A 71,886-nucleotide genomic window follows, 5' to 3' on the forward strand; every position below is an offset into this window, starting at 1 on the left:
TTAAACGGTGGAAAGCAGTTGCCTTACAGATCTTGACTTCTTAGGGAGCATCAATTCACAGCCCTGGGTTCCAGTGGAAAAGGAAGCCAAGGTTAATGACACCTTCCTGGGTTTTTTCCCTCCTGCTTGCACCAGGGGAGGAGTGATGCCAGAGCAATTGTGGCAAGGGCACCAGCACGGCTGTTTGTGCACAATAACCGTGATGTGAGAATGCAACCAATATTTTTCACCTCCAAATAATTTTAAGCACTTTAATAGAACAACAATATTGGTCACACACACACACAAACTTCCCCGTCATTCTGTATTTCTCAACTCTCTGTGCTCAGCTGCCTATTGATCTGAGTCATTCTGAATTTTGTAAGTCTGGGCCCCTTGGCTGTCCTGCTTACAGCCAATTCTGTGTGCTTCCCCACCCCACCCCCCACCCCCATCAGAAGAAGACATCTCAGTTAACATTAGTATCAAGTCTTTTCAGACTCATCAAACAACCCCTTAAGAAAAGGAAAGAGAGGAGTGGGGCAGTTTTTTGGGGACTGTGTTGCAGGAAAAATAGGAGAAACAATAAATTCCCTTCCTAGCTGTTTTGATTCAAAATGATGCATCAAGATTTCACCAGAAGCATCATTTGGCTGTGTGTGTGTGTGCAGTGCTCAAGGGTTCCTTCCTTCCTTGGCATCCTTTAATTGCAGGAACCTCCACAAACATGGCTTGAACAAACAAACAAAAAAAGGAAAGAGAAAGTTGCAAGAACCGTCTCGCATGATCTTGATGTACAAGATGTCAGAACCATTATAAACCCTTTTATTTCAGAGCATTCTCTTTTGTGCTCAGAGGCATGCTTGCTATTCATAGATCTACAGCTCAGCTGTTCCAGTTTTTAGTTCTGCATAAATGCCCAATCATTATGTCCAGAGGGTTTTGCCTGTAGCTTTGTATTCACAGCCTTGAGGCAAATGTCTTGATTGCTTAGAGATCTCCAAGCGAATGGCCAAATAACATCGGATTTTCCACAGCAACGAAGCTATTATGGGGCAGCATTTCTCTGGAACAGCACCCTTCAGAATCCAATCATTATAACTAAGGATTTAAAGCAGGCTCTGGGGAACTAACAAAATCTCTTTGAAGCCTAAATAGGCCATGTAGAAAAGGTAAGGATCAGATTGTTATTGGGGGGTGGGGCGGTTAGATCTATGAACCAGACCCCCTTCGCGTTCTCCAACATTTGGTGGGAAAACAGAATATTTTTGGATCATTGCAATAGAATATTTGGATCAGGCCAAATGTAGAGCCTTCTGCTTCTCCATCAGTTGTTAACCAGATGCCTCTTGCTAGCAAGACGGGATAAAGCTAGCCACATTTTTTTTCCAGCACCATACTGCTCCCGACTAAAGAAGTTATATTTACAGTGGTACCTCAGGTTAAGTACTTAATTCGTTCCGGAAGTCTGTACTTAACCTGAAACTGTTCTTAACCTGAAGCACCACTTTAGCTAATGGGGCCTCCTGCTGCTGCCGCGCCGCCGGAGCACGATTTCTGTTCTCATCCTGAAGCAAAGTTCTTAACCTGAAGCGTATGTAACCTGAAGCATATGTAACCTGAGGTATCACTGTATAGATATTAAGGATTTCCCATTTTTGTGTGTATATGTGTGTACATAAGTTTCAAAAATTTCACCAACAAGCAACATTTAAATTCCCATTGCACTAAAGGTCACAAGCAAATACAGGCTTGTAACAGGCCAAGACAGGGAACCAAACTCAACATGCCAGCTGCCTCTCCTGAGTATTTTCTATCTCTAAAGGTAAAGGGACCCCTGACCATTAGGTCCAGTCGTGACTGACTCTGGGGTTGTGGCGCTCATCTCGCTTTATTGGCCAACGGAGCCGGCGTACAACTTCCGGGTCATGTGGCCAGCATGACTGAGCCGCTTCTGGCGAACCAGAGCAGCACACGGAAACGCCGTTTACCTTCCCGCTGGAGCTGTACCTATTTATCTACTTGCACTTTGACGTGCTTTCAAACTGCTAGGTTCGCAGGAGCAGGGACCAAGCAATGGGAGCTCACCCCGTTATGGGGATTTGAACCGCCGATCTTCTAATCGGCAAGTCCTAGGCTCTGTGGTTTAACCCACAGCGCCACCCACGTCCCTTCTATCTCTAGGTCCAGCATAAAACACGGAATGGATGTATCTGTCACTATCATTAGTCTGGGAACTCTTCGGTGGGCTAGAGACTCTGTGACAACAGCACACAATTCGGACATGAAAGAGGGCTTGAGGAAGTGCTTCACCGGGGTGTGTGGTTAGCTGGCCACAAAGACTGATATAAAAAAATGTAAAAGACCGCTTAAACTTTTATTATAGCCAAAACCCTTTTCAATGAACTTGTACTCTTGTTAACTTAAAAAAAAAAAAGGCTGGAAAAATGAGTCACGACTTTAAAAGTCACAAGCGACGACTGACTTTGGCAATTTCAAGGACGCCACAAGGGCATTGAAGCCTTTGTCTGCTTTGGAGAGCCAACAAAGGGCTGTACTGAAGATCTAAGAGTCACCAGGCTGAGTCAGAAGACTTTGTGCCTATCTGGCATCCGGCACTGCCAACATCATAGCTTAGAAAAGCACACACACACAAATCCAGAGATGAGCCTACAGGCTGCAGTCCAAAGAATGCCTTTTATAGCTGATAGGGATGAGCAGAAGTCCCACATGATACATCTGTTACTGAGTTACAGACGGATGGAGCTTCCCTTTATTGAGTCAGTCTATTGGTCTGTCTGGTCCAATATGATCTGACCAGGAGCAGCTCTTCAGGGTCTCAGGAAGAGGCCATTCCTATTTACTTATCAGTAATATTTATATGCTGCCCAATAGCAAAAGTTCTCTTGGTGTCAGCTTGCAAACAAGGCCACTAGAATGCCTATATTACGCAAATTCGATTGAAAAAACACGTAAACATAATAGGCTGTATAGTAATGATTGTAAAGTTATTTACTAGAAACTACTTCTCAAATTTGTATCCAGTTTCTCATAATGTCAAAATCAACATCGTGACATAACATATTAAAATTTTAAAATGTAGCTTATTCAGTTAACCACCAAGTCCAGTAGGTACAAAATGCAATTCCTATTTTGTCAGTCCCGTAGTACATTCACTTTAAATTTCTTCATCTTCTCTTGTATATTTCTATCTGATGGAGAGTACCATGGAATAATCTTCTAAGTATCTAATGATGATGATAAGTTGGTAGACATAAGAAACTGGCACTGGTAGGTGCTGGCAAAGGCAGACAAGACAAGGATTCCTGGATATTCCCCCGTTTCGCCCCAAGGGGCTTCATCAGCTGTGTGTAGTTCTAAATCATATAAACATAGACACTTAGTAATATATTGGCTGCACAAATTTCAAAGAAACATACAAGGATATAACAAATGTACATACCGTTACTGTATATAACAGCTGTTGTTGTTGTTTAGTTGTTTAGTCGTGTCCTACTCTTTGTGACCCCATGGACCAGAGCACTCCAGGCACTCCTGTCTTCCACTGCCTCCCGCAGTTTGGTCAAACTCATGCTGGTAGCTTCGAGAACACTGTCCAACCATCTCATCCTCTGTCATCCCCTTCTCCTTGTGCCCTCAATCTTTCCCAACATCAGGGTCTTTTCCAGGGAGTCCTCTCTTCTCATGAGGTGGCCAAAGTACTGGAGCCTCAGCTTCACAATCTGTCTTTCCAATGAGCACTCAGGGCAGATTTCCTTCAGAATGGATAGGTTTATCTTCTTGCAGTCCACGGGACTCTCAAGAGTCTCCTCCAGCACCAGAATTCAAAAGCATCAATTCTTCGGCGATCAGCCTTCTTTATGGTCCAGCTCTCACTTCCATACATCACTACTGGGGAAACCATAGCTTTTACTATACGGACCTTTGTTGGCAAGGTGATGTCTCTACTTTATAACAGCTACATGGAACTTATTCATGATAGATTTTCAGTCATGGTATGGTCCTCCAGAGGTTGCTGACTACAACTCCCATCATCCTTGACCGTTAGCCATGGGCTGTCTGGAGCAATTGGGAGTTTGAGTCCACTGATATCTGAAGGGCCACAGGTTTCCCCTCCCTTGACTTACAACAATGATTTTTTAAAAAATAAATAAATCTAAATTTGAATGTAAACCATAAACTCAAAGAAATTGGTGCTGCATAAAAAGTCTAGCAGTGAAGAATAAATGGGTAAAAACAAGTGCTCAAGTAACACAAGAAATATTTTGAACAATATTCTTTTTTAGCATAAATAGTGCTGGGAAGTGCAAGGCAAGCCCCATACAGAGTGCATGGTGTTCATCCAGTCTTGAGGGTGACTATGGAGGGATTTGCAAAAGTTCTATGATAAAGTACATAGGGAGAGATTTTTCTCACTGTCTCACAATACCAGAATGTGGGGTCAGCCAATGAATCTAAATGTTGGAGGTGAATGTTCTGGACAGCCAAAAAAAGAAGTAGTTCTCCACAAAGTGCATAGTGAAAGTCACTGCCACAAGATACAGCAATGACCACCAACATGGCTTCAAAAGGGGACTGGACACATTTATGGTTAGGAAGGTTACAGTGACTACTAGCCACAAAATGGGTGCTGAGGCTGAAATGGTGTTTGGGCTTCTAAAGGATCACTGCAGAGGTTTTCAACCTTTTTGGATCCACGGCTCCCTTGACCAACTACATTCTTTCTGCCGCACCCTGTGGGGCTCAGGAGCCCAGTTATGTCACCCCTTGCCTGCCGAGCTGGCAGCCTCTCACCCCTTTTTCAAACGCCCTCCCTTGTGGAGTGTTCCCTCAGCCTCCTCTCCTCTCTCTCCCCTCTTCTTGGGAGTCCTCTGGGCAGCCACAGCTGCTACCTCTGGTCTCTGAGCTGCCCCCAGCCGCAAAGAGAGGTGCCTCCTCACACTGCCCCACTAGGGCCTGGGAAGCACCCCCTGACCAGTCCCAGACAGGGCCGTCTTACCCATAGGTGCTAGGGGTGCGGGGCACCTGGGCGCTGGGCTCTCAGGGGCGCCAGGCCGAGAGTCCGGGGCCCGAGAGTTGAGTCTGGGGAAGAGCCCGCCCATCGGTCGGAGCACCATGGCAGGCTCTTCTGCTGCAGGTGGCTCTGCGCCACAAGTTCAGGGGCGACTGAGCCAGCAAGATGCTGAGGCGGCCGGCCGGCTCTGCCCTCCTGCACGCTTGGGACTGGGCAACCTGGGAGGGGGGCGTTGAGTGGATTTTTGAAACCCCGGCGCAGTATATGCTTAAGACAGCCCTGGTCCCAGAGACACCATTCGCTTGGGGAGCTTGTAGCCTGGGCTGCTGCAATGAACAACTGTGCAAGCCTTTGGGAGGCAGAGATGCAAGAGGGCATCAGAGAAGGGAGAGAAGGAAAGAGGGACAGAGGCCAGTGTTGCCCGTGGCACCCCTGACCATCATTCAAGAAATCCCAGGGTGTCACAGCACACTAGTTGAAAACCACCAACTTAAAGAGACGGTAATACTAATTCAAGCACAATAAATCTATTAATGCTACCAGCCATGATGACTACATGGCTATCACAGTTGCTGAGAATCAGAAGTGCAGAGAGCACTGTTACACTCAGGGCTCAAAGGCACCTAGCTGGCCACTGTGAGAACAGGATGCTGGACTAGATAGGTCTTTGGCCTGATCCAGCAAGCTCCTCTTGTGTTCTTATGTTAACACACCGTGGGTTATGTGGCAAAAATGACACGGGGGCAGCCAATTTAACTGCTTCTGAATCAGAGCCAGGCTCATCCACTAATTATTACCCTGTAGTGGAACAGACACATTGTATTGTTCCATTTGCTGGAAAATGCTGCACTAGTTGCAGATCCCATGAAATATTAAATAAAAGTTGTGACTCACCTTTGCTCCAAAGCTCGTCTCTCACCTCATTATTCGACACATGTAAGTCAAAATAGAAAGTCAAGCGAAGACAAATACTTCAGCTAAAGCACACTGATCCATTTCATTTTAAATGAAGACTTCATAAATGGCTTCCAATGCTACTGCAGGAAACTTCCATTTGTATTTTATGACTTTCGCCAGAGGGTTGGAAGACCCTCCAGAGTGGATTTTAGGGGTGCGTGGGGGAAAAGAAAGGAACAGGAAGTTGTGTTGCATGCATAGAATTCTGCATGTGCAGATTTGGATACAACCCAATGACATAAAGGTCTTCAACATTCTAAGAGGTAAATCACCACATTGGGAGAATCATTTCTCTTGAAAGGCAGTTTAAACATCCATTAAATAAATACAAATACACATTCAGAACAAGCTGTCGCAGTTCAGACTAAAAGTGGGGAATTATTCCTCCATGTTAAAACAAAGACCCTACCTTAGGCTCAAGTCTTTCTCCCTAATGGCTTAATTTCTAAAAGTTGAGATGTTCCTGTTTCATTTTATTTTTATTAAGACAGATGCATTAAAGCATTGTATGGCATATCCACAGTTGAAAATCACAAGGACCCATCTGATTATTTTGAATGTGTAACCTGCCTTTTAGAACTGTCCCATTGGGACTGTATCATGTGCATATTCTGAACATGTAAATCTTTTTTAGTTCTTATAACTAACTGAAAAGCAGTGCTCATACCACCGTAAAGCGAAGCAGGGAATATTTGCCCTCTATCTATTTTAGGCTTTACTTTGGATTTGGTCAACTTTACATTACTCCATCTCTCTTATTTATTCACCTGTCTGATGTTTACTCTAAGAATTATTTTTGTTGGTTCATTCTAATCCAGGAGTGCCTAGCCATTTAAATATAGGAGCAGCGTCTTGTTTCAATAGCCTCGGTATGGACAGGTGTCCTGATGTCATCAGTAAAGCATATCACACGACTCTTTGCAAAGGTCACTGGAGATACCACAGTCCGCACTGAGAAATCTGTCTTTGGCTGCGTATACATGAAGCTACTGGTAGCACAGAAAAGTGATTTTTCTTCAATCTAGAAACGTTCATGCATCTCCTCAACATGCTTCTTTCAATCCAGATTGACTATAGCTACTACCCAGCCACAAGGGTGGTTGTGGTTACCTGAGATGCATCTGAAAACCCTCCCCTTGATTATGTTCTCCATGCCTTTTCTTCTCTGCTCATGCCCCAGGTGAATGAAGAAGGAAGTGGTGGTTGCAATCTTAGCATACACCCAGCCACAATGTCACTGTGGATTTGGTTTGCTTTATTAGTTTTTCCATGATGCCTTCCCAGTGGCGCCACATTATTGTTGTTGCAGGTGGCAGGTGGGGAGCAGCTGAGCAGAATGGGGGGGGGGGTGGAACAAGAATAATTGTGGTATGAAAAGTTACAGAACTTCCGCAAGAATGTACAGGACATGCACTGAGTGGAAACGAAACAGCATGGCCACCAAACGTTTTGCTGACGCAAACAGTATATTGACAGGAGGATCCCATATGACTGCCCTGATTGCAACATGAGCTCAAATCATCGTGGGTTGCCAGACCTCCTACAAGGTCTCAGCCAAAGTCTCCAGCTTTGCCTGATGTTAAGGACCAGCAGAGTTTCAAAGAGTGTGTGGTGGAGGCAGGGGACCAGGGGAGGGACTCAGGCAAGGGAACCAGTGATTTATGGGTGTGCAAGGGATGCGGGTGGCACTGTGGGTTAAACCACAGAGCCTAGGACTTGCCGATCAGAAGGTCGGCGGTTCAAATCCCCGCGATGGGGTGAGCTCCCGTTGTTCGGTCCCTGCTCCTGCCAACCTAGCAGTTTTAAAGCACGTCAAAGTGCAAGTAGATAAATAGGTAACAGTGGGAAGGTAAACGGCGTTTCCATGTGCTGCTCTGGTTCACCAGAAGCGGCTTAGTCATGCTGGCCACATGACCCGGAAGCTGTACACTGGCTCCCTTGGCCAATAAAGCGAGATGAGCGCCACAACCCCAGAGTCGGTCACGACTGGACCTAATGGTCGGGGGTCCCTTTAACTTTACCTAAGGCAGGAGCCAGGGGAGGAGGGAGAGCTAGGGCAGTCTGAGGTGGAGGAAGATGCACAGGACATAGTGGAGGAAGAAGAATGGTTTAGGCAAGGAGCAGGCCAGTAGATTCCCCACCTTCCCCTGCCCCACCCTCTCCTAGAACCAGGAGGGGCTTGAAAAGGGAAGAGAAGTAACAACTTCCGTGCGGGATAAGTCTCCGGTTGCAAGCATGCAACCCGTCAGAGGAGGGTACATAAGCTGGGAGAAGGGCAGGCCCCCACTGCTGCTGCAACTGCTCCATAGGGCTCAGACCGTGGACGGTGTTGTGTTTATTTTGCAAATAAAGAGTTAACTATCAGATGTGTGCTTCTTCCTTATCTGGGATGGACCATGATGCCTGCCCCATTCCAGGTGGCAGGTGGAGGGCTTCGATCTCTCCTGGGTGAGAGTGCCTTTAATTTTAAACAACTACAGTGGTACCTTGGGTTAAGTACTTAATTCGTTCTGGAGGTCCGTTCTTAACCTGAAACTGTTCTTAACCTGAAGCACCACTTTAACTAATGGGGCCTCCTGCTGCTGCCGTGCCGCCGGAGCACAATTTCTGTTCTCATCCTGAAGCAAAGTTCTTAATCTGAGGTACTATTTCTGGGTTAGCGGAGTCTGTAACCTGAAGCGTCTGTAACCTGAAGCATATGTAACCCGAGGTACCACTGTATTAAGAAGACTGTGCATGTAGCTTGCAAAGTTCAGTCCAGCCGCAGCTGGCTGCAGACACTGTGAGGGGAGCTCTTCCAATTAACTTCCATTTCCAGGACTCTCTCCATGACCTCACCTGGGACTCAGGTTTTGGCCCTGAAATCTCAGGGATGCTCCAGACCAGACAACCTTAATCATGAATGTGTGTATAAAAATGACAAATGGAGGTACCCTTAGTGCAGCAGCGGAGGGCGGAAAGCAGGCTGGGGTGGGGCTGATGCATTTCCCGGGGGGTGGCACGCCACCCACAGGGGTGTGGCACGATGCCCATGGGGGCATGGCACCCAGCGCAGGCTTGGGGCAGCCGTAATTGCACCACACCAGGATCGCGCTGCCGGGGGCGGTGCGCTCCCCCTGCACTCCTCTTCCTCCACCAGTGCCTTAGTGTGGAAAGAAAGAAAGTCAAATAGGTAAGTTATACGAAAGGCTTCACTTGGCTTGACCAATTAGTCTCCCTCTTTCAAATTGGTTGTTTGTGCCTTTGAAGCTGGATCCCATGTGCTCAGGTTGTGCAAGGCTCTGGCCACAAACATGCCATTATTTTTTTTTCATTCCCCCGCTGACGTCCAGCCTCTGTAGCTGAGAATCCTGGAAAATTTTGTTGTTGTTTCTCTGTGCGTGTGGTTTTTTTGTGTGTGTGTTGTTGTGTGTGTTTTTGCTCACCGACCACACCATGGCACATTCTTTTCATGACTTCTCTGATGAACACAAGGCCAGCCCAGAAATCTAAACCACATCACTCTAGACATGCTGTACCAATCTGCAAGACAGCTTGTCCATTTTGTTTACAAATAAATCAGAATGTTCTTCTGAGAAGCATGAAAAGAAAGCAAGTCCTTAAGAATGGGAACTCTTTCTGGTAAGCATCACAAGCCATATTTTTATAATTTGGATGTCTAGTACGATAGCAATAGAGGCACCACAGGGGGGAAAGGTGTAAGTGGTAAAAAACACAATTGTTTAATGTTGCCTGAAAGATGGTTCACAACCTTTATATAAGATTCATATAACTAAACAGGTTTCGTTTCATTTCATTTCATACCAGGTTTTCTCCTGCAGATATTGTTTCACAGTAGTTCTTCAGCGTCCCTTTGCTGGCCACACTTCCCACCCAAAAAAAGGATTGAAACATGGAATGTACAATTGTGCCCACAACAAATGCAGGATTTAGACATATTTGGTGGTCTTGTGAACAAACAGCAATTTTGACTGTGATGATTAAAGAAATTATAGATCTGCTACCCATGAAACCAGAAGATATTCTGCTAGGGTTATTTGGGCAGCATGTTAAAAACAAAACAAAAAAGAGCATCAACATACAGTAAGTAATTTCATGAGTCCATATTTGGATGGCAGGAAAAGGTCAACATTTTGCCTGCTGTAGAAGACTGGTTGCAGAATGCCTGGCAAACTATGGAATGGCGAGCGCCACTTTGTATAAAAAGACTTTGGGGAAATATGTTAGAAAGTATTGGGGGGGGGGTTGGAATTGTGTTGAGGGGTTTAATTGGGTTTATAGCCTGCCTTTCTTCCAAAGAACTCAAGGTGGCATATATGATTTCCTTTCCTCCCCAAACTTTATCCTCACAACAGTCCTTCAAAGCAGATTAGGCAGAGAGATACTGTGGTCCAAGATCACCCAATGAGTTTCATGGCTGAGTGGAGTCTCCCCAAACCTAATCCAACACTCTAACCCACTGGTGGCCAATATAGCTCCTTCCAGATCTTGGTAGACTACCTCTTTCCTGATCGTTGGTCAGATTATCCGGGGCTGATGGGAGCTGGAGTAGAGCAACATCAGGAAGGTTTCACATCGACTGTCTGTGCTCACTACTAGTTCTTATATGAAAGAGATTTCCAAGAAATGTACACTGAGGTTCATTTCGTGGTGTTCACTGGGCTGGGTATGCTTTTTTGGAATATTCATTGTACTTTTCTTTTCTCTTAATGAAAATGAAAATGGCAAAATCCATATTCATCTCTCATGCCTCCTTTATTCCCAACACGGCATTTCACATTTCTGGTCATGCAATGTGTCTTGCACCAAATTCCACATTTCCTTTGGGTTTTTTTCCTGGTTGTTAACCCTCCGGCTCCTTCTTTCTGTCTACACAGCAGATTCCCATAGATCAGACTGCTCTTTTTTTCCCTTCACCGTCTCATTTATCATTTCCTACACAGGGTTACGCAGCATGCCGAAGACAACTTTGCACCATTACTCACCTTCAAAGGTTTATGACGCTGTCGGGTTGTGGGATCTCGGTCTGACCGCACATTGTCGAGACCTGGGGATCGTCGTGCCTGGGGGAACCATCCATTGCCCCGATAGTGCTGTGTTCGTACCCCTGTACTGCTTGCAGCATTTTCGCTGACTTGGGCCGATGGCAGGTGGCGAGGGATTCTTACCTGAAATGCTTAGCAGCCCTGCTCCCAGCAGCATCCGAATCTCCCTTGGAAGTCTCCTAGCCAAGTAGTCAGCAGGCCAGAGCTTGTTTAGCTAGAGAGAGAGCTGAAGATCAAACCAGAGGAAGGATGGCTGCAAGCCATCTTATTCTTTAGAAATATAGATATATTACAACAAGTTGGATGCACCTTTTTTTAAAGTGTTGTCTCAAGTACAAAAAAAGTAGGTGAAAGTGCTTTTCTCCTGGAGCACTCACAATCCAGGCGTACAAGAAAGAGCTGAACGAGGGCCTTCCATTCTCTCTCTCTGGCCCTCGGAATTCTCCGCAGGCCACCCCTTTCTCTTTAGTCCCTGCCCCCTCAATGACCCTGATTTCTCCTGCTAATGTTTTTTGCCTGGCTGGAAGTTGTCCCTTGATGTCTGGGTGGAGGATAGAGGCGGCATTTCAGTTTGAAGAAAGTAGCCTACTGCACAAAGGTAGAATTTACATTCTACCTCTGCCCGCTTCTTCCCGTGGCTCCCCTCCCCCCCCATGGCATGTGGCCCTGGAAGGATGCCCAGAAAGGAATCTGGCCCTCAGGCTGAAGGATGTTCCCCACCCTTGTGCCAGAGCTAGCACACTTCCCTAAAATCCAAACACACTTTATGTAATTGCTGGGTCAGCGGTCAATAAAGCAGATGAGACGCTGCCTTTGGATCCCAGTCTAGCAGCTGCTGACTTCTGCCTTTACAGTCATAGAATCATAGAGTTGGAAGCCACCCAAGGGTCATCTAGACCAACCCCCTGCAATGCAGGAAATTCAGCTAAAGCATCCATGACAGATGGCCATCCAACCTCTGCTTAAAAACCTCCAAGGAAGGAGAGTCAAGCTGCTCTTACTGTCAGAAAGTTTTCCCATATGTTTAGTCGGAATCTCCGTTCTTGTAACTTGAAGCCGTTGGTTCGAGTCCTACCCTCCAGAGCAGGCGAAAACAAGCTTGCGCCATCTTCCATGCGACAGCCCTTGAGATATTTAAAGATGTCCTCATCATGTCACAATGTGTAGGCATCCAAAAGCTGATCAACGGATCCGGATAAATGTCATGGTGCATCTGTATCTTGGTGTAACTGTATCATTTCAGACTTCTGAGGACAGAGCATTGCATGTTTGGATGTTCTCAAGCATTGGGAAACCTCTTTGACTACAGAACGCTAGTATGTCAGGGAGCAACTTCTCCCAGAGGTGTTAGATTTCTACCAGCAAGGAATTTTTTAACTTGGGAGGGGGATGGGGAGAGTATGCATTCCTCATCTACAGCATGAGATGGCATAGTCCCAGGACCATGATTTAACTGCATGCATAGACTGGGTCTCAAGAGTTTCATCTGAAAGCAGGGTTTCGCAAGCGCCAGTCATTCTGAATCAGCAGGCTGACGCACAAAATGCACAGGGGGACGGTGCTGACCCTGAAAACTATTTTTATTATGGGTGTGTGTGTGTGTGTGTGTGTGTGTGTGTGTTTAAAGGAAGGTTTATTTATTTATTTATTTATTTATTTATTTATTTATTTATTTCATCCCCACCCCGACCCTGGCAATATACAGTCATACCTCGGGTTACAGACGCTTCAGGTTGTGCATTTTCGGGTTGCACACTGTGCTGAACCCGGAAGTACCAGGACAGGTTTCTTCCAGGTTTTGGCGCTCACGCATGCGCAGAAGCTCTAAATTGTGCTATGCGCATGCGCAGAAGCGCCAAATCGCGACCCGCGCGTGCGTAGACGCAGTGCTGCGGGTTGCGAACGCTGCGGGTTGCGAACGTGACTCCCTCACGGATCACGTTCGCAACCCAAGCATCCAGTGTACAGCTGTGAGCATGCAAGAAGGCAGGTAGCTAGTAATTTTAACTAATAAATAATATGTCCCTTTCGTTGCTTGCTGTGCATGGCTCCTTACTGGCTGGTCTCACGTTATTCCATTGAGTAAAAAACTGTCCAATGACAAGCTTGCTTAGCAGATGGAAAAGGGTGAGTCCCATTTCTTAATCGCTCCATGCTAAAGGTCTTTCATTCTCAGCTGCAATATTTTTCATACTTTTTCATTTTTGTCAGCTTTCATCAGCAAGAGGACAGGAGGAGTGTGTGACCCCGTAGCTTCTTTCTGAACTTCCTGTGCTTTTCATTATCACAGCTGAATCCACTCTTTGGGTTGATACTTGATACTGGCAGCTCCTGTGTTCCAGAAAGGGGCATTGGGAGACTGGCTCTTGGTCGCCTGGCAGCTATGCTGTGGGGTCAGGGGTGGTCTCACAATGAGGCAGAGTGAGGCAGTTACCTCAGGTAGCAGGTGCTGAGGTGCAGGGCTTGGCCAGAGCTGTGGCTGGCCCTGTACCCCTACGCAAGCCAGTTGCCCTCAGCAGTGGAAGACACTGTCCTCGGAGTAAGAGTCAACTACCAGACAAATTGGCTTCTGTATGTGCTTTGGGAGAAGGTGCCATTTTTTCCTTTGCCTCAGGCAGCAATATTTCTTGAGCTGTGTGGGGTGCTGCACGGTTCCATCTTTAAGCCAAATAAGGTGATGTCGCTGACGCAAAAAGCCATGTACATCTCAAATATCCAGGCTCAGGGTTGTATAAGGTTTTATGTGTCAGCAAGAGCCTTCGCTGTGGGTTAAACCACAGAGCCTAGGGCTTGCCGATCAGAAGGTTGGCGGTTCGAATCCCCATGATGGGGTGAGCTCCCGTTGCTCGGTCCCTGCTCCTGCCAACCTAGCAGTTCAAAAGTACAAAAAGTGCAAGTAGATAAATAGGTACCGCTCCGGCAGGAAGGTAAGTGGTGTTTCCGTGCGCTGCTCTGGTTAGCCAGAAGTGGCTTAGACATGCTGGCCACATGACCTGGAAGCTGTACGCTGGCTCCCTCAGCCAATAAAGCGAGATGAGCGCCGCAACCCCAGAGTCAGCCACGACTGGACCTAATGGTCAGGGGTCCTTTTACCTTTTAAGAGCCTTCAAGCCCTGCTTCAGATTTACCTGTCTACCTTTGCTAGCTCTTAATTCCCAAACGGGTGGCACTGTGGTCTAAACCACTGAGCCTAGGGCTTGCCGATTAGAAGGTTGGCAGTTCGAATCCCTGTGACGGGGTGAGCTCCTGTTGCTCGGTCCCGGCTCCTGCCAACCTAGCAGTTCAAAAGCACGCCCCAAAAAGTGCAAGTAGATAAATAGGTACCACTCCGGCATAAACAGCGTTTCTGTGCACTGCTCTGGTTTCACCAGAAGCGGCTTAGTCATGCTGGCCACATGACCTGGAAAAACTGTCTGCAGACAACCATTGGCTCCCTCGGCCAGTAAAGTGAGATGAGCGTCGCAACCCCAGAGTCGTTCATGACTGGACTTAACAGTCAGGGGTCCTTTACCTTTACCTTTAATTCCCAAACTGGAATTGGTGGCTGTGGTGGGTGGCATTTTATAATAGTTTAAATATCTAATTCATCCTATTGGGTTATATCCAACAAAGTCATCCTATTAGCGAAAGGACTTCCACCTGCACAATGGAATTGCCTCTTCCCAGGTGCCCGGCACCTGCTTCCAATATGCTCCAGAGGATTGAGGAACACTCTGGAATATATGGGTGGGATGCGTGAAGAATGTGTGGTGAAAGAGAGGAAGTTTTGTTATGCAGATGGATGTCCTTTGCTAACAGGATGTCATGGACTGGTTGGACGCAGAGGAATGGTGGGAGGAACCAAGTGAAGAAAGCTCAGAGTGGTGGTGGGACAACACTGACTGGTCAGAAGGGGGAGACTGGGAAGAGAAGGTGTTGGAAGCAGAAGAGGTAACAGGGCTTCGTGAGCTGGGAGAGTCTGTGGCAGAGAGCAGTCAAAGATCAGAGGCAGAAACTGAAGCTGGCAAGTGGGATGAAGAGGCAGAGATGAGTCAGGCTGGTCTCCCAGAACCAAAAGAGGCATGAAAAGGGTGAAAGAGAAGTTGGCTGCACACAAGCACAGTCTCCAGTTGCTTGGGGAAAGCCCTGAAAAGGTGGCTTTCAGTCTTGGGAACTGATTTTCATGGAGGAAAACCACCAGGAATGAGCTGCTCTGCTCATTGAGCATGACACTCAACCAAGTCTGTGGAGATCGTGTTTTTGCTTATAATGAGTTAACTCCATCTTTTAAGTGTGTTACTACCGCTCCTGTGACACAGGGCAACTTCATTGAATGCACCCCATTGTATTTACTTGGGTTTGTTGGGAACCTCCCTCGAATTACTTAGATGAAAAATGGCATACACATATTTAAAGATAAATAATCTCCATATTTGGAGGGGGGGGAGAGAGATGTATCTTTGTGGGATATAAACAATTCCAAATGGTTTCCTAATGCTTTACTTGATGGTAAAGGAAAACCAGCTTCTTTATGGGATGTGCTTGTTTTGGTTTCTATCTGCATCACCCTGAAACCTAAGCCTCGCTGAGATTGGCAAGAGTTAAGGGCTCCTGGTGCGTCAACAAGCCCTTCCAGTCAGAAATGTGGTTTACGCTCATTATCTCATCATCATGTATCTGGATCCCATAGTATATCCTCTCCCAGGAATTTAATAAACTGCAGCCCAGTAACAGGTCAAGCAAGAGAGTTTCTCTCTTTTTTTTTAATCTAGCTGGGCGTGTGAGTGTAGAAAACCAGATCTAATGAATTTGCTGTCACCCGATAAAAATCTCACAGCCTGTGCTTCACTTAGGTTTCCATTATGTAAAACACATACACATGTCTACATGGGGGAGGGGAAAATAAAACTGCAACAGGGAAAGTAGTTTGATTATTACTGTTTTATTGTAAATAAATCAGAATACCAAAAAAAACACATTTTTTTGCCTTCAAGATTCACTGAGACTTTTAAAATTAGCTTTTTGAAAGAATATACACCAAAGGTCAATTTCAAAAAATAGGATCTGAACATATTTTGGAAATGAAAATTATAGTTCACAGATTTCAAAATTGTTTTGAAACCAGATTCTTTCCATAGGCCATGTCTTAAGCGTCAAGAGTTACATGCACAAATAGAGCTCTCAAAATAGGTGTTCGACCTTTGGAAGTTGATTTTGAATTCTGATAAACTGTTCTAGCATCATATTTCTCTCTCTCTCTTTCTCTTTGTTTGCCTGCAGGTGGGGGTTTTGTGTATGCCTAAAGATATGCAGCAAGAGATTCAAATATCAACATGATATCAATATATTTGAATTTGTTAATATTTGAATTGCAACATTTTCCAGCTTCAGAAACTTGAATCAGTGTACTGTTCTGTTGCAACCTCTTCATGCTGGAAGGGAAGTCCCCGTTTGGGGAGTGCTGTGGTTACTTTATGTCTCTAAAAAGCAGAGACAACACCTTGCCAACAAAGGTCCATATAGTTAAAGCTATGGTTTTCCCAGTAGTGATGTATGGAAGTGAGAGCTGGACCATAAAGAAGGATGATAGCCGAAGAATTGATGCGTTTGAATTATGGTGCTGGAGGAGACTCCTGAGAGTCCTATGGACTGCAAGAAGATCAAACCTATCCATTCTGAAGGAAATCAGCCCTGAGTGCTCACTGGAAGGACAGATCCTGAAGCTGAGGCTCCAATACTTTGGCCACCTCATTAGAAGAGAAGACTCCCTGGAAAAGACCCTGATGTTGGGAAAGATGGAGGGCACAAGGAGAAGGGGACGACAGAGGACGAGATGGTTGGACAGTGTTCTTGAAGCTACCAGCATGAGTTTGACCAAACTGCGGGAGGAAGTGGAAGACAGGAGTGCCTGGTGTGCTCTGGTCCATGGGGTCACAAAGAGTCGGACACGACTAAATGACTAAACAACAACAACAAAAGTGCTTACCTCCAAGTCATCCTCCTCACTGACAATGATATTGATGGACAAAGCATATTGTTACTTTAGAGCAGTGTTTCCCAAACTGGGTCTCCAGCTGTTGTTGGACTACAACGCCCATCATCCCTGACCACTGGTCCTGCTAGCTAGGAATGATATAGTGCAACAACAGCAGGAGACCCAAGTTTGGGAAACACTGCTTTAGACCATAAGAAATGCCCTGCTGAATCAGGCCAGCAGGCATCTAGTCCAACAACCTTTTCTCACAGCAGCCAATCAGGTGCCCATGGGAAGCCTGCAAACAGAACCTGAGCACAACAACACTCTCCCCAGTGTGGTGTAGTGGTTAAGAGTGGTAGACTCGTAATCTGGTGAACTGGGTTTGCTTCCCCGCTCCTCCACATGCAGCTGCTGGGTGATCTTGGGCCAGTCACACTTCTCTGAAGTCTCTCAGCCCCACTCACCTCACAGAGTTTTTGTTGTGGGGGAGGAAGGGAAAGGAGAATGTTAGCCACTTTGAGACTCCTCCGGGTAGTAATAAAGCAGGATATCAAATCCAAACTTTTCTTCTTCCTGCGGTTTCCTGCAACTTGTATGCAGAGGCATATGGCCGCTGACTGTGGCTGGTAGCCACTAGTAGACTTATCCTCCTTGAATTCATCTAATAGCCTTTATCCATCCACACAAGTGGTCCTCACGATATATTCCACTTTAGGGTGAACGAAGGATGGCATCAAAATATTTTAGGGGGGGACAGAGGTTCCCCCCCCCCCCGTTCCTTAGTGTGGCTTTTTGCTTGAGGACGCTTGTTGAAACCTGTTCTGTTGGTCTGCTTCTTCATACTATATTCGCTTGGAAAGAATGCGCTAAGGGATCTATTTTTTCCCCGCTCATAAAAAAGGGGATGGTTGTGGACGATGTCATGGCATGGCATTGTTCCATAAAGTCATCTCATTACATGAGCAAGTTTTGGCTCCTGGGAAGAAAATGGGAGACTGTTAAACTGGTCATCAAAAGTGGCTCATGCAGGACCAAATTAGCTTTGGAAATACAAATGCTGTTACTCTTTTTTTTTTTAAAGAAAGTAAGAAATGAAAATCAGCCTTAAAGCTGTGATCAGGAGTGGTGGGGGAAGCCATAGCATAACGCTTCTCCCAATCCCCTCTTGCCATTGACTATATTGCCCCCCTAGCAGTGTGGCTTGGTAGGACAGGCGGATAGAATCATAGAATTGGAAGAGATCCTGAGGATCAAGTCCACCCCCTGAAATGCAGGAATATGCAACTGTCCCATACAGGGATTGAACCTGCAACCTTGGTGTTAACAGTACCACGCTGTAACCAACTGAGCTATCCAGACTCAAATGCGCAAGACAGTGTCACAGTAAAAGGTCTTCCTGCTGATGCCCAGCTTGTGCCACAAGCTCATCATCTCTCCAAAGTTTCCTATCTCCACCTGGGAGACACCAAGGCTTTCTTTGCACAGAGCATGTGCTCTACCATGAGTTACAGTCAATGGAGGAGGAGGACTGTACCCTGCTCCTAATGTTGCTGTACCCCACAGGGTTAGCACCACTGCAATCCATTTGCGACAGACTTCTTTGCGTTAGCCGGAAGCCATGAAATAAGCAGCTATGTGTGTTTAGCTGCTCAAGTGGAGGTGTATCTTCCAGGCCTTGTGGCTAGTGTGGGGAGATTTGGGAGCCTTGCTGGTGGGGTGTGGCAATGTCCAGGCAGGATTAGCAGGTGCAGTAGGACTTTCTCTCGCCATGCATTTAGTGAGTGTGTTCTCCCTCTCTGTGCTTGGATGTAACTGTATTCATGTACATCAGCCTGAGTTCTTTGAAAGGGAGATGGCAGCATATCAACAAATACATTTTCAGTACAACTGGGTTTTTTGTGGTAGCAAGGACACTTTAATGAGATGCTGTTGATCTAATGCAAGGATAACAATTATTATAACAGAAAGTGATTAAAGGAAGGAAGGAAACAGTTCATACCAAGATCACCAAGAGAGGTCTAGTCAGACACATCCAGAAACCTCGAAGTCTACACCTTGTGAACCCATGCTGAGAATTATGTGACTAAAACATGGTCAAATGTGACCATTTGATTCACTCTTCCCAAACCTAACAAACCTTGAAAAGCTGATTTGTATATACTACATCCCCATTTCTTTGAAGTAATGTTTCTCAAACTCCTGTTAGCAGAAATACACCCTTCTCCCCCTTAATTAAAATTAAGGCACACCTCAGTCTTAATGCCTGAAAAGATTTACTGTTAGGCTGCGTAATTGCAACAATGACTCACCATCTCTGTTGCTGCTGAAGTCACCTTTTGGGCGTACCTCCCAGCTGGAAGGATCTCAACCCAGGGCATTAACTCGTGCAGAGACACAATATGCAGCCTCTTTTAAATGTGGGTAATTCCACTACATCTCTACAATAGAAGGTGGATGAACAGAATGGCAGAATTGTTGAAAGTGCAACAGCAGGGATAATAAGTTTGTAACTAAGGAATTAATTTTGCTGTCTGAGCCAAACCATGGCTTAGCCCTGCAGGACCCATGGAAGAGTACCACAGCCATTATCTTCACTCTGGAAACCCAAATCCTTGGTCATTCACACAAAGCCATGGTTTGGATTAGCTTTACATGCAACTGGGCCATGGCGGTTACTAATATCTTATCTCCTGCATGGACTATTCCTGGTGGTAATAATGTTATTTCATTATGTAACTGTGGCGATGTTTGGACATCACCAACAGCCCTTCTCCTCCTCAGGCACAACTGCAGGGAAGAGATGAGACACTTGATCTTCCATTTCTGATTAACCACGGCTTGTTGTTTCTCCCATACCAAACTATGGTTAATCTTCACTATGGTTATCTTGAGATCAGTTGACTTCAAACCATGGTGTAGGAATTTGGCTTGTTTCAACAAATCATAGTTAAGACTAACCACAGTTTAGAGTTTGGAAATAATGCTAAATTGCTGTTAATCAGAAAAGGAAACAAAAGCTTCCAGTCTCCTCCTTGTGACTGTGCCAGAGGACTCATGCACCAGTGAATGAGTCTGAGCTAGACTTGTTCCTGTCACAATAAACCATTGTTTACTGTGACATCCGAAGGGAACCTTAAAGAAAGAGTGGGAACTTGAATTTGTTTATTTTCCTAGTTCTTCCCTGGCTCATTTTTCTACATGGCAAGCCATTATTACAGAATTGCTTTGAGAGTAAGGCAAAACTGGAGGTGGGGAGGGGGGGGGGAAGGCTGCTTGAAAAATCCCTTTACAGCAGTGCTGTAAGAAATAAAATTTCTATTTTTTAATTAGCGGAGTATTTCCTCTTCCTCTATTGTTATTACTTTTAAGAAAAACAGAATAAAGATGAAGCCTCTTAAGTATGAGAGTAGACATGGTTGTGCTATAATCTATATCATTAGCACAGTCATGCATATTAAGACGGGGGCGGGTGGGGAATCTCATCTATACAATGCACCAGTAAGTCCCACTAGATTATCCACTGGCTTGGCTTGGGTACATCCTGAAATAAATGGAAACAAGCCTATTCCTTCTGCCAGACGGCAACAGCAGTGTCTAGCTTGATACACTAATAAAAAGCAAGCTTTTTCTGTTCAGCTAATTTAAAATATTGTACTACAGTATGATCAAAGTCTGCTCCTCTCTCTTTCTCTCTCTCTCTCCAGCACACAGCAATTTGAAGAGGGACAGAAGTTCCTTCTTAATCTTTTCATGATGCTCAGTTTTCCTTATGGCCAGCATTTCTCACTCTGAATGAGAATGCCTTTCCTCAAGCAAGATTTGGATGTCTTCTTCTACAAAAAGAAGTTAGAACCTCATCCTTCTTTTTCCATCCTTCATCACTGACCTACTACAAAATATTAACTAATGGAACTTCTTGGCGGTTCATATGTGTTTTAATTGATCGACCATGCAATCTTTTACATGTCTGCTCAGAAAAAAAGGATCCATTGAGTGTGTACAGGACTGCAGCCTAAATTTTCAGCCTTTGGGGGTGGGGGAGTGTAGGGAGCATATACCTGTTTGATGATTTATGCACTTGCCACAGGTGGCACCACCTTGCAAGGGGTATTCCTTTAGCCTCCTGTGTGTGAGAAAGGAAAATAGATCCTCAGTGACTATACCTGCCATCTGAAGAATGCCTGTTGAAGATAACTAGCCTTTAAGGTAGCTTCACCTAGGAGAACTATGTCATAGGTCTAAAAAAAAACCAAGGTAAAGGACCCCTGACAAGTAAGCCCAGTCGCAGACGATTCTGGGTTGTGGTGCTCATCTCACTTTACAGGCCGAGGGAGCCGTTTGTCTGCAGACAGTTTTTCCTGCTCATGTGGCCAGCATGACTAAGCTGCTTCTGGCTCAATGGAACACCGAAACCAGAGCACCGCACGGAAATGCCATTTACCTTCCTGCCGGAGCAGTACCTATTTATCTACTTGCACTTTTGGGCATGCTTTCGAACTGCTAGGTTGGCAGGAGCAGGGACTGAGCAACGGGAGCTCACTCCGTCGTGGGGATTTGAACCACCGACCTTCTGATCGGCAAGCCCAAGAGGCTCAGTGGTTTAGACCACAGCGCCACCCACATCCCTTATCATAGGCCATGGGTCTACTTCTTGTCATAGGTCTACTTCTGTGTAAATCCTGCAATGAAAAGTGTACCTGGAGTGCAATTTTCCCTCTAATGATCTTGCTTAGTGTGAAGCTTTCAGAACACACATCTTTTTAGTATCAGTTTCCTCCTTCAGTTTAAAAACAATTTGCAAAGTTGAATTCTAGAGGAGGCATGGCTTGCAGTCATCCTGCTTCTAGTTTTGGAGAATCTGACTGCGGTTGCTAAAAATGGAACTTGGAACACTCTGCATGCAAGGCACTAAACTCTACCACTGAGCCATGGACCCATTTGGAAAGAGAGGAAGTCGGACCCAGAGAGCAGGTGGAGTCAGGCTACCTGGTGAGTGCTCTCTTGCAGACCTTCCTTGCCACAAAGGTACGCTGCCCAGAGCACACCCTCCATAAAGATGGCACCAGGATATGGGGAGAGGAGGTAGCGCAGGCTGAAGATTTTTACGAGCTTAAAATCAGCACCTTGGATCCAGGAGGGCAAACTGGTTTGGTTTCAGCTACGACACGTCAAGCAAACAACTCCGTTGCGTTAGAAGGCTCCTCCTGCAATCCCCCACAAATCAGGTCACCAATTTGCACTGCACTCATCAGGCACTAAAACAGGTGAACCAACTCACATGGCTTTGGGAAATTACAATTTGGGTTCCATTTTAAGGGAAAGTGAAAAGCTTCCTTTTGGCCTGAACCAGCGCTGAACCAGCGCTGAAAACTAGACAGAACCAAACTTCTGTACTCCAAACTCTTTCTCCTCAGCCCCTCCCCCCCCCAGTAGGATGTGTGACAGGAAGACGTATCCACCTAGCAGGAGCCAGATCTCTGTATTTTTGTGAGAGATAGTGTTCCTGCTGTGCCTCCTTAATGGAAGCTGGTCAGGCCAGAGCAGTAACTCAGAGAGAGTTGCGACAGAAAACAGAAGACAATTCCTGATGCGCCCTCGCAGCAGGAACAATTCAATGATGTGAGCACTTTCAGTGCCAAGGAAATGACTTTTTGCCAGGTTAACAGCTAGCTAGAAGGGGGAGGGGGAGGGACAGTTAATCCTCCAGAGGAACTGAAGGCAATCTGGTGCTTGGTTTGCTGTGGGAACAGAATTGATGTAACTAGGCCTTTTCCCTCCCTTGCAGACATTCAGCCACCTCTGTATCTTCCCCTTCCCCATCTTTACTGGGACTGCAGCCCCCCTCTCCCAGTCCTTGGCCCAGACCCAAACCCGCCTCTCTAATCACCGAGATACAACGCAGACAAAGAGAGACTGATCTGAACATCTCAACCCAAAGCTACCCCACCTCTCACCTGGACTGATGCAAACACTTCCCCATGTCTAGGGTTGCCATATTTCAAAAAGTAAAAACCAGGACACCCCAAAAATTGCTGAGCTTTTCAAACAGCTGATAGAAGTGGCTCCCTTGCTCTTGGACCAATCCTTCCAGGGTCCCAAGGTGATGTACAAAATATAATAAAAGGAGCACAAAGAACCAAAGATGGGTTTTTAAGGACAAGATGAAGTGGATGCCCATGGCAGAGACCTATTCATCCAACTAGGAAAGCTTGTCAGAACAAAAAAAACAACGTTCCAAAGTATGGATCATGGGCACCTGACGTATCTCATCAGAATTATTCCATGGAGCAGGGGCAGCCACTGTGAAAGCCCTGCTCTGAGTTGCCACAGAGTGGGAAACTTAGAGGAGACCCAGTGCCTTACTGGGGATGTAAGAAATAAGGCAGTCTCTCAGGTAACCAGATCCCAGGGGGTGCAGGGCCTTATAGGTCAGTTGGCGCATTGCTGTAATCCAACCTTGAGGCTTTCAATGCATGGAACTGTGGTTACGCTCTCCCATTTCAGGAATCGCCACATTAGAAATTGCTGGGATGGGCATAGAAACAAAACATGCACCATAGGCCTGTGCCTTTGGAACCCTCAGATTCAATTCACACAGAGCCAGCCCAACCATTGGGCAGAGGGAGACAAGTGCCTCAGGCGGCAGAAGCTGAGGAGTGGCAGCAGCAGCACCTCCCTGGCTGCTCCCCTTTGTTGGAGGGCAGAAGCCAGGAATGCCCTGTACCCCCTAAACTAGCCAGCAGGCCCCACCCCTCATACGGTGCAGGGTTTTTTTGCTATCCTGTAACCAGTGTTGAAGTTGGTCCTCAGTCACCTTCTGACCATGGGAGGGAGGTACCACCTTCTCCTCTGCCTCAAGCAACAAAGTGCCTTGGGCCAGCTCTGAATTTATATGCTTAAGTGATTAGACTGAGCATTTTATTTTATTTTATTATTTTTTAAAGGAAGCTTTCAGGCTCCTTCTTTGCCTTGGCACATCGTTATCCGTGAGGACGGAGGTAGGGGAAGAGAGCAGTCATGGCAATAGAGAGATGGTTCCTGATATAATTGAAACCATTAGCTGCGCTGGCACTCAGCTTCACATGTCTGTTCCATTAGTTCGATGCACTATAAAGAACTGTGTATTCAATTACAATGTCCATTTTCGGTATTCTGCTGCCCATCCCCCATAAGAAGCAAAAACACTCTTCCTCTTCCCCCCCCCCAACCCACTTCCAGTTAAACACCATTCAATACTTTCTATCCAGAATATTTTTATTATATGGATTATCCTATACAATGCCTTTTGGGTAACAGGAAGACATTTACAAGTGAAGTGGGATGTAGTTTTTTTTTTATGACTTCCATTCTTCTTCCCCCCCCCCCTCTCTCTCTCTCTCTCACACACACACACACACACTCACACAAACACACTCCTTTTGAATGGATACCAAGTACACAAAGTTATTGCTTTGTCAATACACACCTCAGATCGGATACAAAAATCTACAGTGGCAAGAATTGAGGATTTTCATTTTTATTTTTTTGTAAAAAGTCACTTTTAAATACCCAGCATAAACAGACCTGTGTAGCAGTGTATTTGAGCTTACCCATTACCTTTTTTGGGGAGGAAAGGGGGGGATTTTAAATTTTGAAGCCCATTTATAAAAAAAAGTATTAAAATGTTCACCATTATTTACAAGACCCATTAAATTACACATAAATAAATATATACATTCCAACACACTGTTTTCCCTTATACACATAAAAACCTCCCTGGATATATTTATATATATTTATATATATTCATATATATATAACTTTTTGGCCTATATAGGCAAAAAAATTAAAAAAATGTGCCTATTCTTTCAAGTTTTTTTCCTATTTTAAAAACACAAGACCTGATGACATATATAAAGCTGCAATATCCTGGCATTTAAAAAAAACAGAAGCAAGTTTATTTTGCATTTTTTTTTAGCTTGAACTAGTTTTTCCTTGTGTAAGAAGAACTGCTACAGTACGCTTTACTGCAGGGATGGGAAGCCTGTGGTATCCCAGGCACTGTTGGACTCCAAGTCCCATCATCCCCAGCCATGATGATGGGAACTGTAGTCCAACAAGATCTGAGCAGCTGAAGGTTCCGCTTCCCCCACTTTAGTGCTGGCTGCTCTGTGTTCATTTGAGTCCAGCAGAAGCTTAGTCTGCATTAGAATAACTTCCAGGATTTGTGCCTAGAAGTCTGAATCACTCTCAAAAAGCCCCCAAGAGGTTGCAAGGTGTTCAAATAACCATCAGACAATTTATTTCACTTTATACCAAGTTCAACTTCCCTTTGGATAAAAAATTCCCATTACATTTACAGTCCTGGTTGCCTTGTCAAGGCTTCAGGTACCCTGGGGTTAATACTGAGTTATGTTGTTGCTGGTTTCCAAAGATTTCCAGAACCAGGGGAATCCTGCTTATAACCCTGTTGATGATCCCATTCTTCTCTTCTTATTCTCTGGCACAGCCATGAGAGGGAAACTGGAAGGATTTGCCTTCTGTTTAACACTAACCTTAGTTTATTGTGACATCTCAGAATGATAAACAATGATTTGTGTGTAAACATGTGATTTATCGAAGCAACCCGGGTCGGCGTGGGGTTTATAGTTCTGGATTGTTATTATCAAACCATAGCTTGCACCCAATCTTGATGCCTTTCAGACATTTTGGATTACAACTCCCATAATCTCTTACCATGGGCTGATGGAAGCTGAAGTCCAAAACAGTTAGAGAGCATCAACTGGGGCAGATTAATTTACACTAATGATGGTTTGTCCTTTTTTAACATACGGATAAACTATACTTGGTGTCAGGCAGGAAGCAAACACTTCCTATCTCATCCTTGCAACTGCAAAGAGGGAGGTTCTCGATTCCAGGGCTTCAGGTAACATTAAAAAACCACGGTTTAGTGTTCCATCTGAACGCTGCTATCAGGATGTACGCAATGAAAAAGAGCATCTTATTCGAAGTTTTGAGAAACAGCACTAAACAGACTTCCATACAAGGAGAAAAAAAATAGCACCACTTTGTACTGTTTAAAAGTTTTTTTTTCTTTTAAAAAATGAAATTAAAAGCTTGTACTCATGTTTATCTTCGGTTCCCTGGTCCCACAATGAATGGATAACAGCAGCTTTAAAGAAAGGAGAGAAAGAGAGACACATGTATCTCACAGAGGAGCCTGAAAAGGATGCTTAAAAAACGAAAAACACGCCCCGAAGCAAGTTGTAACAAGATTATCTACATGCCCTCTAGGCAAGACGATCTTAAAGTCTGTGTGCGAGAAACAGTATACAAAAGTCTGGCTTCTTCCTCTTTCTCACTCACTTCCGGTGCTTGTCCATTTTCTCAATGCTTTTATTGGTTTCCGCAGGGCTCTGGTCGCCGGTGTTCATGTACGTTTTGTCTGCTATTTTGAGCGCTTCGTTCAGGTAGTTCTGGACGGACGTCATGGCAGCACAGATCGCAGCGCTCCCGAAGCCGTGGGTGATTAGGCTGAAGTGAGTCAAGCAGCCCTGGATGCCAGGGTCTAAGATGGGGCTCGGCCTCGCATTGCCTAGAGGGGTGCGGTCCTGAGTGAGGAGTTCAGTGAATTCTTTGCAGATCTGCCTGCAAGAGACAACACATGGAATTAACTTTCAACAAAACCATCGGCTGCCACAGTTAAAAAGGGGGCACGGCCTGCCGAATCAGAAAGTCAAGAGTGATATTACAGTGGGCAGGTGTGTAGGTGGGTGTGTCTAATCACTTCCCCATGTATACTAAAACACAGAAATATATTTTAATGTCAGCTACCTTTCTGTTTCTCAAACTTGGGTCTCCAGCTGTTGGTGGACTACAATTCCCATCATCTCTGCTAGCTGGAGATCATGGGAATTGTAGTCCAAAAACAGCTGGAGACCCCCGCCCCCAAGCGTGAGGAACACTGAGCTAACTGAAAGAAATGAAGAACACAACTGCCATTTCCTGTGTCACAAAAGTCAGCTGTTTGAACAGCTCAGATCAGTGTTTGTTATCCTCAGAGCAATCCTACAAGGTAGGCTGAAAAAAAGCAGTTATCTTATACCGAATCAGACTGTTCTTCTGTGTAGCAAAGCTCAGAAGCTGGTAGGGCAAAGGAGGTGGTAAAAGAGACAGCAGGAGCGAAGGGAGGCTGATTTTTCCCACCAGCCACCCCTTCAGCACACTAAGAGCACCACCAAGGAAGGGAGCAAAGCAACCCCAGTAGAGTGCAAGTGCGGGCTGAGCCTTTTGGAGGAGGGGCCTAAGGAACAGGTGTTTCTGACATCACCAATGCATTTGCCATTGGCACCTTCAAGACCACCTCAAGAGGGCAGTGGGGAAGCCAGTATTCATTTTATTATTCCTAGAGAAGGCTACGATTTCTTACATTGGCCCTCAGAATTTTAAGAGGGAGGGCAAACCTCTTTGCCTCCTATAAGACTACTTTGTGTGTGTTTTTAAATGCTTATTTTGCACCATGTTATCAATCTGAGACTGTTCATGGCTAAACACTCTTAAGCGCACCGTGAAAGTTTCATCAAGGCCCTTGAGGGCCTTTGAGTCTCTCATCCCCACCGCAAATCTGACCCCACAGTTGATGCGGGTCCTGTGAGGGCCTTTAGAGCACCATCTGCTCAGAGTTTGCAATATGAGCTTCAATTATTGAGGCCCAGGGATGTGGGTTTGCTCTCTCGACCCTTGTGCCCACCATGGCTTTTAAGATGTGGCAGGGATGGTCTGACTGGTCCAGAGAGTAGTTTATTTAGGAAGAAGGTGCCCATTGTACTGAAGGACTATCTTCCTCAACAGGACACCAAGTTTCTATGCAACTACTGCCCTGCCACACACTCAAAAGCACCCTTTCTTGGGCAAGGGGTTTGAGATCCACAGGGATCCGTCTTGTTTCCCATGTTAGTCAGCATGAATATGGAATCACTAGGAGATGTCCTCTGGGGATTTGGAGTGCAATAGCCCACAGGTGACACCCAACTCTATCGCTCCATGCCATCTGAATCAGAAGATGTGCAAGTCCTGGGCCAGTGCCTGTAGGCAGTGATGGGCTGGATGCAAGCCAACAAACTGAAGCGGAATCATGATTAGATGGAGCTGCTGTGGGTAAGTGGCTCATGGGTACAGAAATTAGGGAGATGGCCTGTCCTGGATAAGGCAACACTCCCCAAAGGAGCAGCTGCATAGATTAGAGGAGTATACTCCTAAGCTACCTGTGAACTGCCCTGCAGATGAAGGGTAGTATACAAATTTAATAAATTAAAATTTTAAAATTTCTCTGAAAGCACAGGTGGCTTAGGAAAGGGCCTTAGCTCAGGGGCGGAGTGCGTTTAAAAAGGCCCCGGATAAAGCCCTCGGCTTCTCCAGAAAGGTCTGGGGAAAACTGTTCTCCTAAACAACAACAAACTAATGGTCTGACTTGGTGTATAAGAAGCTGCTATGTTCCATGATGAACACTTCCTGAGCTGGGACAGTCAGGCATCAGTGAACCAACCTCTTAGCTGGGCTACTGCAATGCACTGTGTGTGGCTGCCCTTGAATACAGTCCACAGGGTGCAGCTAGTGCAGAATGCTGCTGCCAGGGTGTTAGTTGGGCAGCAAGAAAAGATTGTATTACGCCAATCCTTATAACATGGCACAAGCACCCACATAGCCACCAGGCTCAATTCTGGAGGGTGGTACTAGTGTACCAGGCCCTGAGTACTGGAAGGAAAACCTTCCCTTCCGTATGATCTTCTGCCTAGACCTGCTTTATTTAATCTGCTTTTAAGGTACAGTTGCATGACAATTTCCACAGCTTTGGTTTTGCAGAAGGTATGGAAGGCAACAGAACAGAGACAGTGAATTTAGAAGAAGAAGAAGAAGAGTTTGGATTTGATATCCCGCCTTTCACTACCCAAAGGAGTCTCAAAGCGGCTAACATTCTCCTTTCCCTTCCTCCCCCACAACAACACTCTGTGAGGTGAGTGGGGCTGAGAGACTTCAAAGAAGTGTGACTGGCCCAAGGTCACCCAGCAGCTGCATGTGGAGGAGTGGAGACTCGAACCCGGTTCCCCAGATTACGAGACTACCGCTCTTAACCACTACACCATACTGGCTCTTTAGCTAGCTAGCTCTCACTGGAGAAATATGGTAGAAGTTTAAATACCTGCAAATTCCAAACCATTCACCAAGTTTGCAGGCTGTAAGTGGAAATGTGTTGCTGGATGCACCTAAAATGCTTTTGGATGTTTCACATCTTAAAACCCCCACAGGGATCACTGTATTACTAGGATTTGATGAATCTTTGCTCCAAAAGGCACGTGGTGCCTTTTGATCTTGCAAGCATTCGCCAAGACATATTAAAGCTAAAAGGTTCTTATTTCCTCGTATTGACATTTTAAGCACCATTTAAAAATAAAAAGCGTTTTCATCCAGCCCCAAATGCAGAAACATACGTAATGCTCTACTTTGGAAAGCTGTCATCCTGAAACAATAGCCTACGTGTGATGCATTCTGGAGCCTTCAGATTTCTTCTTAAAATCCTTTCTCCATTCAAAGAAAATTTCACCACTGGATTCAGTAAAAATCGGGCTGCCCTCCAAACCTCAAAATGCTCTAAGCAGACACCATGATACCCAAAGCAGATTTTGGCACAAATCACCATAAAACTCTATTGTATCAGGAACTAGCTATGCAATCCTGAGGTCCAGCCAACATTTTTTTAAACACAAAATAGCTACAGCCTCCTAGAGAAGTCCACTATTCCATTAAAAACACACTCACACACACAAAAAATCTTAGGACAAAACACATGTGGGGAAACAAAAAGCGAAAGGTTGGTTTAAGAATACTCAAATTAAAAATATTTGGTAGATTTAGACATCAGACAAAATTCACCTCAAACGCTTTCTTTTAGTACCCATCAATCTGCGAGTGTCACCCCCAAAATGGAAGTCTTTTAAAGAACTATTGTCTTGAGCTGAATATTGATTTTGCATGGATGAGAAACACACCCATTTGCACAAGGCAAGTCCCACCAATTTTCCAACATTCTCCACCAAAGCCCTCCTACCACCACCACCGACCAAGCCACATCCCACGCTGTGCTGAGAAGGTCTTCCCAAACCCTTGAGGAGCAGCTTGTTCTTGGACTGGAGAGGGTGGGTGATCAGCAAAAACCAAACAAAGAAGCACCTTTGGATGCTGTGCATGACTTTCAGTTGGGGAGGGAGGAGAGATGAAGCATGCAATTAACTCCACCACTCTAATTTGAACTAAAGCATTCACCTTGGTGAGCTTGAACCCAACTTTGTTGAACTTCGGAAGGAGCACAGGAAACAGGCTGATACGGAGTCAGAGCCTTGCCCAGTCTCAATGAGTAAATTGCCTACAAGCAGGGATGAGGAACCTGCTGTTTGACTACAACTCCCATCATCAGTAGCCACTGGCCACGCTGGCCAAGACTGATGGGAGCTGGAGTCCAATAACATCTGGAGCACCACAGAGGGTCAACAGAGATCAACCAACAGCAGCTCTTTAGCATTTTGCAATGAGTCTTGTTCTACCCTCCCTGGAGCTGCCAGGAAATGAACAGCCCTCCCCACTCAAGGAACTTTGCATGTCAAAAAGCCTAAGAATTCAGACAATTTGCTCTATTACTATGAAAATCACTCCAATATTCTGTAGCATTGCTTAAGACAGTATCAGGCAAACATATACATTCAACATCTTCAGGAACCTAAGCTTGCTTTAATTTTTAAAAAATGCACTGAGGGGAGGGGACCCATCTGTGGACACTAGGCAGAGTGCCCTTGAACTTGGAACCAGTCCTTGTAGGAGCCTATAGGCTGCGGACAGGGAAACTTTCAGGTAATTATTCAACTCCCATCAGCTCCATCCAGCATGACCCATCCAGCAATATCAGGAAGCCTTGCCTTAAAGCAAGCCTCAACAACTGCCACCATCCCCTAAATCAGGCATAGGCATACTCCGGCCCTCCAGATGTTTGAGACTACAATTCCCATCATCCCTGACCACTGGTCCTGTTAGCTAAGGATGATGGGAATTGTAGTCCCAAACATCTGGAGGGCCGGAGTTTGCCTATGCCTGCCCTAAATCTTTTAACATGCAGATCACAGTCCTCCTTTATGTAGAACTAAGGGTTACGATACAAATGCTAAAATACAAATTGGTCGTCCAGGATGCTCCTGTTCAAAAAGAGAATACCTACTTTGCAGCCAGCAGCATGTTCTTCCTGTTAGCCATCTCATTACGCCCCAGATGCGGCCGAGTTAAGTATTCGGCCACAGCCTTGGAAGGAAACTCAGTTTCACACACGTAGCCAAAATCCCGGGCAAGATGTACAGCTTCGCCTGGAAAAGATGAGAAAAGATAAAGCTGTGATTATCATCCTCTTCTTATTCATTTTATTAATTACCCACCCTTCACCCCAAGGTCCCAGGGTGAGTTACATTAGATATTAAGTTAATATCTAATATTAGTTTAATACCTCCCCTCCAAAAAAAACAAAAGCAGTTTGCAGCACAAATTTTACATAATACACCGTTTTCATGATATGCCCTACTTAAGACCATAAAGTCCAAGTTAATTTTCCAGCAGGCTCATAATTTATGTTTAATTTACAACACCTGAGCAATTCTGCCTTGACATCCAAAGGCTGCAAAAGGGGTTTCTTTGTTCTTAGTCTAAACCAGTGACTGACAGAATTCTGCCACAGGATAACCCTTGAGGGTGGCCTGTCAGGGGCTGCGTGCGGACAGGGGACCAAGCTGGTGCAACCAGTGGCCAAAGTCCACAATATGGGTGCGGTGTCCTCCATTTCTCCTTGCTGCCCAAGGAAAATTAGGCCAAGGCCTCACAAACCTCACCCCCTTGTTCTAGCTAGCCTATTGGTTTGTTCTAGAGTGTGGATCAGCTAGTCTAGGGATGGGAAACTTTTTTCACCATGAAGGACTAGAATCTCTGGGGTGAAATGAGTAATACATAGGGAGCCACAGGCTGGCACAACCAGGCCCAAGAGTGGACAGGGCCTGTCTCTTTGTGAGCGCACCAACTTATCCCCCCCACACACACACAAACACACGATGCAGAAGATGAAGTGATTTTCAGCAGGCAACAAGAAGGTCCCCACCATCTTGAAGTAATCTACCATTTGGACTACAGTTCCCATCACTCTCACCCAGTCTCTGATCCCTGATGGGAGCTTCTGTCCCAAACATCTGGAAGGCACCAGGTTGACAAAAGCTATGCTAACTGGGTTGCAGGCTGACCTAATGAGGGTTTCAGAAGTAGCATTGTCACCCTATAAATATGTGGAAATAAGGCGGCGCGAGTCCTCACATACCATACCCTCCAACACAACGTGGCCCAAATCTGGGACACAGTCTTCCAGGTCCAAAATCCTGCACAAGTCACGTGAGCCACGTGAGATCACAGGCTAGGAAAAAGCATTTTCTTTGGGTACAGCGTCAAAAACACAGACATTTGGGGGCGCCTTGCAAGATCATGGACCTCTCCCTCAAAAAAACCACTTTTCGGGGGGGGGAGAGATCTTTTCCTGAAATGGTGCAAGAGACCAAGGTGCCCCAAATGGCTGCCATGCTCTCGTGGGGGGGGGGGAGATGGCCTGGTTTTCCCACGGCATACATGTTAGGCTAACGGTGGGTCCAGACCCCAAAAAGGGTGGAGACTTATTGAGCTACTCTATTGATCAAACAAAGTTCTCTTGAAAACAAGTTTCAGCAAGAAACCCTTTTTGGACAATTGTCTATACAGAAACATCCTCTTTGGACTGGAGCTCTAGGGATTTTGTTTAGGATTGAGGCAGAGTTTCTTGCATCATCCTACGTCCCCGCCCCACCCCCACCCCAATAATTAGCCAAATTCTACCTTCTCATCCTGTAATTGGCCTCTGTTCCCAGACTGTTTTTGGAAGATGTCAAAAGAGATTGCAAAATATTACTTCACAATTAAGTAGCTTGGATGAACACAAAATTCCGAGCCGCTTAGATATTTGTAAAGCCGCACAGCGACAGAAGCTACCACGGTTGGCTTACAAGTTCAGCGCATCCCCTCCCATACGGTTGGTGCAGCTTGAACCAAAAAGACACTCATCCAAAACTTGAGGACAACTCCCATCAAAACAACTAGCAAAGCAACTATTCATTTTAATGGATCCGGATTCCACCCAGACAATCCAGTTAAACAAAAGATGTGGGATGCAAAGCATATTTCACCCATTTGAATTCAATCGACCCGGCATTCCGGTGATGGAACACATTTCCTCAGAAAATACAGGATGGTTTGCCTATGTTGCAATAAAAGTGATGAATGTGCACCAAGTGATCTCTTGCAAGTGTTGAGTGAACCATCATAGATTAGCTGCTACAGACAGGTGGTGCATCATCTCAGACATGCTTGTTTTCAATGGATGCCATTCATACATTCATTTTCCATTCATCAAAGTTAAACATCCATGCACATGTGAACTAGCTCAGGGCCCCCCCCCCGAGTTATTTCAGTTAATTATTTCAAATGGGTGTACACCATGTGCTTAAAGACATGGAACTGCAAATCTATCAAATCCAAAATTTGGAATCTGTGGCCTTGCAGATGTTGTTGAGACTCAAACCAACCCAAAACAGAATGGCTATCAGTCATGGATGGTGGGAATTGTAGTACCAACAAGTTCTCCCTTCCTCCTTCATTATATCTTTTGCTTTAAACACACATTCTATTTGTAGAAAACCTAAAAAGAACCCATGGCTGCAATCCCAAAGATTATTTATCCCAAAGAAACCATGGCTTTAATAAAGCATTACTCTCAGTTAGTAAACCACTGCATGTGCTTTCTGTCTGCTACACTCTCGCCTTAAACTCCACCGCCAAGTAAAAAAATAATAATAATTCTTTTGGAAACAGTTCTCTCTGATCTGAAGGTTATTGGAGGCTGATGGAGCTTTTATTATGGGTGAGCTATTGCTCTTTCAAAACACTGGATTCTACTGGGAACTCTCCACCACTGAACTCTGCTGTCTCGGGGACATTCCTAAGCTAGTTATCAGAATGAACATTCTCATTCCGGATTCTTAAAACTCTTTTGAGACACTTTCTTAATTTATGGATTAATTTCAACTAGATCTAGTCCCCTTAAAGCTTTGTATCAAACTCCTTAATCAAAAGTTATGCAGTGGCGCAAGAATTTGCCAAACTGTCTGGCGGGACACACACTAATGTGCCTCTGGAAATGAATTAGTTAAATGATGAGAGGTTCCTAGGATTCCACTGGAGAGGCTACCCGATTTGCTCTCCTGCTTACACCACATCCGCAGCTCTTGCAGAAAAGCAACGATGGAGCACACTCTGCCTTCCCATCCTAGAAATAAATTTATTTGGCCAACGGTAAAAGTATGGATCGAGACATAATCTGGGGGTGAGGGAGAAGAGACAGGAACAAAGGAGACTATGCACACGTCGGCGACCCAGATTTTTTGAGAAGCGCTGCCATAAAAATTTCTATGAATAAAAATTTGGGATTGTCGATTACTCAAGCACAGATCAGCTGCTTGTTCACACACAGATGAGTCACAAGGATGGAGTTGCAGCAGCTCAGTTTCCAGTTTAGAGTCTGCGCAGTCTCAGATGAACGTTAACCCCCACAAACACACGCAGCCTACATCCTGTATTACATCAATGGCCCCACCCCCAATTTAACGCTTGTGAAATTGCACCCCCACATTTATATCTCTCTCTCTTTCTCCCTCCTAATGATTTTGGAGTACTGGGCTTCAACTGGGAGGGGCGCAAGTCAACAGCAGCACTGACACACCATGTGGTAGTGGTAAACAAAAAACAAAAAATTCAAGTTAAACACTCTTAGAGCAGAACCAGATCCGAACCAGATATCTAAAGTACATCCAGTGCATATTTATAGAGCAGACTCCTGGGAACTGTAATTAGTTAATAAGAGTTTTAAGGACGCGGGTGGCACTGTGGCAGTGGTGTAGCGTGGGTTGTCAGCACCCGGGGCAAGGCAAGTAATTTGTGCCCCCTAACCCATGGATTTGCACCCCCTAACCCGTGGATTTGTGCCCCCTAACCCTAACCCCCAGATGTTGCGCCCGGTGCGGCCAGGCCCCCCTGCACCCCCCACGCTACGCCACTGCACTGTGGGTTAAACCACAGAGCCTAGGACTTGCCGATCAGAAGGTAGGCGGTTCGAATCCCCGCGATGGGGTGAGCTCCCGTTGCTTGGTCCCTGCTCCTGCTAACCTAGCAGTTTGAAAGCACGTCAAAGTGCAAGTAGATAAATAGGTACCGCTCCGGTGGGAAGTAAACAGTGTTTCTGTGCGCTGCTCTGGTTCGCCAGAAGCGGCTTAGTCATGCTGGTCACATGACCCAGAAGCTGTACGCCGGCTCCCTCTGCCAATAAAGCAAGATGAGCGCCACAACCCCAAAGTTGGTCACGACTGGACCTAATGGTCAGGGGTCCCTTTACCTTTACTGGGGATTTTGGCTCTGCAAATGGGGAAATTCACCATTCCCAGGAGTTTTTAAAGGTGTGCTGGACGTACTTTAAATGCATGGTGTGGGTCTCCCGTTTATCCTTCAAATCATTTTGGACCACAACTCCTATCAGCCCCAGCCAGGGATTGCAGTCCAGAAACAATTGGAGAGAGCCATGTTGGCAACGGCTGAAGCAGAAAGTCCAGATATGAATATTTGGGCTAAAGTCTGAAAATGGAACAACACAGCTTTAGAGGACATGCTCATCCAAGTCACCTCGTTTGTCCTTTACCCAGAAAGGCTCTTTTTAAAAAATAAAGAATTAAGACTGACCTTCCACCAACGATGTCAACAAAGTCACATTTGCAGCTTTCCTTCTGCCAGCTGGAAGGTTGAGGCCAATTTTGTCCAGCTTCTCCCTTAGAGATCGGCCACCATTTTTAGATTTGGCTCTGCAAATAGCAGGGGGAAAGAGGTGGACAGTGTTTTATTTAGCCGCACACCCCTGATAGAGGCCACATTTCAAAGCAATTGAGAAATGCCAAATTACTGACATTCAGTGCAGTTTGTTGTGTTGCGCGGGGGTGGGGGGGAGAGGAATCGAGGGCGGGGGGGTCAGAATGGAAAAACAAGCTTTGACCTACTTTTTAATGCTCCATCACATAAACATCAGAAAGCAAGATCAAAAAGAAAGGAAGCGGGGGGGGGGAGAGAATACGCTTTGCCTTTGCATTCACACTATCAAAGATCATTACGCTTACGGCAGGCGTAATGAAAATTGAACCTTTTACAAGCATGGAGCATCAAGTTGAGCATTTGTTGCGGCACAAGCATAGATATATTAACCAAGATTGCAATCCCAGCCCAGGCCCTCAAAATCAGGAGTACCATTTGAGGAGCAGGAATATTGGGGAGGGTGGGTCTGAGCTGGATTCACCAGCACCCCCCTTTGGTGTTTAGAACCACATGCTTTTGATTATTCCTCAAGGACGCCAATAGCTCTGGTTCTTTTTAGAAAGTAACCACAACAGATGCTCTTAAAACACTGTGTGTGTGTGTGCTTTAACCTATCCAAGAACCTTGCTCAGAAGATCTCTCCTCTCTCTATCCAAGTTAGAATTCTCCATGGGTGCAGTTAGAGGTTGTTTTTAGCCCTAGACTTCATGATCTTGGGAGATGGAGGGTCCAGTCTTTAGATAACAATATGTGTTAGTTAAAAATGCAGTTAGCCAAGCATAGGCAAACTCGGCCCTCCAGATGTTTTGGGACTACAACTCCCATCATCCCTAGCTAACAGGACCAGTGGTCAGGGATGATGGGAATTGTAGTCTCAAAAACATCTGGAGGGCCGAGTTTGCCTATGCCTGCAGTAAGCCAACTCTAACTGCATTGGAGACCCCCTTGCTTGTTCCACTGAGCAGGAGCCCTGGACATCTTTCCAACAAAGTTCTGCTGCCCTGATGATCCCCCTAGGGGTTGCCAGCTTATTGATCTGTCTCTGCAGCTGTGGCTATAACAGCAGCTCAGTGCACAGACATTAGCAGGGAGCATGGCTCACTTTGCTTCAGAAAGCTTCACCCGCCGGGTGTTTCACCTATGACTTGCTATTAAAGACACATGGGTGTAGGCATGTATCTATGGGTGTGAGAAGTTTGACCAGTTGGCATCCTTAACAGCCAACTGGAAATTGTACCCTTGGGTTGAAAGGTGGGAGAGGAATCGGCCGATTATTAATTTATGTGAACGCCATTTAAACACTGTGGTACACAGGCGGCCGAGTGAGTAAGAAAACCTGAAAATAATGGGTGCAAGATTCTCTTTTTGTAGACTGAGAAGCAACGTGTTACATTAACAGGAAAAAGAGGACTTGTTTCTAGACTTGTTATAGCACTTTTCATTTCTGGAAATGCAAGGGGTGCTAAAGAGAAAGAAGAGCGTGAACACAGAGCTTGGAAATAAACTGCATTAGGATGCAGCGTTTGGGTTTCACTCCATCTCCCTGCGCAAAATTGTTGAGACACAAAAATGGTATTTACATGCCGTTTGGCTTAAGAGGTGGTATGAGAAGCTCTAGTCACTGGAATAGTTTTGACGGGGCGGGGGGGGGAGGAGAGAAGAGGGGGGTGGAAATCACAGCCTCCTACCTTCGAAGAACCCCTCCCAGCAACGAAGCGTTGAGACATTCCGGAGGAGAGAGCCTTCTCTGAACCTCTGCTACTGTCACTTTGTATTTAGACGTCGAACTGAGAAGAGAGAGCCGCCCAGGAACAGAGCAGAATACTTCGTTGGGGTTGATCACGACGCCGATAAGTCCATCCTTCTGGCAAGGGAGACCTAATGCATTGTTTTTCGTTAATGAAATAGGACCTAGGAGAACCAAGATATACAGGGGGGGGGGAAAGAGGATGGTGTGTTTTTTCCCCCACTTTTGGGTTTTCCTTTAGGGAAGTCTAAATCACTTAACATTTAATAGATCTATTAGACGTCATAAATCCACTGTATTTTATTAACCCATTAAGATGCATTTCCCAATGGGGTTCTCATGAAACTTTTAACTGCAAACTATACAGTAAGAAAGTGAAAAATGTAGAAGACCATCCACATTTGATGCACTCCTACTAAGATTATTTAATGATAAAAGAGTAATACATACATATGCATGCTTAACTGCTTTTCCAGTTTGCAGCAATGCAGCCTATTTTTCTCTGGCAGAAATGCTCAGTTTTATTGTTGCTATAAAATGCAAGCTTCATTTAACTAAAGGAAGTTTCCTTTTTCTGAAACCTGAAATGGCATTGGGTGGCTGCATGCCCTACTTGACAGGGAAAAATCCTCTGTCTGAACAGCTGCTCCGTCTTTAACAACAAAGAACCGTAAGGTGGGAGAACATCAACCTGGAATCTGCCCCTCACCTGGATAGCAGACTGAGCAAACATAAAGGTCACCGTATTTCCCACTATCATGAGATCATTGCATTTATTTAACTTACAGTAATAATTTTTCATATCTACATTTGCATATTTCATGCAAATCTATATCCTTTTTCTTTAGTTATGCATTCCCTGCTTTTTTTGCATGGGGAGGGGGGATTTGTAAGCAGCCACCATAAATGCACAGTTGCATTGCAGGAATTGTAGTAAAGTAAGCAAGTCAGTAGAACTTATCTTACGTGTGCCTGAGAAACAGTCATGTTTTGCCAAATCAAAGGCCGGTGTCCCCTCCCCCCCCCTTATAATGTATGGACCAGGAAACGGTTTAACAATCCGGCCCAATACTTTTCTTTATCAAAAGAGGAAGATTCTCAAGCGGCATGAAGCTGACAGCAAAAAAATAAATTAAAAAATACTTCTGCCGTGAGCTAATTCTCAGATCGGCACAGTTTACAGCAAAACAACATTTCTGCTTTTTCTCAGTCACATTTTTCCTTTCCAAGTCACCCTGGGGTTTTTCCGGAAAAACTCTCCTTTTTATTCTTATTTTTAAACAAAGTAGAGGGAAGGAAGGGACAGAGAACAGGATTCAAGGAGTTCATCTACCCTGGTATCCCCCACATCAGTCCCCCCCCCCCAAAATGCCACCAATGAAAACTTTTCACTGTGGATAAATCCTAAAGCCCATGCATTTAGAAGCAATAGGGCAGCAAGGTTAACCCATTCCTCCCTGCTCAGAAAGCCTGAAGGCAATTTCACTTTTCTCCCTCCATGCCTGCCTGTACCTATCTGTGTATTTGCCTGTATCTTTCAACAGAGATCTCCCCACCACCCAGGTCATTAATGAAAGTAGTGACAAGTCTTCCCTTTCTAATAAGGAAAGGAAAGCAACATGAGCAAACTCGTAGATGCAGGAGAGAATAAAGACCTTTGCTTCAAAACAGTGGCATTCCCTGGTTAATTTGATAACAGGCAAAAGCTCTTAGCCTTTTCTCCAGCCTGTATTGTAATACTTGGGATCCACATCTACTCTTCCCTGGATTAGATCAATAGAACATTTCTTCCCGCCACCCAATCAGCTTTTGACAATTCTTCATTAATTCACCTGCCTTGCCAAACACTCCTGCTTCGCTTCCAAAGACCATATGAATAAGGAAGCAAAAATTCAAAAGTATCTGCAATAGCCTTAGATTTTTGCCTTACACGCTCAGGGATAGAAGCTCATTCATTTCAGAGACTCTTGACATAATCATACTGTAATCAGCACAGTGCAAAACCATAACTTGGTAATAATCTCAAGAGGGGAAGCAATCGCTTTCCCATACAATAGAATATTGAGGCTTAAAAAGCAACAGTTCACCCATGTGAATGTTGCATCAGGGTATTTTTTTTTCCTGGTATGGCAAGTACAGTTATTTGCTGTTCCTGGGGAAATTACAGCTCAGACTAGTTTTTAAAGTTTCCACAAGAAAATTTAATAACCCATTTTATTAGTCCCAAATTCCACATCCTGGATTATTTTTTTTAACAGCCTTTAAAAGCATCTGTATGTAAACAAATGCACACTCCAGTCAAACCCACAACCTACTTACTTTGGAGTAAATGGGTTACAGTATATGGAATACAGCCTCCGGCACACATGCTAGCTCATGCAGAGAACTGGAAAGGAGTAGGGGAGCTCGATTTTTCATTTACAGAAACTTCGTTTTTTAAAAAAGAAAAAAGCCACACGGAAGAAAATCTTTTTTTCCAAAACAATCTACCACTATGAAACTAGCCTTTATCGGTTAGAAATTCTTATCTTTTTAAAAAGAAGACACGAGGAAAAACCAACAGGAGAATGCAGATTTACTGACCTTTTCTAATGACTGTCTGGTCATGCATTAATAAATGCTGATCTTCCACATGCTGGAGAGAGAATGTGAAATTTTTAGAACACAATTGTGGAATAAAGAAAATACACCCCACCTTCTCCCCCCCCCCCCACTACACGAAATGCACATACACAATGCTATTTTCCTCCAAATGGCTATGAACCTACGGATTAACTTTAAGGCTAAACCCTAAACATATTAATTGCAAGAAGAGCCTTTTATTCCAATAGGATGCCCACGTAGTGACCAGAGACCAACAATCAGGTGTACAGTCTTCTCTTCAGAATGCATATAGAGGTGCCAGCCCTACTGAAATCAGTGGCGCTTTATTTTTATGCAAGTTAGTGTGTGTAGCCCATTTCTGATGCTAACTCAGAATTCAGTCCCATTAAGTTAGCTTATTTCTCAGAGGGTATCTGCGCACATTTAGGACTGCAGTTCCATGCACTTAACTGCACACCGATTTCACCAGGACTTCAGGACGACTAGTAAGAGATAAATTTCACCCAAGGCTTTTAAGGACTGCAGTGTGCACAAGAAATGAAACTGCAGTTCTGCTGCCCTAATTTGGCTTCCGAAATGGGGACCATTATAAAGTTTTGTGGACCGATTACCTTCTCTTCAGTCCGGAAGAAAAAGATGTTGGACAAAGAGGAAGGCGAGCCACGCCATACCGTTAAATTATTAAACGACACCTGACATACATTTAAAACACATGACTTCCCCCAAAGAATCTTGGGAAGTGTAGTTTGCCCCTCACACCGCTACACATTCCTAGCACCCTCAACAAACCACAGCTCCCAGGACTCTTTGGGGTAAGTCATGGGCTTAAAATGTGCATTAGGTGTCCTTTAAATGCATGGAGTGGATCTGTCCAAGGTTTGTTCTGCAAATTAGTAAACGGATCTAGCTTCTTGCTGAGCAAAATGGTGGGCTCCAGTCTACAGTGTTTCCCACCCCCCAAAGAGCCTGTTCTGTATGGTCTATTCATAGCGGTGATATTCTGCAGATTTTGGAACACAGTGCAAGAAATGGAACTTTTAGGTGACCGGATTTAATCTATAAGACACTGCAGTGACCTCTCTGTGTGCTTTAGGAACACCTGGTCAATAATGCAGAAGTGGGTTCTCTTGCAACGGTTTTGTGTAACGACCAAGCATCCAATCCTGTGTGTGCTTAGCTGGGAGGAAGTCCAATTGAACCCAATGGATCTTACTTCCAAGCAGGCAGGCATAAGGCTGCTCTGTAAGAGAATGAAGGAGGGACTCTCCAAATCTCTCCTTGCAGTGAACTCACTAAGCCAGCCACTCCTCAGCAATGCAGGGATAATTCTGACCTAATTCAAAAGGCAAATTATTGAACTAGATGTGAAGTGCTTTGAACTAGGGTCAGGAGTGGCTGTGCTCCTCTAGATGCTGTTGGACTACAACTCCCATCATCCCTGACCACTGGCCATATTGGCAGGGGCTGGTGGGAGTTTGAGTCAATGAACAAGTTCTCAATTCCTCAGTTAGGGGACTAAAACCCTGTTCACATATCCAACCAAGTAAATCATCCTCTTCCTCATCATCACTGAAGCACTCTATGGATGCCGACCATTTATGGAACAAGAGACAGGGCACATGAGTCTCCTCCATGGCTCTTCCATGCAAGAATGTGGTGTGGTGACCCTCCAGACATGACTAGACTCCAGCCAGTATGGTCAATGGTCAGGGAAGTTAGGAGCTCAGCAAAATCTGGAGGGCCACAGATTCCCCCAACCCTGACCTGGAAAGGTTCAGATCCCTGTTCAGCCACAATGCTCATGGAGTGATGTTGGGCCAGTCACTATTTCTCAGCCTAACCTACCCCACAGGGTTGTTGTGAGGACAAACTGAGGGAGGGGCACGTATGGTGTCTTGAGCTCTTTCGAGGAAAGTCAGGTATAAATGAAAAGCATAAAGTAAGATCAGCCCTTAAGTTTCCCAAGTTTGATTTACTGATGCTCACATTCCAGGTGTTAGCTTTTCTGTTGGGCCTCATGGAACTTAGGAAGCTGCCTCAACACAGAGTCAGGACATTGGTCCATCTAGCTCAGTATTGTCTACAATGATGGGTAGCAACTCTCTGGGGTTTCTGATGGTATTTTCTCCCAACCCTAATTTGGAGGTGCTGGTTGAATGAACCTGTGGATGCTCGACCACTCAGCTACAGTCCCTTCCTTTAAAGATGACTCCCTTTGGTGAGGCAACCAAAGCTTTTCTTCTAGGCTACGGGGCATCCAGAACTGCAGGGACACCATTTATCACTTCCGCCAATCTTTACCTGCACCTCTTCCATCTGGTGGGCCATTTCATGCAGTCCTAGGTTCTCTGCCAAGCTGGAAGCATCGAGACCGTGGCCGTGAGGCAGGAGCAGCTCAGATCGCCTGTAGGTTTCCCTTCTCACCCCAGCAGAGCCGCTTTCCAGAGCCGGGAGATGGGGCACCAAACCAGACCGAGCGTGGTGGGACAAACTGGAGTGGTCCTGGCTGGTCTGGCGGCTGGGCCAACTGGTTTGCTGCTGGCTGGGGGGAGGCGGCGGCGGCTGGTGGAGCGGGTTGATGGAGAAAGGATCGCCCAGGTGAGAGTAAGGATCACTGGACTGGGAGTAAGGCAGAGGCTGGTACGGGGGCGGGAAGTAAGGGGGCTGGAAATCAGAGGCCCCCGAGTGGGAAAGGGGGGGTGCCGGACTGTACAAGTGCTGGCTGACAGCCGAGAGGTGGGGCAGTCTGGGGTTCCCATTGCTGCTGCTGTCGTGACGGTCCTGTAGAAAGAAAGATGCTGTGTCAGTCCAAGGCATCTTAGGGTCTGGACTGGGTGGGGGAAGCAAAAAGGAGTAAGTTGATTTCTATAAAAGAGGTACCAGCCTCAAAGGAGGATATTTGGAGAGGGAGAGGTCACTGGTAGCCCCACGCAAGGAGCCAACAGCACATATGCATCCCAATATCTAAGGGAAAAATCAGGAAGCAAGGTCCACTGTAAATTAACAAGTCTTAGTGGTGCATTCTGTCTTTCAGAGCAAGGTAGCATTGCAAGTTAGGCTGCAATGTTACACTTACCTGGCATCAATGGATCTTACTCCTGAGTAGACATGCATAGAGTTGTGCTTGCAGGCTTCAATTTATTATTATTTACTTGGCACACAAGGATTTGTAGTCATAGTCCTCCAAATGACCCATTTGAAGTAACAAAGTTACAATGTTACAACTCTCTGGATGAGTCTAAAATATCCTCTCTGCCCCCCCCCCCACCTTTTTAAAATAACTTAACTTTGAAGCAAGCAGTCTGAAGACTGCAATCTAACCCTAAATAAGGTAGGGGGAAAATTATATACTAGCACCTGATGGACTAAAATTAAATTTTATCTGAGGACTGCAGCCTCACTCACCCACTGAAAGTTCAAATGATCTTATTTTCAGCAAATGCATTTGGGACCAGTTTGGTTTTTAGGAACCTCCCGCCTCATTCATAAATACAAATACTTTTTCAGTCAACACACTAATTTAAGTTCAATTTCAAATCAATGGAGATATAGGGGAAAGAAGGGGAGGTAGGAGAGTAAAGCCAAGTCACCCTGAAATCCTTAACGTGCGCTCCAAACCTACAACTTGTTTACTCACAAGTAAGTGCCACAGAGCACATGGACTCCCAAAGTCTACATAGGACTGCACTTTGGGCTTCCTGCCATAGGGCTGGGAGGCTTTTTGCATATACTTAAATCAAAGTGCATGTCCTTGAACGAAAAACCCATTTATGTCAATGGATCTTACTTCCAGAGAAAATTTGTTTAGTACTGTAAATTTTGAGTTTGCTTTTTATTTAAATTGCTTAGATTGGGTGGGGGGGTAATCAATTTGTTCAATACTGTGGAAAGAAGGAAATTTCCCCCATTAATTATAAAGAAAGATGTATTCTCCTTACTACCTAAAAAGCCCAGAATTGAAATTTGGTGATTTACAAGTTTTATGTCGACTGTATTAGTGTTCCCCTCCTTAAAAATAAACAAATGCTTGCCTTCACGTTGTCTTAAAGTACAAATCCACTGTCTTGGGAAATGTCTTACAACACTCCTATGCCCATCACAGAGTTAATTTAAAAAATACCCCCCTCCCGTGGCCATTGAAAAGTTAATATAACTCACTGCCCAGGGCGCCTGTTAAGGAGGGAGAGAGCAGAGTATTAAAATCTGCCGAAAACAAAACAGCTACCTTTCCAGTACTGATTTCTTTAAAAAGCAAACATGTAATCTTGAAACCCCTGAATCATTTAGCAAAAAAAAAAAAATTATCCTGGACCTCAACGCAGCATTAATCAATGAATGAATGAAATTAAAACTTTTCGACAAAAACACCAATCAATTTAAAGCATGTCTAAACCACACTGATAAGCCTGGGGTTTTTAAAAGCCGCTTCTCCCTCCACGCTCGTTAAACTAACAGGGGCGGGTTAATCAGAAGAGAATGGAGATCCCGACCGGGACCCTGCGGGAAGGGAAGCGGGGGCGGCAGCGGCTTCTGGAAGGAGCCAGAGACGCTGCGGTGTGACCAATGGACCAGAGGAAGGAGGGAGACGCTGCCATCTTCAAAGGCATCAGAAATAGAATGACTTTGGGGGGGGGGAGGGATAGGAGGAGAGATTGAAGGATAACCTGACGGTGCCATCGTTTATTTTATATTTATTTTTTATTTTTATTATTGTTATTTTCATGTCCCTATGCACATTTCTCTGGGCGTTCAACAAAACCTGATCCCAGGGAAATGAATAGGTCAGACTGCCGAGAAATAATCTGTACCCGCTCAGAGTTTTCTTTGCTTTTTCCTCTCTCACCTATCGCGGGCACCCAAAACAGACGCGAAAAGCAACGCTTAGCAAGGACTTGCGGTCTAGAACGCGCGCTCAGGATTTCACATATATTGGTAAGCCAAAGCGCACTTGGGATGACTTTTAGATGCTGGATTTCACCGAAGCCTTCAGGAAGGAAGCGAACGCGGACCTCATTTCAAGAGGGAGAGAAAGTTGCACACCTCATCTTCCAGATATCTATCCAGGCGGCCCTGCCATTTCCTTAGGGCAAATCTTGGGCATGTCCACTCAGAAGTCAGTCCCACTTAAATCCACGGGACTGAGCCCCAGGTTCAGTGTGTATAGGATTGCAACTCCGGCTGCGCTCCTTTGCACTCTTTACCACTGCACGCAGAGTAGGGCGAGAGGGATTTACTTCCAAGTAAACATGCCAGAGGCTCGCACTGCCCGTTGTCCCTATGTGGGACTCGCTCCGAAGCGAAAAGTGCATTTTAAAAGAGGCGCAGCTCCACGAGGAGATCAGGGGATCAGTTCAAATCCCTGGGATCTCCCTCCCGCAACAAAGACTGCAGAAGCCCGCCTCCCCGAGAAAAGGCCATTTCGGATTGGGATGCGGACTTTGCAGTAACTGGCCTGGGGATAGAAAGTCCTAACGTGGCCTTTAAACTCCCCCAACTTAATCTCAAACCGTGGCCTCCTTGATTCCAAATCCACCGTCCCCCTGTGCACCAATCAGCCAAAAGGAAGGCCTCGCTGCACACGGGACTTACTCCCGAGTAAAGCTGTTTAGGCTCTTGCTGCAAAGGTTCTGTGCACACTTTACTGGGAAAAGCCAAGCAGCCTCGTTGATTGCTGTGGGGCAGACGTGTTAAAGAGGAGCAGGCTACTGGGAGTCCCTTAAAACACCCAAACAAATTCCACCTACATGAGCGCCTTGTGGATCGCACCTTTTCCTGCAGCCTTCTGCATCATCGCTGGGAGGGAAGGCCTGAATTCCCAGTGCAATACAGTTCGCGCTCCGATCCTAAATGGGTTTACACGAAACGTTTACATGAAAAGCGGGTGGGGGAAGGAGATAGTCTCTCCTAATCTATCGCAGCCCTACGTGGAATATAAGAGGGGGCAATCCCGAAAGGGCTTTTTAAAAAAGAAAAAGCGCTCTCCTTATTCTGGATTAATTAATCCGGATTAACTGCAACCCGAGCTCCTCACAAGGCTTTGAGAGGCTCGGAACACACCAGTTTCCAGCCATAGAATTGCAGAGTTGGCAGGGCTCGCAAGGGTCATCTAGTCCAACCCCCTTACGCACCCCCCCCTTGAAGTTGGGACAAGGCCCTTGGCTAGAAAGTGGGGCGGAGTAATTTAACCACACGAAAAGTGAATTTAGGCACCAGCCCGTTGTCCTCCCCCCTTCACATTTTTGAGGGTTCTTTTTGCAGGGTGGATAAGAGCAATGTGCAAAGCTTCTCCGGTTGAACTTCTGCCCGCCGCGCACAGATTTAAAGGGGAAGGAGCCCTGCCAGAGTTCCCACCAAACCCTCCGGGCAGCCGTCCTCGAAGTATAACTCGGCTGCGTGGGCATCCATCTCTTTTTCTCTCTGCGCCGCCCCCGGAGGAAAAGGAACCGGGCCAAGCAGCCTTCCCAGAGGGCACGGGCGCCACTTCGATGCCAAGAGCGCCGACTTCCTGCCATCCCCTCCCGGGGCCTCTGTCTCTCTCCTCCTGCCTACCTCGCTGCCTCCCCGCATGGCAAAAGAAGGAGCGAGCGGCCTCCCTTCCGCGCTGGGCAGAACCCGTCCGACAGGCTGGAGCGCTTGCCTCGCGGAGGGAAGATCTCCGGCGCTGGCTCGCTCGCTCTTCCCTCCCTCAGCCCCCCTCCCCCGGCCGTGGGCGGACTTCCGACGGGGCGCGCACGCACGCACCTCGGCCGAAAAAGCGTGCGGAAGTTTGCACTAATTTTCACCTCGGGGAGGGGGAAAAAACGGCGAGCAGGAGCAGCTCGGAGGGGATTAAGCGTTTCCGCTCCTTCCTGAACGCCGCGCCGTCGGAGCACAAAAGGGGGAAATCACTGCTCAGTGTTTTCTGGGAGGGCAGATCTACCCTGTCCTGAAGTTTTGGGGAGACCAGGGACTTCTTTCTGCTCAAACAGGGGTACACGCAGAGGTGTCTACTCAGAAGAAAGCCCCACGACTTCCAGGGGACTCACTTCCAGGATAGGACCACTACCGTCGGAAAATGAAGGTTTTGGAAGGGGGGGGTCGCCCACCACTCAGTTTTAGAATTATCTAAAATGCCATTTCAGCCTGAGCGCATTGCGACTGCCAGGCTTTAAGGGCGCACCGAACCGCAGCCGCTTAGGATACTGTCTCCACTTTCCGCGCTCTTGGAACGAATTCCAGGCGCTGCGCAAACGCGGCTTTCCACGCTCTGGACCTCGACCATGCTGTGCGTTTTTATTGCTGGGGGTGCAACGCACAAGAAAAATGTCCCTCAGGGACTCATTTGAGTTCTCCAACTACTGTATACTTGAAGGAACCGTTTCTCTCGGGGGAAATCAGTAGGACTTCAGTAGAACTACTCTAGAGTAAGCGGGAATTGGGGGTTTTAAAAAACACACACAAACGAAAAAATATTGGGTGATTTTTAGGAAGATCCTAGGCATAATCCTACTGAATTCAGTGGTGCTGCTTAGGTACTATCGAGAAAGTCTACGACTAGGACAGTAGCCACATCCTCCAAAGCGGAGAGGGGAGGTGCCAATCACATCCCCCCCCCCCCAGGCATCTTCTCCGCTCTTCGCCAGCTTTGATGACCTTGGTTGCAACATCTTTTTTATCATATGCATATACAAAAGAGAAGGAGGATTGTTCGGAGGTTCTTGCTATTTTAACACACAATTCAAGGTCCGGGACCATTAAGTTGCGAGTTCGGAACGGTCCAGAGAGCAGAAAGCAGCCAAACACTGCCATCCTATTGCGCAAATTCCACGTAAAAATGCTTGGGGTTCATTATCTCATTAGGGGACAAACACCTTAGTCGGCTCCCGCAGCAAAGCTGACTCACTCCATGCAAACTTGCATCTCATCTTAACTTGATCCAAGCACCAATTTTAAGTTTTAGAGTGCTCCATTCTATAATGTCTTGTTGCACACCCTGCCCCGCACAAGAGGGTTTTCTTTGAATTTAAAGTCAGAATGCAATAAAGGCATCCAAGGCATTAAACTGTAGTTCGATCAATTAATTCTACAACTTATGCCTCAACAGGACTAGCGCCTTATTTTCCTTTATGAGCAAATCAAGCCCCACCGAAATAAACTCTCTCTAAATCCCTTGTTTCCATCCTCACATCTTTAAAGGCTCCAATCCAAGCACCCCCATTCCACCGGCGGATGCGCCTACCGCCTGCCCCTTTTGTTTCCCGTCCAAGAAAAGAAAGCCCCAGCCAAACCACTGAGGACTAGCCCCGTGCACAGCCCTAAGCTCTCACCTCACAGTCCTCTTCGTACTTGACATTGTCTGCTAGTTTCCACAACATGGCGTCCAGTATCCCCCAAAAATTAAAATATAAACCAGAGAGGGCAAAAAATAAAAATAAAACAAAAGGGCGTCCCAGCCCAAAAGTCGTTAATCCAGCAACTGCGGGGGGAAGAGCAGCTCTTCCCCGCCACCTTCAAAGGGCTGTTTTAATGGGCAGGCATACAGGCAGACTAGGGGAGAGAACTTCACTTCCCGGGAAGTAAGTGACTGAGCCTCTTTTCACCGGCTCCCCTTAATGGCAATCTCATTAGCATAGCTCCTCCCCAGGGACGGCCCGGGACGCGGGGGCTTCCCCTGGCAGGCGGCGCTAAGCTAGCCAATAGCGAAGGAGCCGCAAGCCGCTTCTCGGCAAGCCGCGCCCCCCTTGCGCTCTCGGCTTTGGAGCGTCTCCAAGGCGCACACGCGCGCGCCTGGGAAAGCGCCAGGCTGCCCAAAGGCGCACACGCATGGCTAGCAACGGGGCGGGGAAAGGGCCAAATGTCTACCCAGGGCGCGCGCGCGCGCGCACGCAAACGACGGGGAGCGCTGCAAGCTGCCGTGCATGATTGGAGCTGGAGCTGAGACGCGGAAGGGTCTCCAAAATATTGTTTTTTTAAAAAAAAATTAAAAGGCCAAGAAAAAAAGTTAACCCTTCGTTGGCCAGAAGAGGATGCTGGCAGCACAGCAAGCCAACCACCGGATGGAAAGAGTTGGAAACTGGGAAGCATTAAAAGAGAGAGCAAGCAAGCGGAGAACAAGAAAACCGAGCCAGCAATAGCCCCCGGCTGCCTGCCTACCTCCCCCCCCCAAAAAGGGAGAAGGGGGAGTTTGCTCTGGGTCACAGAAGAGAAGCTAACATAGGTGTTAATAGTTCCCAGAATACACGGCTAGATGAGAAACCACAAAGGGAATTGATGTGGGTCGTTCGCCTGCTCCTGCAAAGCCATCCGCTCCTTTTTTTCAAGGCCTTGCGCACAGCGCGCTACTTTTAAGTCTAGTTTTGATGTGCGTCGTGTTTGAATCTCGAAACCCATAAACTAGAGCAATACCCTTCCACCAGGCCGGCTTCTCACCACAATTTAGCTGCCGCTGTTTTGCTCAAGAACATTTTACGTCTGATAAGCTGTCCCTGGGGAACCAGGAAAGCTTGGATCGCCACTTGACGATATTTTGGTTGGTCTGATAAAAGGCATTACCCGCTTTTGAATTCCAACCACCACCGCCACCCAGAGACGGCTGCCTTTACTTTTTATAGTTTGCGAGTGGCTCACATTTTACCGCCGAAGTTAAGAGCCGTATTGCAGCCTTATCCTATGCAAAGCTAGGTCGCCGTAACTAATTTTGCTGGGCCCCTAGGATCTTGCGCGCTTGTTACAATATAATCCCATGAGTGCCTACTCGGAAGTAAGTGACACTCTGTTCAGCGGGGCTCGCGCCTAGATAAATACTCAAAAGACTTGCAGCCTTAGGCTGTTGCCACAAACACAACAAGGGATTTTTGCGGTACGTTAAAGACAGATTTATTATGACATGAGATTTTTTCCCCTCCCTGGGCAAGAAATGACGATCGTTATTTGGGACCTGGCCCAACTGAGACAGGAGCAACTGTTCACGATTCCTGGGTCTTTCTTACAAATATGCCCATGGTCTGGATTATCAGCCCGCGGACATCAAATGGGACTATTACCTTGATCCTAAACTCATTGACTAGGAAAGAAAAGGGCAGCGTTTCTGGCTCAGAAGACTGCAAATATTATGCACGTTTACACAAGAGTAAGGCGCACAAAATCCCGGGGAAGACCTTTGTTTGTAAAGAAATAGAATCCTAGCAATGGTGGTAAACCGGTTTGCAAAAATTCTATTCGGCAGCCCTGCTGTAGCAAACGTAGAACAGTACCTTGTGGCGCACCGCGCACGCTTCCTCTGTCTACAGCCCACTTCTACAACAGATCTGCTAGTCCTTCAAGGTGCCACCACACTCCCTTTTGTTTTTCGTTGACTCTAAGCGCGGGGTTTTCTTTCCCCAACTGATTTTTGTACAAGCCTGGGCGGATGCTAAGAGCTCGCCCTACGGTAGAACTAATCTCCGGCAAGTGGCCTTAACGGCAGCCTCCTGTGTTTGCAGCGTGGGTTGATTAGATGGAGAAATCTCGACTTAGCATAATAATAAATATTAACAATTTAAGCTTGCGAACGAACAAAAGCGTCCTTTGTGCTTAACGCCCTTCCCCTAACGTACCGCGGAATTCCTGGGATGGGGACAGTTACAAAAAGGGAAAGATACTGACAAGATTAACAGTTTAAAACAAAAAATTGCAGAAATGGCTCGCAGTAATCTACGATAATGCCAGACTCACCATTGTGCCTACAATCTGCGCAGATAAAATCCAATCACACTCTTAAGAGCGATGACATGAATGGAATAGACTCCCTAAGTAGAACTTTGAAAGTTACCTGCGCTCTCTGCAGTAGAGTATAAAAACGGGGTCTTGTGGCATCTATAGCCGAACACATTTATTATGGCTGAGTATACAATCCTCTTGGATCTTAGCTTCCCTTAACAAACCCTAAAACACCTCTCTCGTTCTGCATGCACATCTTTCTTTTTAAGGGGTTTGCTAAAGCAAAAGGGTTGAGCGCGCCTGTTTAGAGACAAATAAGCTTTCCATCAAAGGTGTTATTTATTGTCCTGAATTTGTATTCCTCACTAGAGTCTGGAAGCGCGCGGGTCTGCAGCGCAGTCCTAGCCATGTCTGCTCAGGTGTAAATGGGGATTTCTCTCAGGTAAACGGAGTTAGGATGGCAGCCCAGCGATATAGCGAAAGGCAAACTACACTGCAAAGATACTGGAAAAACAAATCTAAATCCACGAAAGCTTATGCCACAATACGTATGCAACTTTTTAAAGGCGCCACTAGACGGCTGTTTTTAACTGCTTCGTTACTTTTTAAACTACAAATAAAATCGTATGCCACCTTTTCTGCACTGACTGACGTTCCCGGTGTTTTGCAGAATATGAAGTTAATATTCATGGGTTTTCTCTCAAATAATAGGCTGATCCCTGTCTCCATTGCGCTGAAGGAAAACCTCCTTTATTTCAATGGAGGTTTCCATAAAATGTGTTCAGGGGGCACGTGTTAGCTTCCTTTCTCCATTCGTCCACTTTCGTTCCAAACAAGATATGAACAGGTTGTCAGCTGGACAGGACTGTGCCCCACATGCAATTCTAAGTATAGCGTGCTTCTTCAGAAGTCAAATGCCACAGACCTCAGGGAACTCACTTAGGTACCAGCTAAAATAGCTACGATCCAGCTACATTTACACTTAACTCCATTTCAATCAAGCTCCATACACCGGAAACTCAAGCATTGACCTCCGATTTGGATTTCCCTCTCCGGGATTTTATAAGCTTTTTATGGCGTGGTCCACAAAGTTAATGGGGCATCTAAGCGATTTACAGCGCATGTTTGCTCAGAAATGGGCCTCACTTTAGTCCAACGGGGCTTGCTCACAAGGAAGTGTGCATAACGATCGCACATCCTTTCGGATTAATGTTTTTGTAAAAAAAAGTATTTAAAGTGTTTAACTTGGCGTCTGGAGGATGAAACACGCTTTTTGTAAACAAGGGATGGTGTTGTTTTAAAAAGGCGATCAGTTTTCTTCTCTGTCCAGTGTCACTCCTGTATCTACAACTCAGCCTTATTGACTGGAAAGGGAGACTTGCCCCCGTTACCTGCGGGTAAGGCGACTGAATTCAGTAAGATTTAATTCTGAGCAGACCTGGCAGACATGCAGTATTCTGACCTAAGCAGTTATCCTCATTCATTCCACACACACACACCACTTAACGTGGAGAGGGGGAATTTAAAGAGCTCTTTCCAAGTATTTAAGAGCTATGTACTGGAATCGTCCTGGATTTCTCTGACCTGGGGGGGGGGGGGAGTGCTTAAGGTGCCACACTAAATAACACTCCTTAGACCTTTTATTGAAAACTTCCCCTTTAGAATAAAACTGATCGATTTATATTGTTCAGTTGTGCCTTTTTCATCTCCCACCCTCTTGGGACCCCTCAAATGGTGCGCGGAAGTGGTCCAGTCGAAAGGCACGCTGTTCAAGTGAGCCTGCGATCTGGCTCATAGCTCCCCCTGCCCTTCCAGCTTTGAAACTGACCAGGTGAAGATTCCCAGAGCGATGTCACTGACCAGGTAAGGAAAAGGAGGTCGGGGGGGGGGCGGAAAGAAGAGCTAATCACAGCATGATTCTCCCCAGCCCTGTTATCTGTCAATCTGGCACGCAGGTGCTGAATCCTAGCAGTGACAGGGGCCCAGCAAGGGCAAAATAATCCTCGTTTAACCGTAAAAAGGTGAAGCTCACCCAGCTTCTACGTCTCTCAGGCAGTTGGCGTCATTAAGGCTAGGCATCTCAGCAAGAAAGACACAGGTAGTCTTAAAACCCCCTCAGAAGTGACACGCCATCACCACCACCATCCTCTTAAGATACATTTATTTTGATCCCCTGCAAAACAGTCTAAATGTGAGAATGGGGGACTCCTAAAGGTTGTAATTTAAGTAGAACCAAATTAGGGGTGCCAGTTGGCTCTTCTTTTTAAGGGGTGCTCCAAATTCAGGGCACCTTTGATCGAGTATCAATCCTTGCGGACGTTTCAAAACTGAGCGGGGTTATAGTTCGACCCTATTTAAAAACAAAAACCAGAATTATGTTGCAGCTCCCAAGCACGTTTACTAGGGAGTAAGTCCCAGTGCACACAGTGGCATTTACTTCAGAGTAAGCATGCGCAGGAGGCATTCTTGCAGTGCTATCCTATGCATGTCTGGCCCCACTGAGCTCAGTGAGGTTTATCCCCAGACAAGTGTTCATAGGACTGCAGCCAGGCTGCAATCCTAACCCCACTTACCTGCCGGCAAGTCCCACTGAAGTCAATAGGACTTACTTCTGAATAGTGGTGGTTAGGATTGTGCTGCTGGTTTCCTTTGAAAGGTTGAAGGAGAATTCCTCACCTTTTGAAAACTCCCAACTTGAATTGAGTCCCACTCGTTTCAAATGAAATCGCCAAAGACTGGGAATCTCTGTATGCTTACTAAGCAGTAAGATACCCATTGAAAGTAAATTATATTATGGTGCAAACTTTTGTGGGCTTTCGTGTGAATGAACGGTGACTATTGCCTGGTTTTGCCAGAAGAGACAGAATGCATTTGTAGAAAAAGCAAAGATACCATTCAGTAGCTAATTCGTTTCAAATTAAAATCAATGGCGCTTGCTTCCTTGTAAATGCAGTTAGGCTCAGAGTCCAATATGCTGTTTTTAAATTGACATGAAGGTGAAGCAGAAATGTGTTAAAACAAATGCCTCTAGAGCTACCTGTGAAGTTATAAAGTGGCTTCAGGAAATTCAACTATCATTATTAATTGTAAATCAAATTGTAAGTCATCTCAATACTACATTCACTGTGCTCAATTTCTCCCAAATCAGTGTGCATGTAATTCCATTTTAGGAGTGCAAGCCTACGCTTCTCCACTTGGAAGAAAGCCCCATTGAATTCAGTGGGTCTTCTTACCAGGTAAGTAATCTTAGGGCTGCCCCTTCAGCTCTTAAGTACGTCCATTCAGAAATAACCCACACTTCTTTCAATAGAGCCTTCATATGGGTGTGGTACAGGCAAAAGCAAGTTCATTTTTAAAAATAAATCAAGTAAACTTTTCAAGATGAGAACCTAAGGAAATGGGATCTTTTGGTCAGAATTTAAAACATGCCCCCCAAAACTCAACCACCTGAATTTGCAGACCCTGCCTACACACTGGAAAGGGTGGGGGGAAAGGGAGAGAGACATAATATCCGCGGAAAAGAATTGAGAACCAGTTTTACGTTTACACAACAACTCCCACTATTTTTAAAACTTTGGACCACCGGCTGCCTTTTCTATACCTACTCCGGTAGGTTTGAAGATCTCGACCCCACCCAAAGTACCTCTTTCCTTTCACTGCTCGCTTGGCTCTTTTCCAGCACAACCCCACCATCACCCCAAATTAAATTATCCAACTTGTTCTAAATGTATCAGCGACGAGTGATTGAATTAATGTTGGCTTTCTTTCCCCCATTCATTCCCAAATTCAAGAGTTAAACGTTAACGTTTCGGCTCTAAAGAGATGGTAAATACATATAGGAGTTGCCTGAATCAGAGACATCATTTGCGTGCTATGGGACTGGGGCATCCTCAATATATTTATAGCTCCGTCGCAGCTAATCCCATTAATTATGATACACAAAGAAACTAAAGCACTTTGCAAATAATGGGGGGGGGGGGCAGAGAGATTCTTAGTAGCAAAGTGGATGTTGGATATGTATTCAAGATAAAGCTTGCAATTTTAAGCACACTGAAGTCCCATGGAACATATTTACACCAGTTAAAAGCCTCTGACAGTGCAAAAATTCTAGCATATTTTAAAAGCATCTGTCACAGTGATTTTTTTAAAATAATAATAATGTTGCTGTAATTATGCTGAAGTATAATTAATATGAAGATGTATCTTTTTACACTAAGGGGTTTGTGCTTTTGACATGCAAATGTAGGCCCATGTGCAATGCATACCTCTATACATGTCTACTCATAAGTAATCCCCATTGAGGTCAATGGTTCTGGCTGCAATGTAAGCCTGGGGTTGTAGGCTTAATTGCATACAGTTGCACAATGAGTTGGCCAGATAGAGACGCTCCTGGGAATAATTCTCAAGTACAGGGAGGAATGGGTTAATGTTGTCCCCTTTCTAAGTGATATGCTTGGAAATTTTATGCCCATTGAACTAAAAGATTCAACATGGACGTGTTGATAAATTAGAGGGGAATTCTTGGGCGGAAGGTGGACAGGCGCTTTTTGAAAACCCACGATGGATTTGAGGGTGAAACCGATATTTTGGGTGGGTGTGTGAATTAATGTCAATAGTAACTGGGAGGTTCCTAATTCAAGGGAGATGCTCCTCAGTTGCAACAGGTGACTGACCATGTGCTTAAAAGAGGCGTTCCAAACGCCATTGCTATTTTCCTGCCCTATAGAAAGAACTGGGGATTCCCAACCAAAAATACTGCGGGCAAAGGAATCTCTTAATGGTTACCTCCCTGACGAAGATATTTGTTTGCTTCAAAAGCTTACCTAGTCTCCCTGCTCCAGTTATCACTAAATGCCCATCTTTAGGGTTTCTGAACGAGCCCGGCTCCTGATATGCAGACTTCATAATACATACAGCCTGCTTGCCCCCGTATTCATTCAGAATTGAGGCTACAACCCTAACCCCCACCTACTTGGGAGTAAGCCCCATCGACATCAGTGGGCCTTACTTCCGAGTAGGCATGGTTAGACTTGCACTCAAGTTACACCAGAGGAATTGTTCTAGTGCCCAGCATTGCAACAGGAGTCGCTTCTTCCCACCTGCCTCAGGACAAATTTCAGACACTGAAATACCGGGCTTCATTCAGGCTGGCGCGAGAAACGCAGGAGCAGGGCCGAGGGCTGGGGAGGGGGAAAGTGGCGCACCCCCTCCCTACTCGCTCTGAATGTTAATTCTCTATCGATTGCAGGAAGCACTGAAATCATTTCGTAGAACAAGCCTCGAAATAGCTAGACTGAAGGAACGGATTTCCCTCTGGGAAAAGATCGAATGGGTTCAGACACTGGAAATCGAATGATACATCGAATTCCAGAAAAACCTTCCTAATTCCAGACAAACCTTCCTTTTGCTGTCTCTGCAGAGGCTTTCCCAGGCGCGCATGGTTTTTAACTTCGTTGGTTGCAGTAACTGCTGGAGAGCAAGAAGTGTCTTGGGGTCACCTTAAGGACTAGCCACTTTATAGCATAAGCTTTCCTGGACCAGTCAAATGAAGTGGTCTACACGTCTTTTCAGAAGTTGCGCTTGTCCAAGATAAAGTATGCGTACACGCATTCCTCCCCAACTCTAGCGGAATGGCCCTGTTACAGGGCAATCCTAGCCGTGCCTACTCCGAAGTAAGCCCTATTGAATTCAACGGGGCTTACTCCCAAGTAACTGAGGTCAGGGCTGCGGCCTTGCGGTTTGTTGCAGCAAAACCAGAAGAAAAAGTCTTGTGGCACCTTTAAAAACTAACAAATGTATTATGGACCAGTAAAGCTTGTGTCACAATCAACGTGTTACTCTTTTAAGATAGCTCAGCCGCTCCGGCCCATCCACAATTCTCTGGAACCGGAGACTTTTGGCTTCGGGCCGATCTGAGCTGTCATTCTGCAGCGTGGCTGAGCGAGTTGGGGGCACCGCAGAGAACGTGGCGCCCCCTGCCTCTAAAGAAGAGGGCTTGCAGGCAGGAATGCAAAGAGGCTTAAGGCTGCAACCCTGGGCAGGCTTACTTGGGAGTAAGTCCCGATGAACTCAAGCGACGGCTTTTTTACGCGCGTTTACTCCGAGTCAGTTAGAACAACACTCCCGAGTCGCGCGCGCACCGGATCGGGCGATGCCTGAGTACCATAGGACTTGCTCCCGAGTAATGGTGTGCAAGGATTGCATCTTTCCGTGAAAGTTAGTCCTCTCCTTGTTTTTTCTCAATGCGGTGCGATGCTAAGAATATATATGTGGGCGCATTGTTAAACACCAGGCTGTTCAAAGAGAAATGGACCAAACTTTCTCCCACGTGCGCGAGAAGTTCCTCGGAAAGCCACGAGGTTCTCCGCCTTGGGAAAGAAATTCCTCAAACCCCTTTCCCTTCCCCTACACAGCCCGAGCTCTTCTGTGGAGCCTCCGAGGAACTTTTAACCCGTGGAAGGCTCAGAGCTCCAGGAACCGAACAAGACCCTTGATCATACCCGACCGACTCCTACATTCTGAGCCACCAGCCAAACCCCGCACCGCCTCCATAACTTGCAAAGATCCTGGGGGGAGGAAAAAAAGCAAAGAAGGCGACTTACTTGCCAGTCGATCCTCCCTAGCAGAGACATGAGCCACCCGGTGGGGCTTTGAGCAGGAACCGACGGCAGGGGGGGGCGGGGGGACTGAAACCCCACGCAGCTGCCTCTTCAACTGGAGTCCCAGCCAAAGCGCTTCACCTGGGCGCACGGCGAGGCTGAACTAGGCGCCTGCGCAGATACCTGCTCGTCTACTCTCTCTCTCGCTCTCTCAATCCCTCTCTCGCCCCCCCCCCCTTAAGCAGGAGCATTCCTCGTTTTTCCTGCTAGCTCTGATTCCTTCTGGTTTCAACTCCTGGGTAATCATCTGGCAGCCTCGTGGCGAGCTGATGGATATCTACCTGGGCTGCCCTGTCTCCCCTCTTTGAATTTAAAAACGCAGGTGGGGGGGGGCAAGAAAAAAATAATAAGGCATCCGCGGAGTTGTCAAGTTTAGCCAGGGGTGCCAACTTGAATAAAACATGGGGGCAGGTAAGCCCCACCCTACATAACTTGGCGCACACACTATTTGAATGGGAATTCGCCTCAACTTTGGGGGGTGGGTCAAATATTTTATTGGGACCTCGGCCCCTAGGAGTTGGCTCCTATGTAATCCGGGCTGATGTCTAACAGGCAGAAGTTCTGGAGGTAGGGCTCAGACATGCGGGAAAGTGGTGGGGTAAGCCCACCTGCTAAATTTCTGCCTCCCGCTGCGTCTCCAGCCCAGATCAATTTGTGTCCTGCGACGTTTTCACCATTTTTGAACAGAATGTTCAATAAGAAGCGCCTTTCTCTCCTTCACTTTAACCCGCTGGGTGTTGCAGGCAGCATAGCCGCCAGAAGTTCTGCCGGTAAAAATTGCCCTAGCCCGGGGCTTCACCTGTTGGTTTTCTGCCTGTCGTTGCACTTTTGCTTTAATTTCAAGGACCCCTTGCAATTGTTCCAATTGTTTGCCGCGTGGCTACCCAACTTACTTAGGAGGTTTTGGATGACCTTAAAGAAGGTCCTTTTAAAACAAAGAGCAGCTAAAGGAAGGAGGTGGACATCAATGGAGAAAACGCAGCGCTTCCACATTCTAGCCAGTATTTTTCATTAAAACTCCGTAACGTAGCCTTGACTGTTGATGTTGCTTTTAAATCTGGAGGCTGGCCTATCCTTTATAGACTAAGAACCAACCCTAAGCCTGATTGATTAGTTAGTTTAGTGAGAACTTGAAGAGAACTTAAAACACCAGCTAACTTGGGACACGATCCAGCCCAGTGTACGCGCTTTAAAGTTCTCTCCACTGCAGCGGGAGAGAGGTGTACAGGATTCTCTGCATGCTTGCTTCAAGCTTCCCTGAATTGTCCAGTATACGTCTACTCTGAAGTAAGCCCCATTCAGTTCAGTGGGACCAGGCACAGTGCAATCATAACTAACCCATGGCCACCCAAAATGAAGCTATTGGATTTAGGGAATAGTGAGAATAGTCTTGCACCTAGGAAAGAATATATATGTTTGCTAACCCCTGATACCAATGGGGCTAAATAGTTTTACACTTCTCCAGTTCAAGCGCAATGCAGTGTCCTCTTATTTTGCCATCTTTACAGATGTGTGGGTCTATTCAGGGCTTCCCAAACTTGGGTCTCCAGAGGTTTTTTGGACTACAACTCCCATCATCCCTTGCTGACAGGACCAATGGTCATGGGTGATGGGAGTTGTAGTCCAAAAACCGCTGGAGACCCAAGATTGGGAAACCCTAGGCTATATCAATATAAATAATAATATTAATAGAGTTTTCAATTGAATCAATGACCAAGTCCAATAGATTTCAGTGGGACTCACCTTGATGAAAACCCATTCAGGGTCCCAGCTATTCACTCTGAGCACAGTGGGGCCTACTTCCATAGGATTATTCTTTAAAAAGCCTGAACTGGAGTCTAACTTCGGGTGCTAAATTTGGTGTTTACCTCCACATTCAGGGATGGCTGTGGCTAGAAACAAGCCCAAGGACAAACCCAGCCTCCTTGAAATATGATCAGACAGGCATGGTTATATGGACATAACTTGCTTTAGCATTAACCCAGATTAGTCTTCTCATTTACACCCAGCTCCCCAGCAATGATTATACTTATGCTGATATTTAGCACTTAGCATTACTTTTTTGCAGTGTTCTAGCAACACAAGTACGTCATCTCAACTATCCTGAAGACACTTGACAGTGCAACACTGTAAGGCTGCAGTCCTAAGCCTTACTTGGGAGTAAGCCCCCATTGAGCGCAATAAGGCTTACTTCTGAGCAGCTAGTTAGGGTTGCACAGTAAGTCAATGCTATTTCTGTGCTCTATGCTAATCTGGCATAAACACCAGAAAACTTGAAAGCCTTTTTCTCACTTCATGCGCTTGCTACTGCAGTTGCCTTGCCTACTGCCGACAAGTCCCCTTCCCTGATTCACTATAAAGAGGCAAGCGATGAGAGGTTGCTTCACCTGCACCTAGGCTGAGCTAGAGCTTCGAAACTAGGAGCCTGTGTCAAAGGTTTCGTGGAAAAGCTGGGTTTTAAGGAAGGAGTTGAAAATAGTAGTTGGGCGGCAAGTGAGGAGGGAGCACCTGTGCTTTTAGCAACTGCAGAGGAAAAGGAGTTCCATCTTCTGCAGCCTTCAGTCTGTCTAAAGCCCTCTTTCAATGGGATTGCAAACTAAGTCATGAACTCAAATTCCCCAGGGTGTTTATTATGGTTATTGTTACTATTATTATTATTATTATTATTATTATTATTATTATTATTATATGCGTGGGCCTTTCCTTTAGCTGGGAGGATATATGGCAGGTGCATTGATCCTGCACCCATTTAACCCCCATTGAACACAAGGGGATTTATTTCTGAGTAAATATGCGTAGGACTGGGGCGGACGAGTCTAAGAGCAGAGCCCTAGGCAGGTCTGTGCAGAAGTAACGCTCATTCATTGAGCTCAGTGGGACTTATTCCCAGGTACATGTGCATAGAGGCTAAACTCCGGGTTAGCAGTGCCCAGGTTCAGTAGCACCTTCTGCCATCGGGACGCTAGCTCTCAGCCCCCGCCCCAACTCAACAGCTCGCATGAAAATCGCCTGGTGCAGTCGCAAAGCAAATTTAAACCGTTTGGACTTGTGTGAGTTCTGTGGGTTTAGAAACAGCTTTCTTACAGAAAGAAGGAAGGTATTATTTCATTAACAGAGGAGCCAAACTTTTTAGAAGGGGTGTGTGTGTGTGTGTGTGTGTGTGTGAAACTATGAGGCATGATCCAGTCAAAGTTAAGCAACGCCAAGTCCCTTTGAAATGAAAGGCATTTGGGAAGAAAGAAAAAAGAAAAAAAGAAAGAAAGAAATCTTGCTTTCTCATCTCTGCGATCGGGCAGAGATAACTGAATCTGCAATCTAGTTTGGAGGACGTCAGAGAAGTAGATAACCAGGCAGAAACTAGATACAGAAGCTAGAAACTTGTTTTGTTTAATGGGGTTGTTGCTTCCTGCTACTCTCTAGGTTTGCCTTCTCAGAAAACATCCAAAGGAGAACTGGCTCTTCCCTTACCAGTTTGCAGTGTGAGAGGAATAACGCTGACCTACTTTACCTGGGTGTTGTGAAAAGATAAGAGGCGAAGCACGCGCAGCGTTAGAAAACCTTACATAAACATACGGACTAGCACCTTGAAAACTGTGTCGAGTTTGATTTAAATCTTTCTTGTACCGGATTTGGATGCTCCAGCCTGTCGATATCGCCCCGCGCCACGTCGTTTATTTATCATCGCCCTCAAAGCAATATAAATCCACGGTTATTAATTATTACTTTGTTTAGATGTTTAATTTTCTGAAACAGAAGTAGGTAATTTCCCTGTCTGAGGGATCGGGGGGAGGGAATGGATGCTGAAATGTGTTCTTGATTTCTGGAAGGAGGTGGGCGGAGGGAACCGTCTGCAACGCTGAGCCTAGTAAGCATATTTGAGTTCTTCAAGATGGAATCCCTTCTATCAATGCCTAGCTAGGATTGTGGCTTTAAAGGCCGATCCTATGCATGCCCTACCCTCTGGTCAGTCTCTCAGCTTGCTCCAGCGAGTAGAGTTTTATCCCAAGGAAAGGAGAATCCGATCTGTTATTCCTGTCATTTCCTGATTGCAGAAATTAAAGTGTACGACCCAGGCAAAATATAGGAATTTCCCCCTCTCCAAATGCCATTCATATCCTTGCTTAATCTTGCTTGAATCCGGCTCCGTAGTTTCACATCCCCTCCTCTGAGTTCTAGAAAGTTTATGTCCTCAGCTAATGCAACAGCATTTTCCCTTTTCTAAAAATAAAAGAAGAAAAGGGGAGGGGGGAGAGATCTTTTTCTAAATTCAGACACTCCCTGCCTCACAGTCCAAACGTTTTAAATTTGCCATGATGGAACTAAACAATTTCCATCCAAGCTGCAACTTTGTCATGAGTCTTTTAAAAAAAGGGAGGGGGAGGGAGAAAAAGAGCTTATGTTCAAATACAATGTAAATACTTCATTTTGTTTACAGTACTTCAGTTTTCATCAGGGTACGTCTCTAGCCAAAAAAGGACGCGGGGGTGCGGGTGGGGAGCCCAATTCAAACCAGATCCCCTCTCTCACACAAACACCATTCGCATATACACAACACATAATTTCAAGCGGAAAGTTGTTGGTGTTGTTTCCCCCCCTTTTTTCAAATTCTATTACACAATGTGTTTTAATTTTCCATTATTGTTAGGCATCTTGGACTACATTTCAGGAAAGGCAGGCTTAGAAATATATTCTCAAATAAATAAGGCTGAAATTCTGTACCTGCTTACCTGAGGGAATGCCCCACTGCAAGTAAATAAAATAAGTGGGAAAATGGGTAGCAGTTTGCAGGACAAACTTACAGAAATTAGTTCAGCTTTCTATTTATTTATTTATTTAAAAAACAAGGGGAATAATTTGCCGAAAAATGAGCGCTTTTGAAGCCTGGTAATATCCAAGTTTAACTGAGGTGTGTGTTTCAATGCAACTCACATACAGACTTAGTTCTCACAGTGACATCAGTAGGACTTCGGAGTGCGCCACTGTGGTTGAGTGGTGTCTTGTTTTATTTAACCACTGAATCAGAAAAACCTCTAAGGCAATTGCATGAAATAATATAAAATAATCATAAGGAAATATCAATAAAATTAAACTTTAATTCATAAGAAAATACCGACACACTGACATAACAAAAAATGATCAAGTATAGATAAATCCAAGAGCTTAAAAGATATTTATTTTACTTTTCCCCTTTTAGAAGCACAAATCACTTCAATCAGTTATTTATCCTTTCTACTGCTGAAGTTCAAACCACTATGCTGGTTTCCTTGTTCTTCACATTCTTGCTGCAATGCATTGGCTGCTTCTGCACTCTGATGCAGCTGTATTGCCCAAGTAGATTGGAGGGAAATGGGAAGTGTGGCTATTCCCAGGTGTGCACCTTACCACTGAAATCTTTGTCACCTTTTGTGTTGGGTAGATAAGCTCTCACCACTGCAGTCTGGAGCTAATCCCAGCTAATCCACCTGTCCCACAGCTGCAGTCCTACAGAACCATCTGAAAGAACATTGTGGACCACTGGCGATGCACAGATCGCAATTTCGGAATTGCTATTTGTGTGTGCTTTACGGAATATACAGGAGTGGACAGATTCCAGGCGGGTGCGATCTACTTTAACTTCCACTAGAATTTGGAGATTATCCACTGGTGAGTGGTTCAAAAGATGATATGCTCAGAATTAAAGAATTATGTTCTAGGGGTTTTGTTTTGAGTACCTGAAACAACAGAGCTCAGACTGAGAAAGACCTAGAGTTTAAAGGCTTGTTGGGAAAAAAGGTAGTTCAGTGTACAAAGGTTAAATTTATATTCATGTAGGTTCTAAATACATAGTGGCCCAGTTCCCTAGCCCCCACCGCCAAACTAATTGGCCAGCCTCACAATCTGAATAATACCAAAAAGATGCAGAAATAAACCAAGTCTGTATGGAGACTGAGTCCCACTGCCAAATGAGGATTCTTCTCCACAGGGACCAAAAACAGTGAAGTGATTCTATATATATATAAAGCACTATCTTTGAACAGATGTAAATTTACCACAAATCTTAGCACAGTTTCACACATTTCTCGGCCCAGTCATTTATAGGGATGCCCATCTGCTTTCATCACAGCCGAAAAATCAAAGAACTGTCAGACTATGGAAGAAGTTGTAATGTCTGGGCAAATATCCATTGAGGTGAGGTGGATTGTGCCCCAGGGGATGAGACGGGATGAGAGGATCCTCAAAGTTCCTTTTCAGACTGATGATTCTTAAATAAGTACCCCCATAGCTCTGTTACCATTAATTGGTGAATGAGCAGGAATGAAGTCCTGGCCTAGAGAAACTTAGAATACTCAGAAAGGACCCTCCAGGGCAGATTAAGCATAGATCATAATGCTCAGGCCTATGCAAACAAATCCATTCTCCATTTGTTGAACCAAAATATGTGGATTTCAGCTTGACTAATCTGTACAATGCTAACCATGTCTACTGCAGAGTGAGCCTTATTTAATTCAGTGGAGTTTACTCCCAGGCAAGTGGGGTTAGGATTGCAGCATTAGTTCCACTACCTTCGATGGCTCTAAGTACCCAAGACTGAAAAGAACATTCTAGGAAACTCAGTATCGTGGTTGGAGTGTTTCCCAAACTTGGGGCTCCAGCTGTTTTTGCACTACAAATCCCATCATCCTTGACCACTACTGGTCCTGTTAGCTAGGGATGATGGGAGTCCAAAAACAGCTGGGCTCAGTTTGGGAAACCCTGATTAGAATCCAGAAGAACGGAGGGTCCCAATCCCCACTCTGCCGTGGAGCTTCCCTAGATGACCTTGGGCCAACCTCAGCCTCTCCATTTGGCTTACTTTACAGGGTTGTTGTGAGGATAAAATGACGAGGAGGGAAACCACATGAGCCACCTTGAGCTTGTTGGAAGAATGTTGGAAGATAAAGGAAATAAGCAAATAAGCAAGCAAGCTTTTCGGTGGGGTGGGTTTTTTTGTCCGCCATGTTGACTTCCAGCTGTGGCTGTCTCACATCAGCAAAGGCTGGTCCATTTGGGCAGAAGAGGCACTGCCCCTCCGACCTCAGCCTGACCTATCCAGCTCATCCTGCCTGCCTTTCTACTGACAACCAGTCCAGGGGGTGGCACTATCCATCAACTCTCCTCTTTGCCCCTCAGCAGAAGCCAGCAGGGAGGAGGATGGGGGTTCAACTTGTTGGCTCCGCCTCTCATTGGCTCTGGCGCCACCTACTGGTGAGCTCCCAGACTTCTACCCTACCAGTCCTGGCAGACAGCAGCCACCACCACCGCCCAACACTGAGCTACAGAGAGACCCCAGCTTGAGGGAAAGGCTGTGGCTCAGAGCTAAAGTGCTGTTCCTGGAGTACTGTTCTCCAGTGGTTTGAACCACTAGAGAAATGTGCTATGTTCTTATGTGGCAGACAAAGAGGAGAAGGGGAGCCTCTTGAAAAGCAGCCACCCTGGACCTCCCACAGAGGCCAACCCTGGGAACTCTCCCCATCTTCCCTGCCATCTCCCAGGCACCAAAGATGATGGCAGGAGGATCAAACATAGCACGAAGGGGGAGTGGGAGGATGGGATTTTTTGCACTGCTGGCAAAATTTACATCAATCAAAATGGTAGACTTAATTCTCACTGTCATATATAATCACACTAATAAGGTACCAGTGATGTGCTGTCAGCATCATAAAATATCAAGTGCTAGCTATTTAAGAAGAGAGAAAGGGGGGGGACCCCTCCAAGCCTGCTTCTCACTACATTTTTCCTGACAGGTGGTAACATAATTGTGTTTGCAAACAAACACATGACTCTACCAATTCTATCAAATCTGTTTCAGGGCTACGTTTTAGGAATACAGGAGGTGAGTCAAGAAACAGGCCCCAGTGGCTCCCATTCCTCTCTCCTCCTCTTGTGGTCTGTAAGTCCTGGGTCTCCCCCCACCCCCATAGACAAGTCAGTCTCCTACTCCTTTGAATCCCTGAGGGGAATTATGAATCCACAAGGCAAGTTTTCTGTGGTTGGTTTTTGCTAAATGCAAACACAATTGTTTTTCAGTTTCATTTATCTGTGAGAGTTCCTGAAGGTTCCTCATAAGGTACCCACATTTTATATTTTTTTACTCAATTTTGATTCCCACCCCCCTCTGAGGTCTTTTTTAAAAACAACAACAACAAACTGAAGAGTTTTGGTTACAGATAGGTAGCCGTGTTGGTCTGCCATAGTCAAAACAAAAAAATTCCTTCCAGTAGCACCTTAAAGACCAACTAAGTTAGTTCTTGGTATGAGCTTTCGTGTGCAAGCACACTTCTTCAGATACGCTGAAACAGAAGTTGCCAGACCCTTCTATATAGTGAGAAGGTGGGGAGGGGTATTACTCAGAAGGGTGGTGGGAATGGGTGATTGGCAGATAGCTGAGGTGGAGTGGGTGTTTTTTTCCTCTCCAGCCAGCCCAGATGCCAAAGACAACAAGCTTTATGCATCTTTAAGTTCAGCAGGTGTGGTTTGCATGACAAGAGACCCTGCCCCATTTTGTAACTGAGCCATCTTAGTTAGTCTATTTACATGTTGGGGGGTGGGGAACTCAAATCAACATGAGCTTACAGCATAAGCTCTCATAAACTAGAGTCAGTGGCAGACATTGGGATCTCAAATTTCAGAGGTACCAAAGTGTCCCCACATCTCTTGCCTTCCACTGCATCATCGTTGTGGTACCCCTGAGGCTCCATGCCCAGTAAGGTAAAAGCTAAAGGATCCCTGGACAGTTAAGTCCAGTGAAAGGCAACTATGGGGATGCAGCACTCATCTCACTTTCAGGCCGAGGGAGCCGGCAATTGTCCATGGACAGCTTTCTGGGTCATGTGGCCAGCATGACCAAACCTCTTCTGGAGCAACCGACACCGTGATGGAAACCAGAGCACACGGAAATGCTGCAGCGGTACCTATTTATCTACTTGCACTGATGTGCTTTAGAACTGCTAGGTTGGCAGGAGCTGAGACAGAGGAACGGGAGCTCACACCACCATCACAGGGATTCGAACTGCCACCTTCCAATCAGCAAGCCCAAGAGGCTCAGTGGTTTAGATCACAGTGCCACCCGCGTCCCTTTTCCATGCCCAATACACCAAGGGTGGTTCTGCTCCCCTAAACCCGCCTCTTCTAGAGTCCTCCATCAGAAGATAATAGACCAGGCATCCCCAAACTCAGCCCTCCAGCTGTTTTGGGACTACAACGCCCATCATCCCTGACCACTGGTCCTGTTAGCTAGGGGTGATGGGAGTTGTAGTCCCAAAACAGCTGGAGTTGGGGATGCCTGTAATAGACACTTCATCAAACTGAGGAACAGGGGGCATACACCTGGCCCTTTAGGCCTGCATACAGAGGCTGCTTTCAGACAGGTGTTTACACATGCAGTTGTATTCTGCCGCATGGTCTTCGCACAATGATAGTGTAGTAGTGATGGATTTATTCAACTGTGTTTTGATCTGCAGTGCTTCACTTTGCAACCATGTAATGCTGTCTGGAACAGAAGCAGGTGGAAAAATAAATCAGAATGTTTATACTATCAAAAGTTACAGGTATTTCATCTCGAAGTTATGGAACATGAGAAAGGAAATGGCATGACTTCCCTAAAAGTTTTGCGGGGGCAAGTGGTCTTGAAAGCGGCATTGCATGTGACCCCCCTGATAGCATCATGAACAAAAATCATCATGGATCCAAAATGAAAAGGATGCCGGGGGGGGGGTGTCCTAAGTCTGTTGCCCCAATCCTAAGCACATTACTCATATTTAAATGTGCATATGCTATATGTATGTACTTGGAAGTCCCATTGTGTTCAGTGGGGCTTACTCTGAGGTTAAGTGAGTGTAGGGCAATATGGGGCTAAAGTCAACATATCTGACATTCTCTAGACTGAGGCCGATGCCCCAACCTCAAGGGTCACTGCAAAATGTTAGAGGTTGTTAGTGCATAGTGTATTCTTCCTACGCTTCTTCCCAAAGGCAAAGAGATAGTCTCTGTTTTGGTGTTTCATGAGGGAGCAGCTCCTCACAGTGGTGTAGCAAAACAAGAAGTTATAATGGGATCTGGTGGCTTAACATCCTTATTCATCACATTGCTTCTAGCTAGCTGCCCAGTGTGGAAAAGGTAGAAATTATTCCAATTTATTTATCCTCAGTTTTGTGAGGTGGTCTTTCCAGAGTTGAGTCCAACCTACTAACCTCAGATGTGATGAAGTTAGAGTGAGCTCTTGGTGTTCCATTAAAAGAGTTCTCCACTCTTCTTGTTGAGGCGGGAGCAGGTGTGAAAGAAAACAGAGACTCTGCACCTTTAATGAATGTGTAGAAGTAGGTATAGCTTATTTTTAAAATGTGGGGCTTTCTGATCCCCAGGCATCAGAGTCTGTAATGCTTCGGAATACCTGTTGCTGGAAACATCAGGAGGGGAAGAGGACTCTTGTGCTCAGGTTCCTGTTTGTGGGTTCCCTTCCAGCATTTGGTTGGCCACTGTGAGAACAGGATTCTGGACTAGGTGGGTCATTGGCCTGATCCTGCTTTACGCTAGAAAAAGTAATTCCTCATTACAGGGTGAAGGTGGAGAGCAGCACAGCATAAATTTAGGAGGAGTCCAACACTGGAGGAAGTGTTGGTTGGGAAGTCGACTTCCGTTTAGATAAAGCTATCAAATAATCTTTACTGCAAATGTGCAATTCTATATCACGGCCATTGAAAAGAGGTGTGTTTCTATTGATGATACATTTTAAAATTCAAATCTTGGCTTTCAAGCGTAAATTTACACATAAGCATTTACAATTTGCACAAGAATGTATTCGCTCATGATATGTTTTAGCTCTAGAAAACACACTAGAATTGCACTTATTTGTGCCTGATTGAACAGGAGGACTCCAGATATTATACAAATGCACTCTGGATCATAGCCAGACGCTGGAGAGACCTGTCAGGAGTAAGCAATGGTACCAAATAGTATGGGAAACAGCTTTCCAGTGGTACCTCAGGTTAAGTACTTAATTCGTTCCGGAGGTCCGTTCTTAACCTGAAACTGTTCTTAACCTGAAGCACCACTTTAGCTAATGGGGCCTCCTGCTGCCGCCGTGCCGCAGAAACACGATTTCTGTTCTCATCCTGAAGCAAAGTTCTTAACCTGAAGCATTATTTCTGGGTTAGCGGAGTCTGTAACCTGAAGCATATATAACCTGAAGCTTATGTAACCCGAGGTACCACTGTATTAGAAAAACTAACCAATAAACTGAAACTGACACAGGGCACAGCCCAACAAGACAACGACATGAATCCACCAAGAGCATATGAATCAATATGGCTAACCTGATTCAAAAACACCCACCCACCCCACTCACACATGAAAACAAAGTTCACAACAGCCAGTCACAAACAAACAACCACACCCTAGGCCAACCCCAACCTCTCTCACCACCAAAGGAACACAAGTGAAAAGTAAAAAGAATCGCTGACACAAAACCCCACACATACATTAAGAAGAATAGAAGCATTGCCACCCGACCCCACCCCCATTCACCATGCCCCTCCACCTCTTTCCTCCTTTTCTTCCTAATGTAACACTAATGTCTCAACAAATGACACTGATCTGTAGAAAATGTAACCTGAAAAAAGAGACATTGCACATACTGTTGTAAACCAAGAAATCTTTAATTAAAAATATGTTAAAAAACAAAAACAAATGCATTATGGGTTTTATTTAAGTCTTTTTCATTTTAGTTGAAATCACATACACTTTGACAAAAAAAATTACCAGTCGTAAGTACACACATACACCATTTGTTGAAATGGCCCGTTCTTATGTTGCCACCCTTATAGAGGAGGCACAGGAACTGATCTCAGGGTCCAGGTAGGTTCATATGGAGAGAAAGGGTTCTTGAGCTATTGTCATCCTGAAGCATTAAGGCTTTATGTGTCAAAACCAGATGGTATAAAAATACTTAAATATACAAGCATAGTCTTACCAACAGTTCTCATTGGGTGGATATATAGATATATATTTTGGACAAAACTGCAAGTAACAGGTGAACATTTAAAATAGGAGTGCAGATATCTGCTTCTGCAATTCTCAATTTCTTGTGGTTTTTAAAGGGGTTTTCCGCTTGCGTAGACAAAACTATTTGGTTCTGAATGCAGCTCCAGACCCAGAAGTGTGGGCGCAAGGCATACCCATCTGGAAACGGGGAGGTGGGGCTGGAATTTCGGCTCTCAGAGCGAAGCTCCCTTCCTCTTCTTTTGTTGGAGGCTGGCATCTCTGGGAGTCAATGGACTGTTACCTTGTTAAACCAGTCTTGCAGAAAACTGTCTCCAGTCAAACAATAGTGATCTCAGCAAAAGTGTCAGCTCATCCCCTCCCCTCCATTCACTTCAAAGCCTCCTTGGGGCTTATGTAAATGCAACCATTATTAGACAGGGCAATCTACATTATTAAGCCAAGCAGTCTAAGCACTACTTATCCCCATGTTTTCTTTTTGTTTGTTTTAGGGTTTGAGTTGGTGTGTGTGTCTGTGTGTGTGTGTTACCTGAGTTAATTATAATTTCATGTCAGTGAATGCAAATTAGTTAACCCACAGGATTTGGTAGGATTTCTCATGGCTCTGAAGTGCTATAGCTTCTTAGAGTAACTTTTGCACATTGTTGTCATATATACTATACACTTGGGATCTATGCAGTATTTCTCAGGTTTATCATGGCAAACCTTGCATTGCCCCAAACTGGTAAGCCAAAATTATTTATTACTGTATTGTCCACAGAATGGAAGATAGCAGGATCCTCAAAGACTGTGCTCTATGGGGAGCTGGCTTCTGGCACCAGGCCTATTGACAGACCAACTCTGCATTACAAAGATGTCTGCAAACATGACATGGAGGCTGGCAACATCAGCCCTGCCACCTGGGAATCCCTTGCAGATGACTGCAGTGTCTGGAGACAGGCAGTCAGGTCATGCATCCATAGACCAGAGGAGAAATGAGCGCTTGGAGGAGCGCAGAGAGAAGAAACCCCATGGTGCACCGGCAGCAGGACAGCTGGAAGCCTTCATCTGCCCCAGCTGCAACAAAATCGGTCTCTTCCGCACTGGTCTCTACAGCCACTGCAACCTTCCAACAGCTTGACCTCAACCCAAAGGTGCATTCCTCCATTGTCTCCCAGGAGAGCCAACCAAACAGCAGCAGGGGTGAGCAGTGGAGATAATAGTAGCTTGCCTACAGGCAGCAAAAAAGAAGCACATTCTGACCTCTGTAAGAGTCTATTGGTTGCCCCTTACCTTCCAGGAAGAACAGGAATGTATGGGGTATTAGTGGAGGGTAGTACCTCTGGTGGGGGACACATCATGCTCCTTCTGGGATAGTTTGCCCACCTCTGTTCCCCACCCTGCACCCAGGTCTCATCTGTGGCTCCTATAAACTATCATCATGCGACAGCAGCCACACCCCGGGAAATGGTTTGATTGGCTGACTAAACCAGGTGAGGGTAGCCAATGGGTCTCAGACCCTTGGTGAGTGAGGGACCAGTGCTGTGTGCAAAGAAGAAGAAGAGTTTGGATTTAACATCCCGTCTTTCACTCCCTTTAAGGAGTCTCAAAGTGGCTAACATTCTCCTTTCCCTTCCTTCCCCACAACAAACACTCTGGGAGGTGAGTGGGGCTGAGAGACTTCAGAGAAGTGTGACTAGCCCAAGGTCACCCTGCAGCTGCATGTGGAGAAGCAGAGACACGAACCCGGTTCCCCAGATTACGAGTCCACCGCTCTTAACCACTACACCACACTGGCTCTCAAGACAGGCTCCAGCGGATCGAGTGGGTGAGACCAATAGTCATGAAGGCAGTTTCTGCACATGCCCATAGAGGGAAGTGAGGGGCAGGTGGGGCCTGTCAACCTAAGAAGGTAGCCCTAAACATCTGCTGCTTTGCGGGATATCTTCAGGAGAAGAAAAGGCTAAGGAGTAAACCCTACACAAATCCAGAGTGGAGCCCCTAAGACAGTTGGATGGCATCTTGTATTCCTCTTTCCAGCAACTTCTGCAGCCAAGCTGGTGTCAAACATATTGCTCTACTTTCCTTTGGGCCACATCAGTGAAGCTGAGAAAGGGGGCCTTGTCATCTGGGCAGCCCAGGACCTCCATACACACTGCCCAGGTTTGCGCTCTGGGGAAGTCCCTTTGGTGCTACTAATGCAGCAGTTTGACTTCACTCCATTGTGTCTCAAGAGACAG

At 45.7% G+C, this 71,886-nt stretch overlaps 1 protein-coding gene across 4 annotated transcripts; it reads right to left on the reverse strand.

Moving 5' to 3' along the window:
* Positions 1-24,472: 24,472 nt before the first annotated feature.
* Positions 24,473-57,756, reverse strand: TFAP2C (transcription factor AP-2 gamma). Of its 4 annotated transcripts, none has more exons than XM_081011396.1 (7): positions 57,596-57,756; positions 42,618-43,097; positions 40,296-40,347; positions 37,654-37,876; positions 35,843-35,961; positions 31,215-31,356; positions 24,473-26,599 (listed from the first exon to the last, which is right to left on the reverse strand). In XM_081011396.1, the coding sequence occupies exons 1-7, from the start codon at positions 57,623-57,625 to the stop codon at positions 26,314-26,316; spliced, it is 1,332 nt and encodes a 443-aa protein (XP_080867522.1). In that variant the 5' UTR covers positions 57,626-57,756; the 3' UTR covers positions 24,473-26,313. The 4 variants fall into 4 exon arrangements, with proteins under 4 accessions (XP_080867522.1, XP_080867524.1, XP_080867521.1 ...); XM_081011398.1 differs by lacking the exon at positions 57,596-57,756 and adding an exon at positions 48,623-48,886 and having other exon boundaries at positions 37,654-37,843; XM_081011395.1 differs by lacking the exon at positions 57,596-57,756 and adding an exon at positions 48,623-48,886.
* Between the last annotated feature and the right edge of the window lie 14,130 nt (positions 57,757-71,886).

Source organism: Podarcis pityusensis (assembly GCF_964106645.2).
Source record: "Podarcis pityusensis genome assembly, chromosome: 6".
NCBI lineage: Eukaryota > Metazoa > Chordata > Lepidosauria > Squamata > Lacertidae > Podarcis > Podarcis pityusensis.

Coding starts and splice junctions, on each gene's coding strand:
- TFAP2C (XM_081011395.1), bottom strand. CDS start 48,670: ATGTTGTGGAAACTAGCAGACAATGTCAAGTACGAAGAGGACTGTGAG. Junction 43,098..48,622: donor AGTACGAAGAGGACTGTGAG/GTGAGAGCTTAG, acceptor TTCTTTCTACAG/GACCGTCACGACAGCAGCAG. Junction 35,962..37,653: donor CTGGGAGGGGTTCTTCGAAG/GTAGGAGGCTGT, acceptor TGCTATTTGCAG/AGCCAAATCTAAAAATGGTG.